We start from the raw sequence: 71,985 nt of genomic DNA, 5'->3' as shown, positions 1-71,985 counted from the left end.
CCTCTGAAATAAACTGTGTGTTAAATAAAGTTTTGTAAATTTGTATATTCCTCTGCATTCGTCCCTTTTGTTTTATCCAGCCCTGACCTGTTTTAATTGCTGTTAGAAAGGGGTCCTAAACCTCCCTGAAGTTACATATGATACAGCTCCTTATAATTGGTGGAATCATTTGACAAATATGTTTATAAAATAACTGCCACACATCTGTAATAATGATTTACCCAAAATACGATGCGTCAAACTCCTAGAAATATCAAAATTTTGAGATTCGCAAAGTAAGAATATAATAAGTTTAATAAGTGGGGAATGTTCAGGTTTTTTTGGTTAGTTCCTGAGCTGTACGTTTACCTTTTTTCGAATGAAGTAATCGATGTGGCAATTAGATTACTTTTAAAAGGAGTAAACAGTGGTCAGTACGCCGTCCGACACTGATTGCTGCGACTGCAGATGGAGCTTGGAGTGGACCGAAAGGACCTAAAAGAACGTGGCTTTATGCTCTGGTGAAGATGAAAGTTTGTGATGAGGACTGACTGAGCTTCAAACCCTTCCCAGCTCCGCACACCAAAGCAAAGCAACATTTACTAAAAGCTCGACATGATCTGGTTTGACTGGTTGATATTTTTCTTGCCCGTGAAGCTGCACTGTTGAGCTGAAGAATTTTCAATCATTTCTCATTGAAGAAGTTTTGGTAATGACTCATGTGCTTGAAGAATAAAAGTTCTTCCTCTCTCCCCTGAGTCCGATACCTCTACTTCGTCTGTTCTTTGCACTGTTCTTGAACGGAGTTGTCATGGAAACCGGCCACCACGCATCTCTTCCTCAGGATCCATCTCAGCTGCTTCCTCTCTCTTTCACACTCTCGCTGCACAAAGGCTGAATGAGCTGTGCATTTTGCTATAAGGGAACTTCACAGAGTGTTTTGAGATGATGCAGACGCTCTAAGTGCTTGTGATAATGAGCATGATAATGGCAGAGAGTGACACTTATTCAGGTCTCTGCAGCTTCAAGATGCAGTAAACAACTCGTGTGTGTCCTCAGATAGTCCTGCTCCAAACAGGCGTGTTGAAAACAGGTTTTATTTATAACGTGCACAGCTGATATTTTGCCCAAGTACATTTGACATCAATTAAGTTATTAAAGGGGGCATGTGGTCCAAAATCAACTTTAACTTCTCATGATTTGACTCCCAAGTTTTGATTGATTCATGCATGTTTGAGAAATCTTGTCCTGAAACTGAGGCTCAAAAATTGATGTTTTCACCTACCACCTGTACCCTCCTACCCTCCCCATAGTTGCAATTATTTAGATTTTTTTTTTATTTTTATTTTTTAATGACTCCGAATGACTTGTTGGGTTCTAAAATGTCACATGGCCACTCTTCGAAAAATAAAAAACACGTGCCGGAAATTGACAATCTGCTGCATGTTATGGTGAAAAGGCGGGGCTTATCAGATCTGCAGTTTACAGGAAGTCAATGGACTAATTTCTATTACTAAGCCATTTTAGATCAATATTGCTGTTTACAATGAACAAAATGTACAATTACAATCTACTTATGTTGTACTTTATTACTAGAAAAAATCATAATATGTCTCTTTAATTTGAGCTCTGTTGTTGCATTAAAAAATGTCTATGTCTTTGCAGAGTTTTTTTGTCTCAAAGCACTTTTGCATTTCACAGAACACTAAGAAAAAAATATTCACTTATAAAAGCACTAAATCGGCAACTCCCATTAACAAATATTAACCATCTAAACCGCACATCATGACCTTTCTCCTCCACAGGAAGCAGCAGCACGAACTCACCTTGACTTCAGTTCCTTGCCGTTCACCAGGTTCAGAAACATTACTGCATTAAAGAGCACATGGATCTGGCTTGTGCTTCACAGCGAGAGGTTTCTGTGACGGCCGAGGCAATAATGGTCAGACTCTTGGTTACTGCATGGCCTTTAGAAAAGCTGTGTTCACAAGATGGATCTGTGCTTACTAAAGTAGAGCTGTAGTGAGAGCAAGAGGTTCAGACTAGTGTTGCTAAAAGGGAGCGATAGATGAGCTGCAGACTTCAAGTATTATGTTAAACTACTTGAAATTACATGCCAAAATATTGTTTGTTGCTCGTCAAAAACATAGCTATCATCTCCTTTTTATTCATCGTTGTATGTTGCACCTTAATACCAAAGCAAGCTCCTAGTCTTGGAATATTTTTCATTAACAATGGCAATAAATCTCTTTCTGATTCCACCACATGACAATACCAGAATTAATGGTTAATACACACTGGATGTTTTATTGTTCTTGAGTCTAAACAAGAATATTTTACATGAGCATTTTGTCAGTGTCAAGTATGTGAACAGCTTTATAAAATGAAAGATTCTGAACGTTATTGTTACGTTTATGTGACATTAACTCCATAAATAAGCACTTTAAATTTAGGTTTACACATTCGAGAATATTTTTGGTTTTGTCTTTTTTAGATCTAAAAAAAAAATAAAGCTTGGGAAATACTGTTGTAAATGTAAAGGCTAAAAGAAGATAAAGGGAGAAAAAAGCCTTTAATGGTGTGAATACAGCACAGATGCATTAGTCCCAGACAGGCACTCTTCTCCTGGCTCATACTGACATTTCATATAACAAGGCATGATGTAGGTCAGGTCCGCCGGCAGCATTAGGGTTATTCTAAATGTCCCAGTCCATGTTTCTTTTTTTTTTTAACTAATATGTCTCTTGTCAAACTAGGGACTATAGAACTCCTGCACCACGTTTTTCGAGGACGCCATTAGGACAAGGAGGATATAGCGGTGTTATAGAGTGCAGCCTTATATTGCCAAATATGTACATTTGATTTATTTTTACAATTAAGTTGACTGATATTGACAATTAAAATGATGTGATCTTGAGGGGATGAATTGTACTCTAACTAATAGGCTAATTCATTCATGTCAATGCCATTAACACCTGGAAATCATTTGTTTTACTTTAGTTTGTGATTTTATTAAACAGTTTATTGTGTAAATCGTGTTTTTGAAAGGCATCTGTGATCATTTTCTCTCGCTTAGTTATTAATACAATCTCCAAGACACAATCTTGATGAAGTTTTTGAATTGTTATGAGATGATGGTTAAATCGTTCACCTAATGAAGACCCAAATGAATGCAGAAATACACTTGTAGTTTAGTGAATGTGAGGCTTGACTCACTATAGTCAGTTTAGTTCCAGAAATCCACTTGTGAATCTGGAGCTTTGTGCGAGCGCACAAACGAGGGCGAAAATACTTTTAAAAGTGCGCTGTGTAACTTTTCTGCTCGAGGGTCTACACTCTGCTCCATTATTGCTTTACCTGGAATGTCTATTTTGCATTTATTTTATTACAGGTGTAAGAATGTATCCGTCATGTGACTTGGCCTGGTTGTGTCTCTATGGAGATTGAGTTTGGTTTAATGGCATACTGTGGAACATTCTGGGCATGACATAGCCAATGATAAAGCAGAAACTCCACCCAAAAAGTTACACTGTGCACATTAAAAATATTAAGTAATTTCTAAAACATGTTTCTCTTTTTTCTACCTTTGTGGACCTGAACAAAGTTCTAGTCATGAGTGTAAAGACAGGCTCATTAAAAAGTCACTGCCCTTGTGCAAACCAACAGTCAGACCTAATGGGAGTCTCAGTCCTAATCACTCATACCACTTTTAAAGCGTAACCGTCTTATTGAACGTACCACGAGGCTATTAGAGACTCATTTGATAAAAGAGCTCTGAAAGTGCTGTCAGTCCGTGTCAGACCTTCAGACCTGGCAAAGTGCTTTAACGGGGGGGGCAGGCTGCAAGTTGGGCTGTTAATATTAAATCACAGTTTCAAATATCAAGAAAACTGTTTTTAGATTAAAAAATGGATGAGATAGAAATCTCAATTAAATTACTCCGGAAACAGTGGGCAGCCACTATTGAGCTCATTTAATCATAATTAATCTAGACCCCAAATTCAAGTTTTTTTAACCACATTTTATCTCTCATCCACACGCTGCATTCACACAAAGTCAGAGGTGGATGAAGTGTTTTAGTTGGAACTGCAATTGAACCAAACACTCTTCTTCTCTCCTCCACTGCCACGTTGTTTGAACCATAAAATGTGTTCAAGATTATAGTGCAAAAGGACTCAGCTGTGTTTAGACAATTTGTATATTTCTGGCACACATTAACAGCTCTGAGAATCTGCAGAATTATTCTTGAGGAGAATGATTCTTTCTCTAATGCTCGGCTGCCATCAGGTTTCTGCTATAAATATATCTGCAATAGGACAGAAAAATAAGGGCATGGTTTTTTATCCAACACATATTGGAACACAGAAAGCTTCTTTGTGTCATTTTAGGATAGATCCGAATTAGACTGTGGAAGTGTGAAGTGTGTATTTGGGAGTGTAAACAAGTCTGAGTCATTTATTATGTACTGTTTATTATGCTGAAATTAGATTAGGATGTTTTCAAGACATTTCTATTACACTGGACTTTCTAGTATTTGTATTTCAAATTACATCAATAATCTTATGTATAGGAGTCTTGTCACTATCAGAGTTTGATTTGTGTTTGAGTAATAGCGTGTGTAATCAGGGTCAAAAGATAAGTAGGTTGTCTAGTAAGAGCAGATGCAATCAAGAGATCTATAAGTGATCTAAGACAGCACAGCATCCAATCATAGTCAATACACAGGCAATAACAATAATATTGGTAAAAAACAGAAACAGTGCCAGCCCAAGGCCCAAAGATGTGGTATAACCAGGGAGACCACAAGGGGCAAGGGTGGTGGTAGATGATTCTGGCTTGACATGGGTTGGCTCATATTCATCATTTGAGGTCTTTGAAATTGGCCAGGCTGGTTTGGGGCCATTTGGCGTTGACCTCTTTGTGTTTACCCTATGGGGCAGTCTCGAGCCCAATGTCCAGTTCCAAAGCAGTTTAAGCACTGATCAGGAGCCACGCTGAGCCTGTTTTGTCCTCTTCCAGCTCCTGCCCCACGTCCTCTTCCATGAGAGAATGTGTTACGTTCACGTTCTTGATTGTAGAGGATTTCTGAAGCAGGTGTGTTGTTTCTTGGTCCTGTGGCGGATGGGACGGCCTGTGGTTGTGCCATACTGGGTTGTACCTGTCCCATGACCATTTTAATTGCCATAGCAAGCTGTTGGGCACTGTCTGATACTGTTGCCGCAGTCATTACCTTGGCAGACTTATTTTCCTTCTTTTTATCATTCACCTGTTCTTGGAGCTTTTTGAGTTGTAATTTGATCTTTGCCATTTTCATTTTTTCCATATCCTCATTCCGTCCTTTTTTCCCTTCAGGTACTTAGCAACGTGATGTTGGCAGTTGGCATCAAACTCTTTTTCTGTCTTTGACAACAACAGCCAAATGATCCTGGACACATTTAGGTAGTCATTTTACCAGAGTAGAAAAGAACATGAGAGTGTTGCCAGTACCAGGTTGTATGGGAGAGCATCATGGAACTGTGCTTTAGCTCTTTGCTTATATGTAAAATAGTCTTCATCATTTTTCATTTCCAGAGCCAACAGTGCGTCAGGAAGGCAGGTGGGATACATTCCTTTAAGTACCTGAGTTAACTGAGGCTTTATGGTGGCAAATGATGTGCATGCTCTAACTGGAGCATGAATCTGTTTGGATACTTCAGAACGGATCCTGGCCGCCGTATTCTCATCTGTTGCTCTTATAAGAATTGCAGACACATCTCCCCAACAAAGTGTTTCTCCTGCAGTATTCGTGGTCAATCCTCTGAGGAAGGCCGGTGCAGTTCGGGCAGTTTTACATCAGCCCTTCTAGATCTTTCAGTGCGAATGGTTGGTACACTCCTTGGTTACTTGCAGTCATTCGGAGAGGTGCAATGAGAGGAGGAGCCTCTTCATTGCTAGAAACCTCATCCTCTTCCTCCTTGGGACCCTTGTGGACGGGGAGCGGGTCATGTTCTCCACTCAGAAAAGCGTCATCGTATCCATGCTCAGCCACCATTCCTGTGAATGCTCCCGCCACATATTGATGTGGTGTTGACACAAATGGGTCTGAACCCGTTTTCTTCTGTTGTTCCACTCCTCTTTGAATGTGCAGTTTCTGCTGTGCTTGCTTCTTACTTTTAGCTTCTATTAGCCCAGTTCCCACGACTGTTTCCCCCTTTTGTCCAAGTTTTTTTTCTTCTTGTTTCCCGCGTGGATCAGCCGCCACTTCTCGTTCTTTTTCTTCCAGTAGTTGCCGTAATCTTCTTTCTTCATCTGAGTCCGAAGCCACTTCAGGTGGTGACTATGTATTGGTGGCAAGTTGTTCTTTTTGAGCCACTGTTTGCTCGAGCATGAATTTGGAGATGTGATTTTGGCTGGAAACCAATGTTGTCAAAGCTAACACCTGTTCCTTCAAATCCTGCAACTGTCTTTGTTCTGGAGTGGGTTCTGACGGGACCATAGTCAGAGTACCCGAGACTACAGCATGTTTCGATGGCAGCTGTGGTATGGTTCTGGTTGTACCTTTTATCAGAGATGAATCCATGGATGAGTACTGCAGGGGAGGAACCGCTAGAGTAGAAGTGTGGGGAGCTGTTTTTTCTTGTTCCGTTTCTGTTATAATTTTCTTCAGTTCTTTTGCTAGTTCTGCATATGTGCTATGATGTTCGTTTTCAGAGGAGGGGCACTGCAGTTCTCCTTTGGCCAGAGGTGGGGGGGCGCTATAGCTGTGACGTCGACCTTGTACCCCAGTCTGCTCGCTCTCCTCATCTGTTCTAGAGTCTTCATCTTTGTTATTCGCTCCAAAAGAGATGCGCTTATCGGCTCTGTTTTTCTGTTTAATTTTGTTTTTTCTGATTCTTTGATGCTCTTCTGGTTTCACCTGAATATTGGCCAAAAATAGTCTCTCTTTTCTGATTAAAATAATAATAAAATATTTTTTCTTCATGTTCTTTCAGTTTCTTTTTGTCAACAGTTTTTCCTTTCACTGTCCAAATCTGATGTGTTTTGTAATGCAGGACCTTAGATTCATGAATACAATTCCATTGTTGTTCTGTGGGAGGAGCCACAGCTTCATCACCGTGATTAATCAATCTTTTCTCTGCATATTTTTGGAAGAGGTTCTTCATTTGTGTTGTTTGCTTTTTTGCTTCCTTTGGGTTTTGTTCATTTGCACGGATTGTGTTTTCAAGATCCTTCAAAAATGTATTAATTTTGAATGGAATAAGGTCCATTTTATCTATTTGTTGTTGTTTTTTTAATGTGTTTTTATATATATATATATATATATATATATATATATATATATATATATATATATATATATATATATATATATATATATATATTCATTCATATATATATATATATATATATATATATATATATATATATATATATATATATATATATATATATATATATATATATAAATAAAATTTAATAATTTGATAATAAAAAAGTGTGGCAGTCAGTGGTATTTCAAAAACAAACAAAACAATAAAACTAAATAATAATAATAATGATGATAATATAATAACTAGTATTATTATAATTATAACAATAATTATAACAATAATAATGAAATAAAATAAGTTTAGGGAGAAAAATGATATTAAAATTAAAATGTAGATTTAAAATAAAAAAATAAAATTAAATAAAATTAAAAATGTAAATAGAATACAAACTTGAAAAAATAAAATTAACTAAATAAATAAATAATTCACCTAGCCACAGAGGGTAGTTAATCTTGTCAGTAGAGTGCTTTAAGCCAAGTAATAGCTTTCTTATTCCCTTTAGTTACCTACACGTCCCACGTTTTATTTTATTTTTATTTATTTTTTCCGGAGTCCAACTCCCTTTTAAATCAGTCCAACTGATTGTATGTACTTTTACACGTCCAACGTGTTTTGGAGTCCAACTCCTCTTTAAATCAGTCCAACTAATTGTCTAAACTAATGAGCTAATATTCACTAAATTCATACTTGTGCAATGTGGAAAATTTAGGTCAAGTTTTGGCAAACTTAGCATTTTCAATGTGCAGACTTTCGTAATAAATACAAGAGGTTTCTGCCTTACTTTTGTTGAATGTCCCAGTCACAATTGTAAGTCAAAAATAAACTGGCAATTGACTCCTCTTGTCTCTCTCTCGGCTCAGTGTCCTTGTTCTCCCATCATTCCCAGCTGAATCGTTACTGGACGCTATGCGTCGTCAGCCGACATCCAGAAGGGAATTGTTTAGAGCAAAATTCAGATGTTTCCTTTCCAAGCATGATGAGAGACCCGCATCCTCCACCAATTCTGTCGAAGTTTAGTCTATACAGACTCAAGTTCTTTATTTGATGAAAACATGGAAAAACAGGCAAAACAGTAGCATGTTGTTCGTCTTGCAGCTGAGATTCGACCCGTCACAAGATTTAGCTGTGTTTTATATCGCTGTTGCTTGGGTCTGATAAAATGGCCTGACCTTCGCTATGACGTCCGCTTTAAGATTGTTTAGACTAGTCCACAGATGATCAGAAAATAGACAGAATAGTTAAAATACACAGAATAGTTCATTGTGACCCATATGCAGCAAGATCGTCTTGACTCATAATAAATAGGACACAGACATGACAATAATTTGATCAACACAATTGAATCCACATATTTATTTTTATTTTGTTTAATTTATTTAATTTATTTAATTTATTTAATTTATTTAATTTATTTAATTTATTTAATTTATTTTATTTTATTTATTTTATTTATTTTATTTATTTTATTTATTTTATTTATTTTATTTATTTTATTTATTTTATTTATTTTATTTATTTTATTTGATGTATTTGATGTATTTATTGTATTCATTTGATTTATTTTGTATATTTTGTATATTTTGTTTATTTCATTTATTTAGTCTATTTCATTTATTTTATTTTATTGCCATGTTGATCAAAGATTCTGTAAGGCAAGGCAAGGCAAGTTTATTTGTAGAGCACATTTCATACACAAGGCAATTCAAAGTGCTTCGAACAACAGGAAAAAATGCATTAAAATCACAAAGAAATTTCAGAAATCACAAAACAGTTTAAGAAATAAAAGAGAAGAGTGCAAAGAAAAATCCTTTCAGTCATATGCACAGCAAAACAAAACTGTTTTTAGCTTAGATTTGAACATTGTCAGAGTAGAAGCCTGTCTCACATCTTCAGGAAGACTGTTCCAGATTTTAGCTGCATAAAACTGAAACACAGATTCCCCATGTTTAGTCCTGACTCTGGCACCAGCAGGAGGCTGGTCCATGTTTAGTCCTGACTCTGGCACCAGCAGGAGGCCAGTCCATGTTTAGTCCTGACTCTGGCACCAGCAGGAGGCCGGTCCATGTTTAGTCCTGACTCTGGCACCAGCAGGAGGCCGGTCCATGTTTAGTCCTGACTCTGGCACCAGCAGGAGGCCGGTCCATGTTTAGTCCTGACTCTGGCACCAGCAGGAGGCCGGTCCATGTTTAGTCCTGACTCTGGCACCAGCAGGAGGCCGGTCCATGTTTAGTCCTGACTCTGGCACCAGCAGGAGGCCGGTCCATGTTTAGTCCTGACTCTGGCACCAGCAGGAGGCCGGTCCATGTTTAGTCCTGACTCTGGCACCAGCTGGAGGCCGGTCCATGTTTAGTCCTGACTCTGGCACCAGCAGGAGGCCGGTCCATGTTTAGTCCTGACTCTGGCACCAGCAGGAGGCCGGTCCATGTTTAGTCCTGACTCTGGCACCAGCAGGAGGCCGGCCCATGTTTAGTCCTGACTCTGGCACCAGCAGGAGGCCGGTCCATGTTTAGTCCTGACTCTGGGCACCAGCATGAGGCCGGTCCATGTTTAGTCCTGACTCTGGCACCAGCAGGAGGCCGGTCCATGTTTAGTCCTGACTCTGGCACCAGCAGGAGGCCGGTCCCTGAGGTCCTCACAGTCCGAGATGGTTCATATGGCACTAACATGTCAGAGATGTACTTTGGTGCTAGGCCATGGAGAGACTTGTACACAAGCAGAGCTGCTTTAAAGTCTCTTCTCTGAGCCACAGGGGGCAGTGCAGAGACCTGAGAACAGGACTAATGTGATGGTACTTCCTGGTTCTAGTCAGGACCCGAGCAGCAGCGTTCTGGATGAACTGCAGCTGTTTTACAGCTCGTTTGGAGAGACCAGTGAGCAGGCCGTTACAGTAGTCTAATCTACTGGAGACAAACACATGGATAAGTCTCTCTAAATCTGGTTTAGACACTTGATTTTGGCAATGTTTTTTAGATGGTAAAAAGCTGCTGATGTTATTGATTTGACGTGGCTATTAAAGTTCAAGTCTGAGTCCATTATTACCCCCAGATTTCTAATTTGGTTTGTAGGTTTTAGAGCGAGACTCTGGAGGTGACCGCTAACACTTTCTCTTTGTTTCTGTGGGCCAAAAACGATGATTTCAGTCTTGTCTGAGTTCAGCTGGAGAAAGTTGTTTTGCATCCACAAACTGATCTGTTGGATGCAGTGACAGAGTGAATCTACTGGTCCATAGTCACCTGCCGACAGTGAAACATAGATCTGAGTGTCGTCTGCATAATTGTGATAGGACACATTTTCACTGCGTATCAACTGACCTAACGGCATCATGTAGAGGTTGAACAGAAGGGGACCCAGGACTGACCCTTGGGGCACTCCACAGGTCAGGGTCATGTGGTCTGAGACACAGCTACCAATTTCAACAAAGTACTTCCTGTCTTCCAGATAGGACCTTAACCAGTTTAGGGCAGTGCCAGTGATGCCCACCCAGTCCTCTAGTCTCTGTAAGAGGATCCCATGATCGACAGTGTCAAAAGCAGCACTCAGATCTAACAGAATTAAGACTGAGGCTTTGCCCGTGTCAGTGTTCAGGCGGATGTCATTTGTTACCTTGACAAGAGCAGTCTCAGTGCTGTGATGAGGTCTAAAACCTGACTGAAAAACATCAAATGAGTTGTTTATTAAGAGGAAATCTGTGAGCTGTTGGTAAACAACCTTTTCAAGGACTTTGCCCCAAAATGGCAGATTAGAGATGGGCCGGTAATTACTCAGTACTGTGGCATAGACTATAATTATATATATGTAAGTATAACATTGTGTGATACAGAATTGTTGTGATTCAGTTTACAAACCATTTACTCCTTTACTACCTTTTTACTGGGCAAGCCTCATGTGTTATGTAATAATCGGCCTATCCATGTTAGCATCAATTGAATGACAATATGGCTGCATTGTTTTATGTTTTATTTCATTTGCAGTTATATATTACATAACATTATACGTTGCCATCAAAATAATTCTGGAGTATTGTGATGTCACGTAGTTCTCCTTCACTGCAGTGCTGACATAACCACCTACAAGCATCAAACATGCATCTGTTTGTCTTAGACTGGATTGATTCAATGTAAGCGCTATAGTGAGTGGCAGTCCTGACTAATCTTCCAGCATTATCCACACTGCAAACAAGCAGACAGCATCATTATTTGCATTGGACATCTGCTCTCTTTTTGTGTTACTCATCTTCTCCACCCAAAATTCCTCTTATTTGAGTTTCCTGGAAGGCTGTGTTGATGCTGCAGCTGTCCGCTCTTTATACATTTGAGGGCCTGCATGTACACAACTGCAGAGTCTGCTTCTAAACCCTGCACCCACGTGTTTAGCACAACAAACAGAGAGAGAGAGAGTGTGTGCAGAATCTGCTGCTGTGACAGAGGGACTGGTGACTCCATTTCAGCTGAGTCACAACACAACACCGCTGTCTCGCACTGACCCCTGCTGCCCGATTGTGACACAACCACTGAGAAGAGTGTTTTGACAATTGATAACTCAGAATAAATATATAGGTAGACAGCTTTAGTGTCATTGTCTGTGACTAAACTAGAAACTTGCTTCGTCGATAGGTGGAACATAAAACAATGAATAAAAATTTCGGTGTAATCCCTCATTCGTCCAGAGGTGTTCCAGTGTACAGTGTGGGTAGAAAAACAGGGCAAAACTAGCAGTGCAATTAGTTCTTGGTGAAATCATTTATCGAATAATGCAAAAGATTTTGTGTGGTACACGGTTTGTTTCACTTAATGTGCCTTATAGTCCGGTGCGCCTTATAGTGCGGAATATACGGTAGTGTGTTGATTGTGTCCCCTCTGACCTCAACCATTATCTCTCTTGATATTCTGATTTACAATGGGACTTCCTGGTTAAATAAAGGTGCAAATATGTGTTTTTGATGATAAATCAATTTCAAAACATTAGATGAATCTCTTAATAAAGATTACTGCAAAAAAAGTGTTGCATTATTTGAACTTTTTAAGAATGCATTAAAGGATTTGCCGTTATAAAGATGCACTGTGTAACCTTTCTAGTGGAGGGTGTGTTAACTTGTTTGTGTTTGTTTAGTTTGGAAAGGAATGATCCACAATAATACTTAAAATACTAATAGATAATAATACAGGTATCGCACCAGGCCAAGTTACAGGTCAGATCTGGGTAGAAGAGAGCTCACTCACTCAAGTTAACAATGTTATCCACCTTTTTACCCTTTTTTTTTTTTAAGCTAAATACAAATTATTTTCATGTCATACAATGGAACATGCAGCAAAGCCATAAAATCTGATGGAGAATTAAAGACCACTGGGTTCGTACTTGAAACAGTTTGCACCCATTGACCCTCTTATTACTCTTTGGACATTAAACACAATAATACAATGGACCATAATCATTTTCACCTTTGCTTGTTTTTTGCTGAAGTTATAACCACTCGAACAAGCACACTTTCCAACACAATATATCAGGCACAAAGCTTTGGGCTGACGAGTGAAGCTGTCGGGTCGGTCTGTTATCCACTGACGTCAAACTCACTGGACAGGGGCGTGAGGTCAGGGGGTCATGGGTCAGCGCACATTGTTCCACAGTGAAGCGGATGTGGTTGTTAGCGTTAGCCCACACCTACTCCGGGTTTGTTATGGATCTGCAGCCCACTCGTCCAGTGTGTCAGAGCAGCACCAAACTCCCACTGCTCCCTTTCACTTCCATAGTTTATCATGTATCCAGCTGGAGGATTCACGGTTTAGTCAATACGTGTGTCAGGACAAAACAAAAAGTGGAAAGCTTATGTTGAAAAGCGATGGTGCAAATGTAGAAGTTTGAAAGTACCATATGTAGAACAGGAAGTGACTCATTTTGCATTGATATTTACAAGAATTGGAGAGGAAAAGGTCATGTTGATCCACACTTTGTGTTCCTAAAAGCTGCTTTGTCCAAACTCAAAGGGAATACAAGGTTTACCAAGCATCTACGGCAAACCAAAAGGGCTTTTTTTGTAAGAGTTAAAGGGGCTCTACCTGATTTTTACTGTCTAGAAAAACAGAACAAGTTAATTTTTAAGTCTTTGCAGCAGTCCACATTGCTCACTTACCTAATGCCTTCTGAGCACCCTAAGTAGTCACTGCGATAAGTTCATACGTTTTTCAAGCTGTCAAGCTAAAGCGAGCTACAAGCATGCTAGCTGGTGCACACCTATGTTCCCCTGTACCTATGTTCCCCCGGGGCCTATGTTTCCCCTTTTCTATGAACGGGGGAACATAGGTACCTCCTCAAATTATAGAATAGGCTACTGGTTCAGGTTCCACATCCCCAATATGTGTGCATAAATGTACGGTTTTACAGCATAAAATATAGCAGCATATAACCAAAACCCTAACTCAGGTCTTGGGGAACATAGGTACCGGGGAACATAGGGTTGACCCCCATAATAGCAGCACACTTCCTGCTTTGCGGAGAATAAGGTACTTGATAGTTAGAGGCAAAAAGAGCTCTCGCTTGTACAATATAGCTGTGCTTTGAAAAAATAGATTTTACTTTATCACACACACAAAAATCACCCTCTTTAAGCAAATCAATGAATCTATTAAAAGACTATGGTCACTTCTGTTGCTGAAAGTGTCATGCTTGCACTTAGATCTCATTATATAGAACACTACTTTTGTTGACTCTTGTGTTAAGTTTTTGGATTTCTTATAGTCAGACCTGTATTTTTGTAGCATGTTTTGAAGGAGCATCAAATCAAATGTGAAAAAGAGACCAGCAAAACATGAACACGGGCCATAAAGCAACAAGCAGAACAACAGCTCAAGCGTGACATTTCCGACCCCTGCAAGAGAGAGAACCACTTAGACTGGGACAATGTAAAGGTCATTGGCACAGAGAGCAACAAATATCACTGCTGGATCAGGGAGTCCATGAAGCTCTGGAAACACGCCCACCAGACTGTAAACTGGGACGAGGGGGCACACCACCTCTCTCATATCTGGGATGCAGTTCTGAAGAAGTCGGACTACAGATGGAGCTGTTGTCCTACTACTCCAAGAAGGAAGACGGTGCCAAAATCTGTTTAAATCATCTGAACAGACACATCGCATTAAAATACAGATATGACTGTAAGAAATCCAAAATGTATTAAAACATGAAGATCTACTACTAGTGAAATGTATTGGACTATTTTTCTCACTTTGTTTTAATAATGAAAGTCTTTGCACAATTATTAGTTGGCTTTATCTGGAACTGACAGACAAGGTATATGTGAGTGCATATGTTATTACGCGTACTGCCGAGGTACAGTGAGTTCAGTGCGCTCTCGAAGTGGGTTCAAACCTCTCACAAGTACATTTTCTCCCCGGGCAATTACCGGTACTTCACACCAGTATATTATGCCCGTGTGGCGCTGCTCCTGGTTGCAACAGGCTGTTCACCTGCATATGATGAGTTAGACTACACATTTCACTAAGACGTACTGAGCATGATTACATTTAAGATTTTTGAATAAATGTTATCTGTTTTTCCCCCAGAGTGACAATTTTGGTGACATTTATAATTGTACTACCTGGTTGGACAGCTATGACATGTGAAGAGGTAACTCCACAACTGTTACCTAGCAACATATTGTAAACTAAGCCAAAACCCATATAAATTGGAAAATAGATGACACAATATAATACCCGATATCACCTTTATTTTTTTGAATGACACTGTGTCCGTTGCATGTAAATTGTCCCTGCATTTTAGGTGAAATGTCCTTTATTGATGACATAGACAGAGGGATTCTGTTTTGAAACTCAGCACTTTTAGTTATCATTTTTTCTTCACAAACGGCAGATGATGACTGATATAAATATTTACCACAGGGACTATTCCACCAAACCAAAAAACTGTCATATGCACTTTAGCTGTCAAAATTCATAAACACACTGAGGAATTAGAAATGTAGTGATATAAAAAATAAAAAATTGAACTTTTTGGCAAGTGTAGTATGTGTGAGGCAGATGTTAAATGAGTATTCTACCAGAAACTGTGAGGTAAACTAAACCACTGGTGTTACGTGAGCTCCTTCTAGTGGTATGCAAGGTCCTCTGCAGGTATAGTTTTATGTTTATTTTAGATCCAATTATTTGTTCATGTTTTCATCCTCCTTTGTGTTAGTCTGTCTTTAGAACTGGAATGATAAAGTTCTATTTTATACCTGTTTAACCCCTAATGGAGCTCCACAGTCCCGTGCAATAAGCCCACCGAGATTCTGTAAGTTAAATCCCCATTGATTGTCCTTTTAAAAAATGTAAATATTAAGAATCTAATAATGCAGTTCTTTTTTTTCTGTCCAAAAAAACTAATTTAAAGCTTAATATTCAAGCTTAAAACGTAATATATTTGCTTTTTACACAATTCAAGTCTTTTTTTCTTTTTCAGAACGTCTAGGAAAAAAAAAATTGGAAATTTATTTCAGTCACTGTTGGGCACCAGTAAGACTTAGAATAGTCTTTGTTTTTTTCTTTTTTACAACTGGTTACTAAAGAGGGACTTGGCTGGTCAGGTAACTGGTTATAATCTGGTGTTACTTGTAAGGCCAAATCTCAAATACCACCAGATTTTAAGTGACACTTGGGGTGAAATGTTTGAGAGCCACCGCGATTTACATGATGTGTTACAGGAAGAGAATGTACAACACAAACCTCAGTATGGTGCAAGATATGTATTTTATCCAAGGAATCAGACATATAAGGGATATACAATATGTACACAAACAATGTGAAGTCTTGCAAGGTTTCGTCTTAGTCTTTGGGAAGTAAAATGATAAAAAGTAAGAGAAGTTGAAGGAAGAGCTGGTTATTACCGTACTCTGAGTAATTTGAGTTGATTGTTTCTGATGACGTTTATTACCATCCTTATGCTTTCAAGAAATCTTCCATGAGATTAGGGCTGCAACTAAAAAATATTTCAGTAGTTGACTAGTCAGAGATTGTGTTCTGGATTAGTCGACGACTCAATTTAAATACATTATCAACCAAATAAAGTGATATATGGTGATCTTTTATCTGGACAATATATACAAATAAAAGGTATTGTTGATCAAAATCTTTTCTGATATTTTTTATTCAAGATTTCCACCGTCTGTGGAAAATGTCTTTATGTATGTGTTTAAGAGTTTGTATAGTCCAGATACATTATTATTATCATTTTTAATAGTTTTTTTTAATAGTTACAATAATCACACAATGTTGGAGGTGTTTCTACCCCCTTCCCAGCATCTTTTAAACATCTCCATCGTTTATCTGAACTCTTTCATAAAATAACATTGTTGACAAGTGAAGTGGATGTGTTGTAAACAATAGCCTTTTTGCGACAGTGTGAAAAATAAGTGATCGAGCAGTGACTCATCAGAGTGTGTAAAATCCAGGCCACAAGATGAAGTAGTGTTTAGATTGGCCTCAGAATACACTAACGCATAATTTCAAGAGTCATCAATACCTTGCAAATGGGATCAAGATATTTTACGCAAATGGAAATGTCAAATGTACACAAATATAAAAGCACCTTATTTTGTCGAATTCACAGTTGGATGTTACTTAGTGCGTTTACTCATGCACTTGGAAGACAAAGTACAAAACATCTTGAAATAACTTTCAAAATGTCGCTTTCATATTTGTCTTAGCCACATCAATTTGCACATTTGTGCATAATTAATAACACCGGAACAGATGGGAACAATCAGAACAAAATCCGCTTATTCACATCAGATGCAACTATTTACGTGACATTTCAGTTCTACTTTGTATTAATAGCTTTAATAAAGCATGAACAAAGATTGAATTCATAACTAGAAGCCGTGCAATGACAAGAAGCCGATTGCGAGTGACCGTGTAATGCATGGCCATATCCTGTACAGTTACCAAGATCACGGAATGACAAAAACGCATATGATGACATCACGCCCATGATACCCGGTCATCTTTCTCTCTTTTTCTTTATTTTTTTTCTTTCTAACGGGATAGAGTAAAACAAATACTTTGAAGACGTACAACTACAGAAGATGTTCAACTACAGTAGGTAACTGCACCTTTTCAGTTGGCTGCCAACCACCATCAAAAGCAACACAACAACAAAGCTCTGTACAAAAGAATTCTCTCTCTTTCTCTTCTTTTTTAATGTATAGCATAATACTTTGAAGATGTACAACTACAGTAGGTGGCAGTAAATGCACCTTCTTGCCATTAAAAGTAACGAATAAACAACAACAATAATTTACTTACTTACTTACTTACTTACTTACTTACTTTACAAAATGAATACTGTCATCACTGATTGACGAAAACACTGCATTCGCTACAATACCTTGAACTATAAAGTTGTTGTTGTTGTTGTTGTTGTTGTTGTTGTTGTTGTTGTTATGGCGGTTGGCATCCGAGTGTTGCATTACCGCCAGACTTTGTTCCTTAGACTGTTGTTGTTGTTGCTGTTGTTATTGTTTTATGGCAGTCGACATCCGAGTGTCGCATTACCGCCAGACTTTATTCCCTAGACTTTGTCATAGTCCTAAAAGTTCCTCTTCCAGTGCCCTGACTTCCAGTGCTTTGACAAAGCCCAAGAGGTCATGAGATGCCTTTGTTATTGTATCCTATAGAAGTTCTTCCTCCCCTCAGACTTTGTTGTTGTTGTTGTTTTATGGCGGTTGGCATCCGAGTGTTGCATTACCGCCAGACTTTATTCCTCAGACGTTTCGTAGTCCTCAGACTCTGTCGTAGTCCGTAAAAGTACTCCTCCCATTGCTTTGGCGTTACAAAGCCAATGAGGTCATGATGTGTTTTTGTGACTAGAATAGTTGTTGTGTTGTTGTTGTTGTTGTTGTTGTTGTTGTTTTATGGCGGTTGGCATCCAAGTGTTGCATTACCGCCAGACTTTATTCCTCAGACTTTGTCGTAGTCCTCAGACTCTGTCGTAGTCCGTAAAAGTGCTCCTTCCATTGCTTTGGTGTTACAAAGCCCATGAGGTCATGATATGTCTTTGTGACTAGAATAGTTGTTGTTGTTTCAGAGACCAACCGGCTTTATTCCAGGGAGACTCTTCTTCATCTTCCTCTCCTTCTTTGACGTTCGGTGCTTCCACCGTACAGCTTTATTCTTTAGGCTTCATTCTATAGGCTTTAATATGTCCACTGACGTCGCTGCTTGGTAGCCGTGCGTCTACGAGACTGGGCGAGGACAGGAGACCACCCCCACCCCCATCTCGTCACCCCGATCACTCTGACTCCCCACAAGCAGACCCCCATCACTCCGACTCCCACTCAGCGCCTCTAGCCTGTTTTCTATATCTGCCCAATCAAGCTCCCCCGCTCCAAGGAATCTCCCCGCAGCTCCAGCAATGATCCCGATCCTTTCAGTTCTGCCCTGAGTCCGAGCAGCACAGCCTACAACATCCACCATAAAGAGCCTCCGGAGCCGTAACGGCAATTCCCCCAACTCAACCTGCAGCGCCGAGACAGGGGAGGTCCTAAAAGCCCTACAGCAGATGCGCAAGGCCTGGGCTTGCTCCACATCAAGCTTCTTTAAGTTAGTCTCAGCCGCAGACATGTAGGCTATACAGCCATAATCAATAGCCGCCCTCATGACGGCCCGATAAATACCCAGGAGCGACCTTCTGCTGGCCCCCCAGTCCTGGCCGGATAGACAACGAAGCAAGTTATTCACCCTTTTGCATTTACCACTGACCTCATCAATGTGCCGACGCCAACTAAGCCTCTCGTCAAAGGTGACCCCCAAGAACCTCACCTCCCTGACCTGTTCGAGCACCTGCCCATGCAGTCGAAGGGAGACGTCCCTATGCCCATTGAAGAAACAGATCACTTGAGACTTTCGTACGGACAGTTTAAACCCCCACTTCAGGGTCCACTGCTCCACCTGCTGTATTGCCCTTTGCAGTTTCGCCTCGTAAAACCGGAGATTCCTCCCTCTCACCCATAGAGCGCCATCGTCAGCATAAAGGCTCCTCCCAACAGACCCATCCACGTCGTCAAAGATGTCCTTAATCATAACATTGAACAAGATAGGGCTACACACACTCCCCTGCGGGATCCCATTCTCCACCCCATAGACCCCAGAGTAAGCAGCGCCCACTCTGGTTTGGATACGCCGGCCAGACAGAAAGCTCCGGACCCAGTTAAACAGTTTACCCTTCACACCACACTTCCGCAGCTTAATGAGGAGCCCATCCTTCCAAACCATATCGTACGCCTTCTCCACATCAAAGAGCACCGCAATAACCTTTTCTTTCTGAGCCCTGGCCAGCTGGATATCAGATTCCAAACACAACACGGAATCCATGGTGTTCCTGCCCCTACGGAAACCACTCTGGTGCGCGGGAAGCAAACCCTGACTCTCCAAGAAGTAATCCAACCGCTCGGTAACCATGCGCTCCATCGTTTTCCCGAGCTGCGACGTCAAGGCAATCGACCTATAACTTGAAGGGTCAGACGCTGGCCTACCCGGCTTCAGAACCGGCACCACCGTAGACTGTTTCCACGCAGATGGAACACAACCTGAATCCCAAACACGGTTGAAAGGACCCAGGACTAGCCCAAGCGTGTCATCAGTCAAATGAGAGAGCATGTCATAGCACACCTCATCTTTACCCGGGGCTGTCTGTTTCGCCTTAGAAAGTGCTCTCCTTAGCTCAAACAAACTAAACGGAAGGTCAAGGTCATCTTGAGTCGAAGGCTGGTGCCCAATCAGCTCAGAACTCTGGGCCAAAGTACTCTCCCTGTAGTGCCTTTCCGCAGGTGAGAGATTGTCAGAGCTGTGCACCGACACAAAGGTGCTGGCCAACAGTTCAGCTTTGTCAACGTCGCTGACTGCTTCAACACCATTCAGTATTAGGACCGGGGTCCCATGACGGCGCTCAACCCCATGCATCCGCTTAATCATCCCCCAAACATCCCCGAGACGCGTTTCTCTCCCAATTTTGGAACAATACCGCCTCCAATAGGCACTCTTGGCCGTTCTCACAGTTTTCCGCACAACAGCGCGAGCCCTCTTGTAGTCAATGAGGGCACCCTCAGTGTGGGCAACCCTTAGCCGGCGAAACGCCGCATTTCTCGCCCTAACAGCATGACCACATGCTTCAGTCCACCACGGCACCCGCTTCCTATGTCCACTACCACCACTCTTAGGAATCGTGCCTACCGCTGACTGCGTGATGAGCGAGACAATTGCACTATTGAGATCATCCACCTGAGTCAATCCTCCTTCCTGCAGAACCCTAGAACCATCATCAGCTTTCCTCAGGAAAGCCCCCCAGTTCGCCCTTGCCAACTGCCACCTCTGGATCCTCGTCCCCCTGACCACACAGCTCCCAAAGCCAATCACGGTGCGGACTAGATAGTGATCGCTACCAAAAAAAAGATTACCAAGAACCTCCCAACTACAAACACCAGCTAACTCCTTGGACACAAGCGTAAGATCTATTGCACTTTCCGCACCGGTCCCCATATCATAGCGGGTCCCACCCCCATCATTCAGACAAACCAACTCCCTTTGATTGATAAAACCCTCTACCACCTGCCCATACCTATCGGTACCACTACCGCCCCACAAAGCGCTATGCGCATTAAAATCCCCACACCACACGGCCTTTCCCTGAACATCCTTACCGATACTATGTAAGGACTCTAACGTTAACTCACCACACGGATTATAAAGGTTAACCACAGTAACAGCTTCACCACCCAGCCAGACCCTCACCGCCAGGGCCTCCGGCGCTTTACTCACACTGACAACAACGTAATTTAGGTCATCTCGGACAAACACAGCCACACCTCCGCCTCTACCCTGCTCCCTATCATTCCTAACACACACATACCCTTGTATCCCAAAACCCCACCTAGGTCGTAACCAAGTCTCCTGCACGCACATAACGTGAGGCTTGTTCAACAAGGTAGAGACAAAATGCTTAAATTCCTGGCCATTAGCACGAAGACTACGCGCATTCCATTGCAAGACAACCACCGCCATTATGAGCCCCCGGAACCTGACGGCGCATCGGGAGCCCCCCCACTCCCACTGCCAGAATGGGGCAGGGCGCCCTCCCGCAGCGCATCCTCTATCTCCGTCCACTCGGGGCCCCCAGCTCCAAAGTACTTCCCTGCAGCCTTAGCGATGATCTTAGTCTTTTCGGATCTCTTCTTGGTTTGCCCAGTACAGTTAATCACTTCCACTATAAAGAGGAAGAAATCTTTCCTCTTCACAACCAGTGCATCCTCCGCACCCACAGGGCCTCTGCCCGTGGAAGCCACACTCACAGGCATCCCAGTGGGGACCTCCCCCTGGCCGCGGGCAACGCTGCCCCCTCCCCTGTCGCCTAGGACACCAGCAGCACTGGCAGCCCCCACTGCATCCACCGTCACCTGACTACCAGACACCTTCTTGACCGCATCCGCGTAGGATATGCCTTGAGAGGCTCTAACTCTTTGCACCTCAGCAGCCCTCTTGCTGAACACGCATCCCCCGTAGGCAGAGCTATGCTCTCCCCCACAGTTACAGCACTTGAGTTTTGCTCCTTCGTCACACTTCCCATACTCGTGGTCTCCTGCACATTTACCACACTTCTGCTTCCCTCTACAGACCGCTGCAATATGCCCAAAGCGCTGGCACTTGAAGCAACGCAGGGGCGGCAGAACATATGGGCGTACGCCATAGCGCATGTACCCAATGCACACCACACGAGGCAGGATCCCACCTTCAAATCTAATCATTATCGACAGGCTGTCACACCTTACCCCATCCCGGGTCATCTTCAACCGCCTAGCATCCACCACCTTAGCTCCAGTCAAATTCTCCTTTATGTCATCCACAGATGTCGTCGTAGGGACGCCTACTATAACTCCCCTGACCGTGCCTCTTACAGCATCAGACACAAGAATGTCCTTCCCCCCCAGACACTTAGCCTCAATCGCCTTCCTTTGCTGAGCCACGTCCTTGCACACGACCAGCAGCGAGCCATCCCTAAGGACACTCGCATGCTTGAACACTCCCACAGCTACAGTCAGGCTCCTTGTCAACGCCATCGGATCCCACCCCTTAAAGGACGCATTATCCTGCGCGAGCTTTATGAACACCTTACACTCTGAACTCACATCCCCGACATCTGCAACCCCCCCGCCCTGCTCCTCACTGAGAGAGCCCTCCATAGACGAGCAAGAAGACGCCCCACGCTGCACAGGATCAGTGGCTCCAGGGGAATCCTCCCCGCTGTTCATATCGTCACCGACCAGGTCACGCTTCCTCTTCTTCTTCCCCGTCATACGGACCGAGGCGTTCCTCTATGTTGCCGTAATATCCAAACTGTTGTCGTTGTTGTTGTTTTTTATGGCTTCTTCTCGACGTTCTGTTTTATGGCGGTTGGCATCCTCTTCCATTGCCATTGCACGGCTTTGAGTGACTATGGAAGCGTCCTTAGTGACTCAATAAGGATCTTCTAGAACTAACGACGCAGTCGCTCAATAAACACAAGGGGTAGAAGTTAGGATGGCCTATTCATTAAGTAGTTAGCTTGAATCATTCTTAATAAACTTTTTTGTTTATTATGAATTAAGTCTTTGTTCATGTTTTATAAAGGCTAATGAAAGTGTAGTTCCAATAAAATGTCAATGACATTTCAATAATCTGTTAACTCTAGAACTCTGATAAGATTTGTGTAGTGCATGTAAATATACCCAATATTTGATAATCATCTCTTTGTTTTTTGTTTTGTTTTTTAATGAGTAGAAAAAACATGACAAATTTCACATATGAACCCACAACATACATTCTATAACTTTGATGCTGTCTATTTCCCTGCAAAGAGCCCTCTCCGTGCGTCAGTAGCGGGTTTAAACGGAGTCACGCACGGTCACGACTCGGACGCTGTGCTGCTCTGTGATTGGCTGAGAGCGCTCATCCGGGCACTGAGCCACGACGAGCCCGCCCATCCGCTAAAGGTACCAATATGGCGGAGGTAAGAGGGAAAACAGGGGAGAAGCTACTGCCTTTAACTCGATATTTTTAACATTTCGGCTCTGCATTCCTGCCTTGTATGCTATCGATTGGGCGCGTAAGGCTTTTTGCCACACATACACCGTGATCCGCGTCTCGATGTTGCGTTTTAGACCGTAAAAGTACGTTTAAAGGCCGGGTGGGAGCCGTCACTACCAGGCCGCTGCGCCGTCGCTCTCAGCTGTAGCGTAGCGGCGGTGTAAATTGATACGTAAATTTAATGCTAGCTTGCCGACGTGAGGGGGGAAAAACACCCTAACACGCGCGTTTGATGAATAGAAATAGTTTTTTACTTCATGGGGTTTTCGTGTGATAAGTTTGCCGTAAGGTTTTCTGACGTATGTCGAGTGTAAAGCCGCGGAAACGTAAAAATGAATGTTTACGTTTTGCGATGCATAGGTTTTCTGAGGCTAAGCTAGCACTTTCTGAAGCCGACACAGCATAGATCGCAAACGTTCCGTGAAACCCCTATCAAATGACGCTTATTTATCGAATTTTTCAAAGATACGCTGAAATATGCTGCGTTCGTGGCATTCCTGTGGCTTTTTGTAGCGTTTTCAGCTTGTTTTTAGAGGCTAGTGGTGATAATTGTCCATTTCCAGTCACTGGTGTCGTGAGCGCTCCGTCTGTTTTGGTGGGAAAACGAAGCCATTTAAATTTGCGGACAGAAACCTCATGAATTTAACTGTAAATGTGCTTTTTTAGTTGCAAATGCGTTGCCTTATGTTGCCAAATTTCTCAATGACTAATTTGTGTGTCATTATTTTGCAGGCTTCCCTGGGGAGTTCAAGTCCAGGTGAGATTTGTTCCAGATGTTTATGCTTTGCTTGACAGTATAAAAAAGACTGATTCAGAATAAGTAGCAGCATTTGTTATGAAGAAGTCTGCATAATATTGTTAAATGTGATGTGTGAATTTTGGAGGGTTTCCCCAGATATCGTTATCTGTACAATACTGAATTGAATTTAGCAGAGATTGGGCACCAGTATGTTTTCTGCTCCGGCCCAGTCTGTGTGACATTCCCAGTTTGTCCTCAGCATCTTTTTGAACAAACTAAAAAGTGAAATAAAAGTGCAATTAAGCGAAAACCTTGCTTTATGTTTACAGGTGTGCAACAAATTACTATGTATCTCTCATAAATTCATTTTGTTATTATTTTAACTAACATTACCGGGTAATCTGGGAGTTTAGATTAATTTCATTAAAATGTTATGTCTGAAGTGCTGCGATATCAATAGCATTGTAATATATTTACTTTTTTACACAATAATTCCAGTTATCTCAAAAGAAATATGTTGCCTAATGTATTTGTCCAACTCAAAATAAAACACTTGAGACAAAACCTAGATTTAATAAGGCCCATTTCCAAGTGTTTTTATTTTAAAATGGCCAGTATATCAATATTTGTATTGTGTGTCATATTGTGCAGCCTGATTAATATGAAAGCAAATTTTCTAAATCGGTATCTTTTATATCCCCTTGTTTTCCGCAGTTGGCTCTTTATCGTCAGAGGATCATGACTTTGACCCAACGGCAGAGATGCTAGTGCATGAATACGATGACGAGAGGACTTTAGAGGAGGAAGAGTCTCAAGAAGGAGGCAGCAACATCAGCTCGGAGCTCGCAGATCTAGAAAAGGTAACAATTTATCATCCGTGCAAAGCTAAACATATTGCAAATAAATCAATTTTTATTGATAAAAGGTTATGCACTTTATTTCTCTTCACATCTGTCGATTCTACATTATACAGCCCATTCCCATTTTGTGCAACATTTGAACCTCAATTGCATCTTTATTATTATAGAAATGCGTTTTTGGACCGTTTCACAACCTGTATTGTCTGATTTTCGTCATTCAAGGTTCTTTCTGTAGATATTTTTTGTCGATCATGATCATGGCAACTGTCAAACTACTAGAACTAATTAGCATAGGATGTAGCATTTGCAGTGTTTTAGGCATTCAATAATTGCAGAATTTGCAAACTGGGGTTTGCCACCACCTACTGTAGTTGTACATCTTCAAAATATGTGTTTCTACTGTATCATGGGGGGAATAGGAAAGTGTTGTGTACTATTAATGGCGGTTGGCAGCCAACAAAAAAGGTGCATTTACCCCCACTGAGTTTCATGAGTTCCTTTTTAAGGAGGAACTCATGAAACTGCGGAAAACCATCGTCTTACCCGGAGATCGTCACGTTATCCCGGCGGACATCCTAATTTTTCCCCTCCATCCCTTGTTGGGAAATGGGAGGTTTTGTCTACAGGAGTTTTTGTTTATAAGAGTTCTTCTATTGAGAGTGTTTTTTAAACTTCCTATATTCTGTGATCTGTCCTTTTCCTCTGTATCTACTGCGTTGTATCAATGAAATTTCCCCATGTGTGGACAATAAAGGAATATCTTATCTTATCTTTACTGTTTTATGACGGCTGGTATCCAAGTGTTACGTTACTGCCAGCCTTTATTCTTTAGACTTTATTCTTTAGACTTTATTCTTTAGACTTTATTCTCTAGGTTTTATTCTCTAGGCTTTATTCTTAAGGCTTTATTCTTCAGTTCCAAGCACATGAGATTCTCTTCTTCATCCTCCCGTCTTCTTCTTCTTTGGTGTTTTATGGCTGTTGGTATCCAAGTGTTACATTACCGCCAGACTTTATTCTTTAGACTCTGCTTCTTCGGCGTTTTATGGTGGCTGGTAGGGCTGCAGCGATCGATTATTTTAGTAATCGAGTAATCTTATCGATTTTTCTTTTTTTTTTCTTTTTTTCTCTCGATTAATCAGTTAATTTTTTTGGTACATTCCGTAACCATTTAAAGCATATAAAATATTTTTTTTAATAAACGTTATAGGTCATTGTAATAAACAAATTGAGTTTCTGCTTTTAAAAAAAACACATTTTATTCTTAATTTCACATGAGTTTGTCCCCAAAACAGCAACATTTCACTTCACCAGTCCAAAGTGTTCTGTTTGTATATGAAGAATATATAAATTCACTTGTCACCAGACTGTTTAATTTGCGTTTCTGTCGCATAACTTAAAATAAGACATTTGCTTGTAAAACATTTTGGGTGGGACCAGTGATGCTGGTGTTTTGACCACTTTACGGCGTCGGCTCCGTGTCATCGTGGACTTTCTGTTTCACATCAGATTATTCTAATGGTCTCAGTCCTCCTGTTTCCAACGATGTATTGGCCGTTTCAAGGTGTCGCATGTTTTAAACATACGAGTGTGACAGGGAAGCAGAGTTGGGAGCACGGGGGACCGCGAGTGTGGAGCGGGGGTCCTCGGTGGCGGGGCGAGGACGTGAGAGGTGGTGCCGCGCGGAGCTAGTTGTGGTTAGAGCGGCAGCTCGTGGCACCGTGCTCTTTCACGCAACAAAACTCTTCCCGGTCGCACCTATAATAGATCCATGGGTCGCACTCGTGAGTTTCCCTCTGTTATGTTCAGCTGCTGCAGGAACTAGAACTAGAACTAGAATTATTTGATCTACTCGCGTAATCGTTGCAGCCCTAGCGGCTGGTATCCAAGTGTTAATACCGTTACACACCGCGGTGTCTAAAGCGTTTTCCACGCTCTCGACGCTTTGGATGCGCGTGCAACGCGTCCGACGCCGAAATGTTCAGCTTTGTCCAACTTTCTGCGGCTGATGCGCCGTAGCAGCCAATCAGAGATGCTCCAGTGACATGCTACGCACAACCCGGAAGAAGATCCAAAACAAACCCGCAAGTTAAAAAAAAAGACGCAGCTCTTGGAGCAAATAATGATATTGACTGAACTCTGCTCAGCTCTGAAGTATATGCGGGTCCCAGGCGGGCCCCAGAGCCCATCGCCATTGGACTTTTTAAAGTTAATGAACTAAAGCCATGGTCCGCCATTGAACTCGATTTACACCACGAGAAAAGCAACACAGCACAACTCCTCCACTGCGCATGTGCGCTGACGCCTCGGACGCACGTCTGCTGTTAAGTGTATTTTACAGGCGCGCGCCGAGGCGTCTCTTCAAATGTACAGCCGTCCAACTTCTGCGTCGAGCGCAAATTTGACGCCGCGGTGTGTACCTAGCTTTACATTACCGCCAGACTTTATCCTTTAGACTCCATTCTTCAGTTCTCCTGATTTTATTCTTTAGAATTTATTGCCTCCAACCCCCCATCCTCTTCTTCATTTAGACTCTTCTCCACTCAAAGTATGTTGTTGTTTTATGGCGGTTGGCATCCAAATGTTGCATTACCGCCAGACTTTATTCTTTCGACTTCATTTTTCAGAGTTTTACACTATACCTCCACCCTAAAAGATGGAGCAGAATTTTGGGTGGTTTCCTCTTAGATCACAAAGTGGAAATTTGCATCACGGGCGTGACGTTTTTATACGTGTTTGCAAATGGACAACAACACACACATCTTGGTCACGGTCGGGCAACAGCACACCTGGACACCAGCCGCCATACAACAACACTGGAAGAAGAACTGCTAGGACTACGAATAAAGTCTGGCGTCTCGGCGGTCTGGAGAGACAGGAGATGGCGGAGGAGAGTGGATCGGTGGTCGAAAGCGTTCTAAAAGGCGCGGAGAAGCAGCCTTTTCTGGCTGCTCGTGCCCGGAAACGTAAAAAGTCCCTTAGCTCGTCCAAGGGTTCTGGGAATGAGCAGCAGGATGAGGCTGAAGCTATTGATATCCGGGGTGAGAGCAGAGACTGTAAGGTGATCATAAAGCTTGCACAGGATAGTGCATCCTTTAAGGAGTGGAATTCAGTGGCATTGTCAAAGAGCCTAACTGTAGCTGTGGGAGTGATCAAGAGTGCGAGTGTCCTTTAGAGATGGCTCGCTGCTGGTCGTGTGCAAGGACGCGGCTCAGCAACGGAAGGCGATTGGAACTAAACGTCTGGGTGGAAAGGACATTCTTGTGTCTGATGCTGAAAGAAACACGGTCAGAGGAGTTATCGTAGGTGTCCCTACGGCGACGTCTGTGGATGAAGTTAAGGAGAATTTGACTGGAGCTACGGTGGTGGACGCTAGGCGGTTGAAGGTGACCCGGTCTGGGGTAAGATGTGACAGCTTGTCGGTAATGGTAACACTTGAAGGGAGGTGCCTGCCTAGTAAGGTGTTCATTGGGTTCATGTGCCATAACGTTAGGCCATATGTTCCACCGCCCCTGCGTTGCTTTAAGTGCCAGCGCTTTGGGCATATTGCAGCGGTCTGTAGAGGGAGGCAAAGATGTGGTAAATGTGCAGGAGATCACGAGTATGGGAAGTGTGACGTGGGAGCAAAACTGAAGTGCTGTAACTGTGGGGAAGAACATAGCTCTGCCTACGGGGGATGCAGGTTTAGCAAAAGAGCTGCTGAGGTGCATAAAATAAAGGTCTCTCAAGGTATATCCTATGCAGATGCAGTCAAGAAAGTTTCAAGTAACGAGTTTAGAGTAAATACAGAGAGAGGAGCCAGCGCTGCTCCCAGCCAGGGCGAAATGAGAAAGGCCAGCGTGGCTCCCAAGAAGTGTGAAGGTTTCAAGAGTGGAGGTCCCAAGTGTGCAGGTTCCAGAATTAATGAGAATACCCTGGTTGTGGATAGAGAGGATTTTGTACTCTTTATGGTGGATGTTGTAAACTGTGCTGCTCAGACTCAAAGCAGAACTGAAAGGATCAGGATCATTGCTAAAGCTGCAGGGAGATTCCTTGGAACAAAGGAGCTTGATTGGGCAGATATAGAAAACAGGCTAAAGGCGCTAAATGGGAGTCGGACTGATGGGGGTCTGCTTTTGGGGAGTCAGAGTGATCAAAGTGACGAGATGGGGGTGGGGGTGGTCTCCTGTCCTCGTCCAGTCTCGTAGACGCACGGCTACCAAGCAGCGACATCAGTGGAAATATTAAAGCCTATAGAATGAAGCCTAAAGAATAAAGCTGTACGGTGGAAGCACCGAACGTCAAAGAAGGAGAGGAAGATGAAGAAGAGTCTCCCTGGAATAAAGCCGGTTGGTCTCTGAAACAACAACTATTCTACGACAAGTCACAAAGACATATCATGATATGTGGGCTTTATAACACCAAAGCAATGGAAGGAGTACTTTTACAGACTACGACAGAGTCTGAGGACTACGACAGAGTCTGAGGACTACGAAAAGTCTGAGGAATAAAGTCTGGCGGTAATGCAACAATTGGATGCCAACCGCCATAAAACAACAACAACTACGACAGAGTCTGAGGACTACGACAGAGTCTGAGGTGAGGACTACGACAGAGTCTGAGGTGAGGACTACGACAGAGTCTGAGGTGAGGACTACGACAGAGTCTGAGGTGAGGACTACGACAGAGTCTGAGGTGAGGACTACGACAGAGTCTGAGGTGAGGACTACGACAGAGTCTGAGGTGAGGACTACGACAGAGTCTGAGGTGAGGACTACGACAGAGTCTGAGGAATAAAGTCTGGCGGTAATGCAACACTTGGGTGCCAACCGCCATAAAACAACAACAACTCCTGTGCTTTGAACTTGTGGGCTTTGAAACGCCAAAGTAGTAGAAGAACTGAAGAATGGAGTCTATAGGATAAAGTGTAAAGAATACTATCTGGCGTGGGAGAAGGCCAGCTGGAATAAAGTCTAAGGAATAAAGTCTGGCGGTAATGTAACACTTGGATACCAACCGCCATAAAACAACATTTTTGCTTTTGTTTTAATTGTCAAGTTAATCAACTGTTAATATTCTGTGTTAGTTAGTATGTGGAATCCCCCATTTCAGTAATGGATGACCCGTTACTAACTTTTATGGTAATAAGACACCTGAAATACTGCAATGCACTGTAATTGTTTGAAATTAATCACATTTTCTGTTTTTCAGGAGGGGAACATGCCGCTGGAGGAGTTGTTGGCGATGTATCGATGTGAGGCTTCCGCAGGCTCCAGTATAGACAGCTCTTCGGGCGACTTGACCGATGAGCTGCCGGACATGACATTAGACAAGGTAAACCTGCATTTTAATCATACACATATACTTTTATGTGGTAATATTTTGTAAATAATTTGGATAAAATTATATTTTTCTGACTAGTATTACTATTAGGGTTGTGTTCCAAAAATTGATACGACAATATATCGTCGCGGCCCCGGTATCAATACCAATATCGATATTTAGTCATTGAATCGATTTATTTTCTTTTTTTTAATTAAGATTTTGTGGCCCAAAGGCTTTATTAGACAGGGCAGATGAGTGAGAAATGGGAGAAGAGAGAAATGAGGACATGCCTTAAATTGTCAGAGTCGGGATTCAAACTCACGGCACTGCGGCTGGCTGCACTTGGATGGCACAGTATCGACAATTTTAAACATTTATTTTTATTATAAAAATATTTATTTATTTATTATAAATTGTCCAAGCGGCTGTGTAGAAGGGGTGCGCTTCTCTTGGCCGAGGTGAGAAGGAGCTGTGGACCTGATCAGAAGATGCAGCTGCAGCATGTTCAGACCAGGCTGATTGTTTGACAAGAAATATGCAATACTTCACTAGAATGTGTTCCTTATATTTCTATTTGGATCTGCTGGTTGGATGTATGAATGCCTATTACATCTGGTGTTTCTATTTAACAACGCTCGTTCGGCAGAACTGCGCGGCACCCAAAACGTGCCTGCATTGCACCGAGGTTTGGGTGCTTTGATAATAGGTCTTGCAGACCCAAGTCTGTGTACAGCCGGCCTCAGAGTTACTGATTTACAAATAAAACCAACATCATTAGAAGAACAGGACAGAAAACAGGAAGTCTAACATGACAAAACATTAATACAATGTAAATACCCAAAATGGGCAATAAACAAGTGTAGGTATAACAAGTCAAAGAAAAACAAAAGACAAAAAAACGATCTAAAGACTGACGGCCATGGTATAACTCCCGTACATTAGGTTATCACTGAGAAAATGTAAAGCTCTATGAAAAATCAACACACCAGTAAAACTACAAAAACAGCTTCTTACAACATCCCAACGATGAAATAAATACAGACAAACAAAATGTCATGTAAGAAATAGAATGATAAAATAGAATGTGAGAAAGAAACCAGAACAAGACAAACTAAAGTCTGCAATCTCAAACCACTGCCAAAGGGAAAACCACATGAAGGATTGGAACACCACCTCTGGATGAAAGACAATGGAAATCTGCAAACATCCTCAAAGTAATCTAAACAGAGACAAGGGGGCATTTTTACTTCCTCGTGCTTGGGATATTGTTCTGAAGAAGTCGGGCTGTCGTCCTTCCTCTCTCCTTGCACCAAAGTCAGTCAGCCTGCAAGATCACCTCACTACAATATCACGTGACTCTGAGGATAACTGCAGACAGGCAATCGAAACATAAAATAAAACACTGGATCTAGAAGCATTGAGCTGGTCTTGACCTAAGAATGCACCAACCAGAACTGCACCAACCAGAACTGCACCAACCAGAACTGCACCAACCAGAACTGCACCAACCAGAACTGCACCAACCAGAACTGCACCAACCAGAACTGCACCAACCAAGAACTGCACCAACCAAGAACTGCACCAACCAGAACTGCACCAACCAGAACTGCACCAACCAGAACTGCACCAACCAGAACTGCACCAACCAGAACTGCACCAACCAGAACTGCACCAACCAAGAACTGCACCAACCAAGAACTGCACCAACCAAGAACTGCACCAACCAAGAACTGCACCAACCAAGAACTGCACCAACCAGAACTGATACAAGACTTAATTAGGGCTGAACCGAGGACTCAACCGAGGACTCAACCGAGGACTCAACCGAGGACTCAACCGAGGACTCAACCGAGGACTCAACCGAGGACTCAACCGAGGACTCAACCGAGGACTCTGCCAAACTTTGAGGCCTAAAGTGAGCAACTTTAACCTGTACTCGACTTTTACAAATTACAAATCTTTTCCATCCACTGCTAGATTATTTTTTCTCTACTATAATTGCTTTCAAATTCTCCACTTTGTCATAATTTCAGATGGAAGTCTATATACAATAACTATGGGAGATTCACTTTTTGAAAAATTTCCAAACTTATCATAAATGAAAACCTGCCATATAAATCGTCTGACTTTAAAGTCCTTTCAACTGTTGACAACTTTCGTTTCACTCAAATGTCCGGTGCCTGTTGTCATATCACAGGATGTGCTCGGATGAACATTGTGTTGTTAAGACTGGAAAAAGAACAACTAATCTGTTATGAAGCTAATCTATCAAGGCCATGTCCCTTTTTCCTGGTGCTATCTGGTTTATTTAATCCTGGTTTGATATAAAAATGTGTGTTTCCTGTTTTGACTTCACTGAGGGACAGATGGGACTCTGGTAGAGATGGATGTTTTTACTCTTGCGCTTGTGAACTTCATATATCCTCATGATCTCTGGTTATAAACTTGACTTGTGATCCATAAACAAGGGCAGGCAGCAGCAGAGCCACGGGAGCACATGGTCCAAAAGCGTACACCCCCACACTGCTGTGATGACCCGCATTAGTCCCGGTGCCAGGCCTCTGAGCGCCCTCGAGATGGGCTTGTCCCAATTTAACCAGCAAAGAGCTTTTTTTTTAAAGAGCGGAGTGTTTAACGGCGCTGCGCTGTTTACGCTTTGAGTGGGAGAAAAATACCCACGTATAATTGGACGGTATTGTTTATTCTATAACATTTCATTTGTGTTATTTATGCCCATGAAAGTTGTTTTATAATGAGTATCTCGTCCATACGGGGATAGTAACATGACTCCAGTGGACTAGTTTTGAAGTTTATTAGTTATGATTCTAGTCAGTCAGAATACACCAGACCACGCCCTCAGTTTGCTTGACTCCGCCTCATATTTTGGCGTAATCACATTTCTTGTTTAGAATTCCACCCCCTGCGCTGTCATCAGTTGCGCCAACGCAATATGTTCAGAAATGAGCTCTGCAGCACCCAAGTTAATGCTAAGACCAGGGGGAAAATACGACCCTTTAAGTCTTTCAATTCCCGGTAAAAATCGGCCTCAGTCCTGTTCCTTTGCCGTACCCCAGTGCCACAGACTCTCTCGCTCTCTGCTGCACACTTCTATCATCTCGCTGTCCGTGCTCACTGCTCCTCGTGTCCCGTCTCTGATCTACACGCTCCTCGGCTGTGCGTCAGTCTCGTGGTGTAAATCATTGTCGTTATGCTTGGGTTTCATACTTTGCGCACAGGGATTAAAACCTCATTACGGGGTCAGGCCTCCGCACCACTGTGACTCCATTCGGATCGTTCAGTTAGGAGTCGTGCAAAAGAATCGGATCGTTCGTGGACTTCACATCAGTAATCCAGACCATTCTAAAAATGTTCAGGAAGAAGGTCCAATATTGTACAAATTTTGTTATTTGTTTTTTTTTTATGCTGTATTTTGTCCCGTCAGATTTGATACTTTCTCAAATGAATGAGTTTACTTTTGCATCTGTGTTGATTTTGTTGTATTTTGTCACCTTTTCGCTTCTTTGTCCAAATAATTTCCCCCCCGACTCAAGTTCGTCAAAGTCTGTAGTATTTCCATGTGGTATGAGATAATGTTGTATTCTAATGAGTGTGGTTGTGTTGCAGGAGGAGATAGCCAAAGATCTGCTGTCGGGGGATTATGAAGAGGAGACTCAGTCCTCAGCCGATGATCTGACTCCATCAGTCACTTCTCATGAGACCACAGACTTCTTCCCCAGGACGCTGCGATGTGAGTCCTCATCATGAAATGCCTTTCAGTATTAAGATTAATATTTTTATTATAGTCTTAATTTCATTAACATAAACAAGATAGACTTTGGGCTATTGCGTGTGTTAAATTGCATAGATTTATTTTATTATTATTCTTTGGCTTTGCTGACGATGAGTAGAAATGGCTTATTCACAAGTTAACTATGTACCACAAAGTACATCATCAGAAATATGTGGACAATGGTCAATGTATATATATTTAAAAAAATGCAGATATGTCTTGTAATACAATTAATTTAGTATTTGGACTTGCTTGAATGCGCGGGAGGTTGAATGTCGAGAGCGTGCGCGGTAACTGATGTGTACAGTCATGAATTCTAATTGAATTCACTAATTAGATTGTTTTTTCCAGCAAATGCCATTTCTGATGGAGATAAAGAGTCTGATTGTGACGATGACGGCCCGAGCCCCGAAGACTCCAGAAAAGTACACAACTCATTTATTACAAGTGCAGTCATGTCTAGAACGATGCGAGCTGAAATATGAAATATCTTTTGCCGTTGTAGGAGATCCAGGTGGGGTCTGAGTACCAAGCGGAGGTCCCATCCTGTTTGTGTCACTACAAGGAGGGGGAAAATGGTAATTATCCTTATATATTTGTTTGCCCCATGTCAATTATTTGATAGCCTTTTTTACTAATAAAATATGAATGTCTTTAGTCTATGAAGAGGAGGACGAGTTGATGTGGAGCCCGGCCACTTTGTCAGAAAACAAAGTTCGAAGTTTCCTCATCGATGTGGCGTCGCGGATGTCGGAGGAGAAGCCGGGCAGTGACAAAGTACATGTGCGGGACAATGAACAGGTCAGACTTATTCCTCTTCCAAGTCAGAAAAATGCATTATGTTGTTAGTTGTTTTCCTGTTGCCGTGCTTCAACCTCAGACTCCGAGATGGGACTAAGTGGCTTCACTCTTAACACGCTCTTCACTCATGGTTCAATATCAGCTGAAAGCCTTTCATCCAAAATTTACTTTTTTGAGTTTTTAAGCATCTAAATTGTTATAACGTCGTTCCCTGATGACCCTGATTCCCTGAAAAACCTGTTGTATTCATTAATCCTGTTTAGGAGGGCGTCTTCTCTAAGCCTCAGATAACTATTTCCCCTTGATTGTTCCTGTTTAATCTTGTGCTGACATCACCAGACCCGCTCTGACCATTTTTGACATCAAATTACAATTGCATCATTAAAATATATTGAGTTGCTAAAATTGCTTCTTTTTTTCCCATGGTAATTCCCACTTTTGCCAGTAGATGGCGTGCTAAACAAGTACATTCATGTCAGACAATGGCTCTAAAGGGAGGGAAAGTAAACAGCATTTTAGTTATGCAAAGTTGAAATGGAAACTCCACGCACATAAATATACAGGCATCAAAGGCGTGATGTTTTAGCTGCATTATGTCCGTTTGAACTGATCAAGTACCGTAATTATAGAAAAATACAACTACTTGTTCACCGTCTTTCTATACGTTTTGTGGTAGGCTTTGCACGAGCTGGTCCTCTGCCACTACAACACGCGGGAAGCACTGGAGAGATACTGCAGTCGCCTCAAGTCTTCGAAAGGTAAGCGCGGACGGACACTTTAGAGACCGCCCATAACCACTGACATTATATATTGAACTGTGCATTTTTGTTTCAGAAAAATCGCCGCCTTGGTCCGAAGAGGAGTGTAAGAACTTCGAACACGCACTACAGATGTACGACAAGAACTTTCACCTCATCCAAAAACACAAAGTAAGACCAGAGTCAAAAAAAGACCGAACTATTGGCAGTATTGCAGATCCAGAACGTTAAAGCGCTAATGTGTTCTGGAAAAGGAGATTTGTTTATGTCATGGAGTTAATGTACGCAAAGTAATACTGTTCCAAGCCTCTTCATCGCTTCAAACATTGTCGTGATTGTGGAGTAGATCCTTGTGATTCTTCATCCGAGAGCCATTTAACCAAACCGTTTCTAATCAGAGTTGCGTCCCTCTTCTCCCAGGTCCCGACCAGAACTGTAGCAGAGTGTGTGGCGTTTTACTACATGTGGAAGAAGTCCGAGCGCTTCGACTTCTTTGTGCAGCAGAATCGGTTCGGCAAAAAGAAATACAGCAGCTACCCCGGTGTAACGTGAGTGCTTTTGTGTCTGCCCCAAGACTAAATGAACGTACAAATACACAGTGTCGTTTCTAAGATGATTTAGTCCACAAAGGTACGAATTGAAGAAGGCAACGTCAAATTGTAACTAGATTCCTAAAAAGTAGTCTTGGATCATAAAGATTTTTCATTTCTTGACTCGATAATTGTTGGAGCGATTACTGAACAGGACGCGTGGGCTTGACTGATGTGCTTGATTTCCCTGCAGAGACCTGATGGATCGGCTGGTGGACGAGGCAGAGGGTCTGGCTGTGGACAGCTCGTCGTCGGTGTGTTCTGGGGCCGGAGGCGGAGGGCGCCTGGAGGCCACTACAGACCAACAGCTCAGTTTGCTCAACTCCATCACGGCCAGCGACCTCACAGGTGACTACAGCCGATACTCGACTGACCCTTCTCTTAGGTTACAATGCACTCTGACAGGCTGATCGTTTGGTTCTGAAATCACAATGGTGACCTGTAGGGGGCAGGATTTGACCCTTGTTTGGAAGATCCGTCAGTGAATGGGTTTGATTTAGATTCAGACTTCCTCACGTTTGTGTCTTTTCGTTGCAGCGTTGAGTAACACTGTCGCCACCGTGTGCAGCCCGGCGGAGGTCAGCTGTCTGGACTCGTACCCCTTTCCTCCTCTTGAGAGCCTTCACCGGGGGCCCCTAAACCACGAGGAGCCGCTGGGCTTCCCGTCCAACGGAGGAGATCCCGATTGTCTGAACATGTTGGACGCGGGCTTCTACCACTCGGACCTGGGCTGTGAGCGGCCGTCCAAAAGACTCAAGATGGCACTGCCTGACTCCTTCATGAGCGACGTGTCTGTGGGAGGCCTGGACTTTGAGTCGCGGCGGAGCTCCACGCACCACCATAGAATCACTGGGGCCAAAATGGCCGTGTCCGTCACAGACTTCAGCAGCTTGTCCGGGAGCACGGAGCCCAACGGCTTTTTGAGCGCGCACGCCCGGCACCACACGGCGCACACGGCAGCACTTCAGTCCGAGTGAAACTGTCTCCTGTTGTACATAAGACTGACCTCATTGGAGAAGCTCATTTGTTTAAATTCTATTATATATATCTATATATGTATATGAATATACTTTTTCATTTGTGTAATATGACATCAGTGATGTCTACCATATAGAACTAAATCTTGATTTCTCTCAAGAGTTTATATAGCCATTTAATTTTATTTAGTTGCGTTCTTGATGTGTAATGTCCATGTTCAGTGGGGCCCGAGGCTGCAGTAGAAGAGTTGTGTATCTTCCTCATATTTAATCACAACATCTTCTTATCCTGCCATTCTGTTCAGCTGCCAAATTAGCTTAATGTCGCTGTTTTGTGGTTTGAAGTGGTACTTCTCCTTAGTGTTTGGTTTACAGGTACTTTTGGGTCGCCTCGTTCTTTTTTGTTTGGAGCCCAACACTAGCGTGGAGTGGAGCTGGAGCTAAAGCTGGCGTCTGAACTCGAGCTGCTCTGGCGTTCTCTCTCCTGTGGAAGCGTGTGTAGCTGCTGCGTTTACTTTACACTTTAAACTATTTCAAATGGCCAAACTGGTACATGTCTGTCTTTATCAGTTCAATCCAAATCTGTAATTTTTTAACCATTTTCCTTTATGAAAACCACGTGTTCCCTGTGTTTGCAAACGAACCGCAGAAACTTCAGCTGTTAAGTTTTGATAAACGGCCATTGACATCGACGGTATCTTTTTGCATTACAGTCATCAGTTATTCCACGCCTTTAAGGCGAAATCCCATAATGTATCCCAAATGAAAAGCTCTTTTCACTTCAAAGACGGCGTACCTTTGCGCAGTATTTATTTATGGTTACTTTCTCTGCCAGAACTTTCTAATTCGATTGACCGCCATTTCCTAAGTAGCATCATATTTGTTTGTTTCCTCTCGACTGAAGTCCTTCATTGTGAATTGTACGACGTTTAGCGGGTCATTGTGGTTTGGAGGCCGTAGTTGTGTTTACTTAATTTATCTATGCATTTTTGTGTGCAACGTTTGTTTCAGGGGTACATCCTATCCGCCGTGTAAATCACCATCGTGTCTTTTTGTCATCCTCGCATCCCACAATAAGTTAAAAACCAGTAAGAGAACATATTCACTTTTTTTGTTTGTTTCTTTGCTTCTCGTGTAAATACTTAGCAAGATAGCCTTTAAAAAGTCTATAACTGACCTCTTACACTTGTGAATCTGTGTTGATACAAAAGTTTTAATTTCTCTGTAAAAGGCAATAATTTGTAGATATGTACAGATCTTTTGGATTTTTCCATGTTCCTTTCGGGCGTTTTCCATTTTGAAAAAGGAAAATAAATGGCCCGGTCACCACGACAACACAGCTAAATCGCGCATGCTAGTCCCCCATCACTGAGGGGGAAAAAGATCATTATTATCGATCGTGTTGGAATTTTTGTGTTTTCGATTCGCAGTGTAAAAGACGTTTTTTCTTTTTCTCCCCGAGCTTGAATTGTTGAGAATGTCGTCTCTTTTTTTGTCTCGATAGTTAAAGGGACGGCTGCTGCTGCTCTCGGTGTCCAGAGCCTTTTTGTTTTGTCCTCCGAGCTCTCTCAGCTTTAGCGGTGCAGTGCTTATTTATTTCACCTGTGGTTTGTATAAAGATTTTGAACGTAAAGGCCATTCAAAGTAGAAGTAGTTTTATTTCTTTCTTTTTTTTCCACCACCCTGTGAACTCTCTCGAAAATGTGATTTTATTGGTATGAGACTTGCGTGCAAACGAGTACTAAGCGACTTTTATTTTATATTTTGTATTCTGTTCTGAAGTTTTAAAAAGGAAAATGGCAGTTGTGGTTTTTTGGGGGGGAAAAGTCCTTTTGAAAACACATTTGTGAATAAGAAAGAAAAAAAAAAAAGACCTACAAAACTCTAAAAATGTATATCCAGAAATATAGACAATCAAAGACCTCACTATAAGAAATGTTCCAGAAGCTATCTTTATTGTTTATAATGATTGTACATAAACATTGCATTGTTCTTTTTTTCTTTTGTTAAACTTTATTTTGTATTTTCTGTTGTTCTTTAATACCTTGTGTACAGCTCCAGAAATAAAACTCTGGTAAAGGTTTGAAAACACTGTCATGGCCTTTATTTACTGATTAAATATAAATTTGACTAATAAAAGGGAAACGTTTTTTAAAGGGTATAGTAGTTTAAGATTGGCTCGTAAATTGAATGTTTTGTCCATTGGTTTAATGATTTCTAACTTAGGACCATGTTTAGGTTTCTAGGTGGAAATCAAAAAGTAAAATATCTCAGGAAAAATGTTTCACTCAAATTGTAGTTCTCAAAACATGAACCTCCTATTTAGAATTTTGGGGCATTTTTAGTGAATGACGACACAAAATAATATTAAGCAAAGACTTATCTTCCTGCGTTGCACCAATGAAATTTCCCCATGTGGGACAAAGGCTTATCTTATTTTATTTTCAGCTAAAGGATAATGTACAATTTTCCAGATATTTTTATATTGATTTCAGGCAGAAACTACAGGAGTGCGATTTGCTTCCATAATTAGAGCTGTGCAATTAAATGGCAGTTCAAGGAAAATTCAAATGGAATCTAAAATTACTGATTTTTGTGATCATAAAGGGGGGAAAATGTTATTTGTTTTGTTGGATCATGCTCCTAATGCTCTGTGTTTTTACAAACAAAGACAAACTAAAATATATAGATCTTAGGCACCTATCAATAATAAAACAATTTAAGGCAGCAAAAAGAGCAGGAAAAATAATTGCAGTATAATCTATTAAACAAGGGTGTAAAGAGATGGTTCTTATACTTCGCACATTTCTGATGGATTACGGTCTAACTTTGATAATATATGATATTCAAGATTTGGAAACACATGCCAAAAGACTTAACGTAACAACAAAGAATATCAAAAAAAGTATCAACAAAGAATAACTATTTCTGGATTTCAATCAACCGTACACTTTATTCAGAAATATTCTCTTTCCGTCACCACATTATTGGTTAAAATACTTTTTTAATAATTGCAATCTACAATATAAATAAAATGGTATGACTAGTCGACTGATCAAACTAGAATAATTGTCAGTTGCAGCCCTAATGTCTGATGTATACAGTAAATGGACATGCATGTTGCTACCTGGTCCTTTTCAGTGGAATAGAAAGCGTGAGAAAGTCCTCTGCTAACACAACTTCGATGCCGGTGCCCTGTAGCGCTTCTTCAGCTTGTCCCTTCAGCTCTCGCACGTCGTCCCCGTCCCCGTCCTTCTGCAGTGTGACGGGCTTGTACCTCTGGCTGAAATGATACAGCACCAGTTTGCGCACGTGACACTCCCAGGCCACCGCCGCTGCCGTCTTTGGGGTGCTGTGTCCGTGCTCCGCCGCCTTCTCCTGCTGCTCGTCTCCCAGCGTGGCCTCGTGAACCAGAATGTCCGCCCCGGCGCACAGTCGCACATGGGCCCGGCCCAGGACGGAGCTGCAGTCGCCCAGCACGCACACCTTCCTGCCCGGGATGTCCTCCTCCAGGACCTCCCCCGGGGTCAGCACGCGCCCGGAGTCGAGGGTCAGGGTCTCTCCGGACTTCAGGCGGCCGTACAGAGGGCCTGGCTTCACACCTGGTGGATGAATGCAGGTGATGTAACACACGCACTTTATATATTAACTCTACGTCTAAAGGTCACTGTCAATTTTCTGTTGTATTTATCTATTATTATTCATTTATTTACATTTGCATACCTCGTCTCCTTCCAGTAACATTGCACTGTCCCGACCAAATTAATACTCATAATTCATCAAACTGGCCAGATGTTTTGTTATTTTCACTAATATTCTTTAAAGGTACACTGCGGTTGAGGGTTTGCCCCAGGCTCGTCTCCACGGAGATAAGCGGATGAAACCAGCAGACCAAGTAAGGTCAGATCTGTGGAGAGGTGATCCCACTCACGTAATAATGCATGTTTCTCAACATATTTTTTCAGCAATAAAAAGCAACATCTTCTTGGACATAAGCACGAAGTGGACGACCAAGTGAAAAACCTGACAAGTGCAAATGCATTTACTGAGCATAGTATGTATTAGAGCTGGGTTGAAAAAATCAATTTTCTGATTTTTAATTGATTCGCATATTAATGACTGATTATTATTTATTTTTTTTATTTAACATTTTTTCTTATCTTAAAAAGTAATATATATATATATATATATATATATATATATATATTTCTTTTTTTTTTTTTTTCTTTCAAAAATGCTCAACGTTTACATTTTATACTTCCAGTTTCAGTACTGGCAGTGTGTGAGCAGTTTTAAAATAAAAATGCTTTTGGTAGCAACCGCTTTTGGGTGAATTCTTAATTATTTTCAAGCATAATAATAATGCACTGGTTAGTGTCCCAGTAGAATCCACTGTTGCAGACGTAGTCACCTCAATGATGTCCTCCATTTATTGTCCTGGATTATCTTTCTTGAAGGTAGATTGACCCTTAACCTTTTCATCAGTCTTCCAGCCATCAGTAACTACCAATACTTGTAAGATTTGCTGTTTAATATTGATATAATACTAGTTTTAATATGTTGCTTCTCTACACAGTCATGAAGTGAAGGAAACAGTTCAAATACATTTTTCATTTTGAATAACATTAACCCCCGGATCGAATCGGATCGAATCGGAAATCAGATCGAAATCGGATCGAATAGGATGGAATCTGAGAAAATCGGAAAAAAACGATTTTGAAACGTAAAAATCGGAATCGAATCGATTGTTGAAATTTGAATCGAAACCCAGCTCTAGTATGTATCCATGGGTTTCAGTCACGTGACTTATTTGTTGTCATGCCATGTTGAACCATATGTGTGGCATCTCTGCTGTTAGTCATGAAAAACAGAGCATAACATTGAAATTAAAAAGTTGATACTTCCAGAAGGGCTTTGCTTTGATCCTTATCTACAGACAAAGCTTTCAAGAGCACGGACTTTGTGTCTGGTCCTATAATATAACACCAGGACAGTTGGAAATTAGGTTAATTCAAACTGTCTGTAAGTAGCCTCACGTTTATTAGCATAACCGTGCAATAATATGTAAACTAGCATTAGCCAGCTGCTAACGATCTGAAACAAACAGCTCAGCCTCAGTCTGGAGTGATTTCTGCAAGTCCACTGGTCCCTCCTGACCACAGTTATTACATTCAGTTTTGAGACTTTTGGTTGGCTCAGCTCGCAGTGCAAAATGCAGATTTCGGCCTCAAGGTGGCAGTAGCAACAAGTGTGTGACGTCACTTGGGACCCATGAATAGTAAAAGGCATAAATATAAAAACAAATTGCGTCACATAAAACATAACATATTTTAGACCAAAATTAATATATTAGTGTAATATTAATAGTGCATCTTCTGCCCCACGTCTGTAAGTTTTGACAACATTAGATTGTTTTATAATATTCTGCTATTTTGGTTTTGAAGATAAGGGTAAACATGACAAGATACAGGGACGGTGTATATTAATGAACATACAATGTAAAAATATGCCAGAATTCGCCTACTGGCTACTCTCAGTCTGTAGTCTGAGGCAGGTCAGGACAAGAAGAACACACAACACTGTGCACAATACAATACACGTGACAACAATATACATACACTTGAGAATCAGTGATTACAGACCTGGTTCATCCTGAGTCAATGTTTGAGGTTTGTCTTAAATGTCACACTGCCTCTGTTTTGATTGGTTTGATTAGTTTGGACGTATAGTTTAGTCGTATGTGTCCAGTTCACCAAAATATTTAATTATTTGTGCATATCAAACTGATAAACAGCATGTGTCTTTAAACCCTTATTATATGAATATTTGATAGAAATATAAGCAGGATCTTTTGTTGCTTAGTGAATAAATATGTACCTAGTTCCTTGAGCAGCTCCGTCTTGAGTCTCCCAGGTCGATCCTTCTCCTGAACGCAGAAGCCAAAGGACGGAACTCGGTGGAACAGCCTGAAGGCCCTGACCTCAAAGCGATCGTCCTCAAACAGCAGGTAACTGTCAGAGCCGGGGTCCAGGGCAATGCTGCGGCCCTCCTGCTCCTGAGGGTGAAGAGCCCCGTGCGCCGCCGTCACCTCAAAACAACACAATGAAGTGTAAGTGAAGTTTTACTGGACGTTTTGTTCATTTGTGCATGAAAAGCATCGCAAAAGGAAATGCATTATTATCATTTTTGTGAAAAGTGTGGCATACATACCTCCCTGCTGAGCTGACCTTCCTCGGGACACTGGTCAGACGTGGGCTCCAGTTCATGGACTAGAAGAAGGTGGAGTCAGTGGGGAATTACCGTATTTTCCGGATCATAAATCGCACCTTTTTTCTTAGTTTTGGCCTTATACTCCAGAGCGACTTATGATATTATTAACACATTATAATATAATGTTTTTTGTTATTTTCACACTGGCAACCGCATTTCACATGTTGACAACAACAAGAGGGCGCTCTAGGCTCTAAGCGACGCAGAAGAAGAATCTGTACTTTGTGTTGAGTTTGTGGAGTTGTTTAGAAGTGACACAGAGGAAGAAGAATTCAATGGATTTAGTGATTTGGGGTAAAACTGATGCTTTGGTAAACTTGTTAGCATGTTCTTTATGCTATAGTTATCTGAATAACTGTTCATATGTTACGTTAACATACCAGACACTTACCACAGTTCTGTCTGTGCCTCATGTAGCTGAAGGTGTTAGCGTTAGCATACGTACACCTATTCACCATGTTCTCTCATCTGTTATTATTTTAAATGACATTTCAAGATGAAATGTCTGTTCTTGGTCTTGGATTTGATCAAATACATTTCCCCAAAAATGCGACTTATACTCCAGTGCGACTTATATATGTTTTTTTCTTCTTTATTATGCATTTTTTGGCTGGTGCCACTTATACCCCGGAGCGACTTATAGTCCAGAAAATACGGTAAATAAATATAGATGGAATCCTTAGTTTCAGTAATTGCAATATTAAGTTTACTGAAAAAACAAATATTTTTTTGCTTTTTGTTTCAGATTAATGAACGTATAAGACACAACACGTTTGCCTGAATCACCACACTTTTATTTCGGCCCTGTCCCTGTCCAAATTTGACATCATGTTTATCACAATATCTCAGCAGTGATATGATGGCCCCAACCGCCCCATTGAGATAACCTTTATTTAAGAACACGGTGGTACTGCACAGTATTGTCACCTGCGTAAGGGAAGAGCAGCTGTGATGCGGTCAGACCCAGCGTCACCCTGAGGAAGTGCCTGAGGCCCCGGGGCCCGTAGATGTCCACACAGCGGGGCCTCTGTGGGGAGTCAGGGGGCGTGTTCAGGCTCACGGTGCACAGCAGACCAGGCAGCCCAAACACGTGGTCTCCATGGAGATGAGAGATGAACACCTTCGAGATCTTGCCTGGGAAGACAACACAAGTGGATTTAAAACGTTACAAAAAATACACTTCACCTCCTCGAGTACAAATGTGTCAACAACTGCAATGATCAAGTTTGTTTATTGTTCACAAAATATGAACAATTAAAGGGTGATTTGGCAAATGAAAACCACTTTTAAGTCATATCAGAACCTAAAAAGACATTTACAAGTGTATTTTACATTATTTGCGTATTTAATGTGATTAAACAGACAAAATTCAGAGTTTAAAGAGTTATTACATACTTACATACCACAGCTTATACTTTTAGTGAAGCTCAAATACAATTTAGAGAGGCTACATTTTATTTGTATTAAACCCTGGAAATTACTCATTTGATTGGAATTTTGTAGCTGTTTAACCTGTATGTGCAATAATTGAGTATAATTCTAGCATGTTATTGTAATTAGTTACATTTAAAAATCCTGTGGGTTCAGTTCAAGACTTCTTCTTTCCTAAACCTAAAATAAATAATAATTAGTTATTATAATAAATATAAATCCTACACAATATCCTATATCGGTCTGGCATCGGAGTGGAGGACGCCGTCATCTCCCTGCTGCACCGCTCTCTCTCTCTCACCTGGAAAAGCCTGGCAGCTCTGTGAGGATTCTGTTCTTCGATCTTTCCAGCGCCTTCAACACCATCCAGCCGCTGCTCCTGAGGGACAAGCTGGAGACGGCTGATGTGGAGTATGACCTGGCAGAGTGGATCCTGGACTACCTCACAGACCGACCCCAGTTTGTGAGAGCCCGGAACTGTGTGTCTGACACTTGGACCTGCAGTGTGGGGGCGCCCCAGGGCACTGTCCTCGCGCCCTTTCTCTTCACCCTTTACACTGCAGACTTCAGACATGACACGGACAGCTGTGTCCTGCAGAAGTTCTCTGACGACTCTGCCATCATCAGACTCATCACGGACGACGATGATGCGGAGTACAGGGGACTCGCGCAGGACTTTGTGGACTGGTGTCAGTGGAACCACCTCCTCATCAACGCGGGGAAGACCAAGGAGATGGTGGTGGATTTCCGCAGACGCCACCCCACTGCCCCCTCACCAGTGAACATCCAGGGACGGGACATTGAGAGAGTGACTCATACAAGTACCTGGGTGTTCATCTGAACCACAAACTGGACTGGACTCATAACACGGACGCACTGTACAGGAAGAGCCAGAGTCGGCTCTACCTCCTGAGGAGACTCAGGTCTTTTGGAGTGACAGGGCCACTCCTGAAGACATTCTATGACTCTGTGGTGGCATCAGCCCTCCTGTACGGTGTGGCCTGCTGGAGCAGCAGCATCACAGAGAGGGAGAGGAAGAGGCTGGACAGAGTCATCAAGAAGTCCAGCTCCATCCTGGGCTGTGCTCTGGACTCGGTGCAGGAGGTGGGGGACAGGAGGGTCCTGGCTAGATTCAGCTTCAGTGAGAGACTGATCCACCCTCGATGTGTGAAGGAAAGGTTTCGCAGGTCTTTCCTTCCTGCTGCTGTCAGACTTTATAACAAACACTGATAGTACTGAACACTCGCAATACTGACCTAACCTAATACTGATGTGCAATTCTGTCATATGTGCAATTGCTGTTGAAATTCATGTGCAATTCATGTGCAATTACTATGAAATTCATGTGCAATCTATGTGCTGTCGTGACACATATTCATGTGCAATTACTGTCGTGATCACATGCAATGGTATTTATGTATTTATTTATTTATTTGTCTATGGGAGTTTTTATTTATTTATAGGAGATCTTCTACTGAAAGTGTTTTTCAGACTTCCTATAAGTGATCTGTTCTTCTGGATCTACCTCTGGATCTACCTGCGTTGCACCAATGAAATTTCCCCATGTGGGACAATAAAGGAATATCTTATCTTATCTTATCTTATCTTACAACAATCAATGTTCTAATCCAGACACACATAACAGATCAAAATGTTAAAGTTTTGTACAAAATATTGGTGCTTAAAATTGCATTGTGCACTTTTGATCTTTACTTTAGTACAATGTTCTTGTACCTGTACTTGTACTACGTGAGTAAACTTGTACTACGTGAGTGTACTTGCTCTACGTGAGTGTACTTGTTCTACGTGAGTGAACTTGTACTACGTGAGTGAACTTGTACTACGTGAGTGAACTTGTTCTACGTGAGTGAACTTGTACTACGTGAGTGTACTTGTACTACGTGAGTGAACTTGTACTACGTGAGTGTACTTGCTCTACGTGAGTGAACTTGTTCTACGTGAGTGTACTTGTACTACGTGAGTGAACTTGTTCTACGTGAGTGTACTTGCACTACGTGAGTGTACTTGCTCTACGTGAGTGTACTTGTACTACGTGAGTGTACTTGTACTACGTGAGTGAACTTGTACTACGTGAGTGTACTTGTACTACGTGAGTGAACTTGTACTACGTGAGTGAACTTGTACTACGTGAGTGAACTTGTACTACGTGAGTGTACTTGCACTACGTGAGTGTACTTGCACTACGTGAGTGAACTTGTACTACTTGAGTGTACTTGTACTACGTGAGTGTACTTGTACTACGTGAGTGTACTTGCTCTACGTGAGTGAACTTGTTCTACGTGAGTGTACTTGTACTACGTGAGTGTACTTGTACTACGTGAGTGAACTTGTACTACGTGAGTGAACTTGTACTACGTGAGTGTACTTGCTCTACGTGAGTGAACTTGCACTACGTGAGTGTACTTGTACTACGTGAGTGAACTTGTACTACGTGAGTGAACTTGTTCTACGTGAGTAAACTTGTACTACGTGAGTGTACTTGTACTACGTGAGTGAACTTGTACTACGTGAGTGTACTTGTACTACGTGAGTGAACTTGTACTACGTGAGTGAACTTGTACTACGTGAGTGAACTTGTACTACGTGAGTGTACTTGTACTACGTGAGTGAACTTGTACTACGTGAGTGTACTTGTTCTACGTGAGTGTACTTGTACTACGTGAGTGAACTTGTACTACGTGAGTGTACTTGTACTACGTGAGTGAACTTGTACTACGTGAGTGAACTTGTACTACGTGAGTGAACTTGTACTACGTGAGTGTACTTGTTCTACGTGAGTGTACTTGTACTACGTGAGTGTACTTGTACTACGTGAGTGAACTTGTACTACGTGAGTGAACTTGTACTACGTGAGTGAACTTGTTCTACGTGAGTGTACTTGTACTACGTGAGTGTACTTGTTCTACGCGAGTGAACTTGTACTACGCGAGTGAACTTGTACTACGTGAGTGAACTTGTACTACGTGAGTGAACTTGTACTACGTGAGTGTACTTGCTCTACGTGAGTGTACTTGTACTACGTGAGTGTACTTGTACTACGTGAGTGTACTTGTACTACGTGAGTGAACTTGTACTACGTGAGTGTTCTTGTACTACGTGAGTGTACTTGTACTACGTGAGTGTACTTGCTCTACGTGAGTGAACTTGTTCTACGTGAGTGTACTTGTACTACGTGAGTGTACTTGTACTACGTGAGTGACTTGTACTACGTGAGTGTACTTGTACTACGTGAGTGAACTTGTACTACGTGAGTGAACTTGTACTACGTGAGTGTACTTGTACTACGTGAGTGAACTTGTACTACGTGAGTGAACTTGTACTACGTGAGTGAACTTGTTCTACGTGAGTGAACTTGTACTACGTGAGTGAACTTGTACTACGTGAGTGAACTTGTACTACGTGAGTGTACTTGTACTACGTGAGTGAACTTGTTCTACGTGAGTGTACTTGTACTACGTGAGTGAACTTGTACTACGTGAGTGTACTTGTACTACGTGAGTGAACTTGTTCTACGTGAGTGTACTTGTACTACGTGAGTGTACTTGTACTACGTGAGTGAACTTGTACTACGTGAGTGTACTTGTACTACGTGAGTGAACTTGTACTACGTGAGTGTACTTGTACTACGTGAGTGAACTTGTACTACGTGAGTGAACTTGTACTACGTGAGTGTTCTTGTACTACGTGAGTGTACTTGTACTACGTGAGTGTACTTGCTCTACGTGAGTGAACTTGTTCTACGTGAGTGTACTTGTACTACGTGAGTGTACTTGTACTACGTGAGTGACTTGTACTACGTGAGTGTACTTGTACTACGTGAGTGAACTTGTACTACGTGAGTGAACTTGTACTACGTGAGTGAACTTGTACTACGTGAGTGTACTTGTACTACGTGAGTAAACTTGTACTACGTGAGTGAACTTGTACTACGTGAGTGAACTTGTTCTACGTGAGTGAACTTGTACTACGTGAGTGAACTTGTACTACGTGAGTGTACTTGTACTACGTGAGTGTACTTGTACTACGTGAGTGTACTTGTACTACGTGAGTGAACTTGTACTACGTGAGTGTACTTGTACTACGTGAGTGAACTTGTTCTACGTGAGTGTACTTGTACTACGTGAGTGTACTTGTACTACGTGAGTGAACTTGAGCACACATTTACAGTGGTCCGTCCTCACACACCGGCTCGGATGTGGCTCCTCATGCTCTGGGTCTGAGTTCCCTCTCCGCAGTCAAACATCCAGCACTCTCCGTCCATCCGCAGCACCAGCGCCGAGGCCCCGCGGTGAGGAGACGGGTAAGCGGAGCCGGTGCCCAGGAACGTCACATCCAGGCTCATGGTTCACGCGAGGGGGATCTTCAGATGATGCAAACCTCCAGCTTCAGCAGCACAACGCAGCATGTTTACACCGCGGAAGTAGAATACGGTCTAATACAGCCATGGTATAAACCTCTAATGTTTACGCCTCTAATGTTTACGCCTCTAATGTTTACGCCTCTAATGTTTACGCCTCTAATGTTTACCCCTCTAATGTTTACGCCTCTAATGTTTACACCTCTAATGTTTACACGTGCCTGTAGCAGCCACGGAATCCGCACCAGGAAACAGGATCGGAGTGAACCGGAAGTTTAAAAAATAAAATAAAAATGAAAAAATAAGGCCGCCCAAAACAATAAAATAAGGAATAGATACATTGTTCAAGGTAAAGTCACGAGCCCCAAAATGACAATATTTGGCATTTATAAACCCCCAAAACTAAAAATAGGCTAAACCGTTGATGTTATATTCATGACATTGGCGCTAGAGACATTAATCTGGAGCCTGACCAGCCAGTCCCTCCTACATTCTGCTCAAACAGAAACCAACAAAGCGCAGAAACCAACATTGTTTGTATTCTTGCGTGATTACGTACAACGCGCTGGCGAGGTGCGTGAAACGAGCGCACCCACAGCTCAAACCGCCTTCCGGAACCGCTCACGTGACTTCCGTATTGCAGTGACGGCGGCGCGTAAATCATGAATGTCCATCTGAACTCTGAACCCCCAAAACAGAAGCTTTTAATCGCACAGTGAAAATGTCTGAAGTGAAGTTGAAGGATGAACCGGAAGAGTGTGAGGACGGGGACGGGGACAAAAGGTCGGTTTAGAGCCGCTACGTAACGTTACACTAGAATGAAGCGATGCCCCAGCGGACTACCTTTAAATAAGACGCCATTTTACCATTACCAGGGATTTTATCTGACAAAAACATCATAAATAAGGCGTAAACAATGTCCATTTGACCTCCCATCGTTTGGTTTGAAATTCGGTGTGTGTGTTTTGACAAATGGAGAAGTGTCAGTGCAACAATTAACCGACCATCAGGGACTAGTCGATTATAGAGATAATCGCTGTAGTATTCTAATCATCTTAATCGTAACTGAGTCATACACTAGTTTCTAAAATATGTATTTTATAGCAAAAACGGTGACATTATGAGGGAGGTCAAGATTATTTGGTTAATCGATAATCGTGATTATTCAGGTCATAAGAACCAAAACACGGTAATAACAATCGCATAACTTAAGTATTTTGACTTCTATATATAATCTAAAAAATAGACTTTAATGTAAATACATATATGTATTTTTATCTGGCTGTTTTTGTCAAATTTAACTTTATTTGTATTTCAGAAAGTTAAATTGTGTAAATCCTGTCACAAACTGGGGGAATAAGACCACAGGAATGAAAGAACATTAAAGATTTCACTGTTGTTTGGTCAGTCTCAATAATTATGAATAATTGTTAAATTGTGCTGTTTATTGTTTATTATGTAATATTGTGCCATCCTTGATTATGACATAAATGTCAAAAAAGACCACAAAAAAATGTCCTCTTAAACACACTTAATTCATACATATTATGTCTCTAGGAATGTTCAAGGACCATATTTCAACCTTTATAATTCTTTTATAATTTTTTGACTAGCTGTTTAAATAAAAATTAAAAAAGCTGAATAATCAAAGTTTTTTTTTAATCATGAATACGTCAAAGTAACTTTATACAATCTTAAAATTATTTTTCTTTTATCTTGACTAATTTACTCCCAAATACACATACTATTTGGTCTTAAGAGCTTTCTTTGTTGAATTTGTACTTGTACAAATACCCTTTTTGTTGTTCCTACAGTGTCTCCAGTGAGTTGGAAGACTGCAAAGGTAAGACGCACCTGATGTTTGCTGGATTGTACAACAGTTTATCTGTCATTCTGTTTGAAATTATATTAAATTTAACTACAGCACTGCCCTACAAATGAAAACTGCTAAATGCCTCCCAGTACGTGTGTGTCAGAAGTACAATATTGGTAATGTATTTATGTTATGATGAGTAATAAATATCAATCACCTCCAAGTGCAGAGTTAAAAATCCTGTCAAATGAAATGGTATGAGTCATGAGACGTTTCTGTCTTGAGGTCATTTTTAAATATACAAGTACATTTTCTCTATATTCAAATATGTATATCTCTAAAATAATTGTAATTTTGAGTGTATAGCTCCCAAAAAAACACACAAAAACAGTCATTGCGCTGTGTGAGAAGTCTATGTCCACTCTTTTGATATAAATGTTTGTTTTATGTCGTTTGTGCCACGTTCTTTATATATGTCGTCTTTGCAAAAATCCTGTTTGTGAGAGAGTTTTCTGTCTCCTGCAGGTGTCCAGAGTTCAGAAGACTCCAGTTCGGACCGTCTCCACATTAAAGAAGAACCAGAGGAGGTCAAAATCAAACCGGAACTGCTCCACGTTTGCGTAAAGAGTGAAGGTGAGGATGAGGATGAAGAAGAGGAAGAGGAAGAGGAGGAAGAGCCGTCGTCTTTCCTTCACCAAACCCTGAAAGACGAGACCGAAGATGACACCGATGGAGGCTTAGAGGAACACCCGGAGCCCGAGACACTCAAATGTCCCGTGTGTGATAAAAGCTTTGAAAAAAAGAGGAATCTCAGGAACCACATGAAAGTCCACACCGGGGAAAGACCATACAGCTGTTCGGTGTGTGGAAAGGATTTTGCGTATTTACTCACGTTCAAGGCGCACATGAGGACTCACACGGGCGAGAAACCTTTCAAATGTTCTTTTTGTACCATGGAGTTTGCGACAGACTATTTACTGAAAGTACATACGAGGACTCACACGGGGGAGGAACCATTCAAATGCTCTCTTTGCGCAAAGGAATACACAACCGACAATCTGCTCAAAATCCACATGAGGACGCACACGGGGGAGCGGCCTTTCAGCTGTTTGTTCTGTCCCAAGAGTTTCATGTTAAACAGCAGTCTGAGGAACCATATGAGAATTCACACGGGCGAGCGACCTTTCAAATGCTCCGTCTGCGAGAAGGACTTCACCGAAAAGGGCCACCTCATAGCGCACATGAGGACGCACACGGGAGAGAGGCCGTTCAAGTGCCCCACGTGCGACAAAGGCTTCACGGTCGTCGGCGCTCTAAGACAGCACGCTCGCATCCACACCGGGGACAAGCCGTACAAGTGCTCAGTCTGCGCAAAGCAGTTCAACGTCCAGTGCTCTCTGAAGCGACACATGAGGACTCACGAAGAGGCGCGGGCCCGCACGGAGGACCGCTCGTACGCCTGTCCTTTCTGTTCCAAGAGCTACACGGAGAGCAGCAATCTGAAGATCCACACGAGGATCCACACGGGGGAGAGACCTTTCAAGTGTTCGGTTTGCGGCAGCGATTTCCCGCAGAAGAGTTCTCTGAAGCGGCACATGACGATCCACACGGGGGAAAGGCCTTTCGCGTGTCCGGCGTGCGCCAAAGAGTTCAGAGTGAAGGGCGATTTACAGGTCCACGTGAAGAGAATACACAAACCACAGAAACAAAGTAAAAAGAAAAAGTGCTGAGGGGAAATGACACTGGGTAAATTATTCTTATGCAAATATTGACTCATTTTGTTTCGTCACATCAAAAGCAAAGCAAGAACGTGTTACTTGGATGAGTTTGTGAGGCGTTTGGATGCAAAAGGAATAAATGCAACTCGATTGTTTATGCATTTTTATCAGCTCGATTTCATTATTTTTTTTATCAATAAAAATATGGCAGATCAGGACACACAATGCAGAGAAAGATAAGATAAGATAATCCTTTATTGTCCACACATGGGGGAATGTCATTGTTGCAACGCAGTAGATACAGAGGAAAAGAACAGATAAACTTATAAGAAGTTTAAAAAAACACTCTCTTAATAGAAGAACTCTTATAAACAAAACTCTTTTAAACAAAAACTCCTATAGACAGAACCTCTCATTTCTTAATATGGAATGGAGGGGGAAAATAAAATAAAATAAAAACAGCCAGTGTAAGACAAGATAATACTAAATGGTAAAACAAACACTCTATTTACATCAGTTATAGAAGCATCTTGTAGCTCTAAGACAGCTGTAAATTACAAATGCATTACTGTAATTAAGTAAATTTCTTTGGTAAATGTAGTATAATTCTTGCCATATATTGAAGTAGCTCCATAGAAGTAGGAGTTACTAATATATAATAAGTGTCCTGATGCACAGCTGCTGTTTTACACCTTCAAACACAACAGCACCGACTCTTACCGGCCAGATTGTTTAAAACGATGTCCGGATCACGACCTTTGAAACCTTTTCTAATAAAAGACTGATCTAAAATTGCATTAAAATAGCTAGTGCAATAAGCATTTTTTATAAATACTTTGCCTTTCTTTTTATAATTTTGACAGCAGTTGTTTTACTTATTATAGAGTATTGGAAATGTGTACTGAAGTAAAATTGTTACATGGCTAAAAATGTATTCATGCAGTGTTGTTGTGGTCAGTTTGTGGGTTTAGAAAGAAGCAGAGACAGTAGTGGGGCAAATTATACAAGTACATGTTAAAAAATGTACTTAAAAAAAGCATTGTTGCCTCCCAAAAAGTCTACTCACAGGTTCAGCTACTCAAAAAATCTATTCAATTACAGCACCAAGTATTTGTAATTTGTCCGTATCCACCTCTGCTTTGACCTTTTCAGGCGTGTAACTGTACTTTTACTCTAGTACAACATGTCCTTACTTCAGATATAACCATCAGTGAGAGGAAGGTGCTCCGAGTGAATGGAAACATGCTATTAATTACCATTAAGTAGTTGCTCTTGTGAAATTCAAACAGAAATGACATGGAAAAGCATTGGTTGAAGTTGTAAATGTATGAAGCAGCGTTCAGGGTGAGGCTTTATTTTGAATTGTTCTGAACAGGCAACAAGGAGCAAACATGACATGACATAATTTACCAAACAATAGGAGCGTTACCTGTAGTTGTACATAAAACAAAACATACAAGAACATACAAACTAGAAAAGAATGAAAACATGTCAACATAAATATAAACTGCTGCAGTGAACGCTGGTTGTGTGAAGCAGCCTTTTCCTTCATATATTTAGACAAATTAAACAAACAATTCCAGTGCTTTTAATAAAAATACAACTTTTCTTAATTCTTCTTCTTCTTCTTCTTCTTCTTCTTCTTCTTCTTCGTTAAACTTTAGTAGATTTAGAGTACTTGTGGGCTCTGACCGCTAGATGGCAGCAGAGATGTGAGTGCTCTTTGCAGTCTTGGCTCAATACAAAGTACTTATGGAGCTATTAAAATTAGGACTTCGCCCTTTATTGACTTCGACGACACACTATAACTCCTTTTATTGACATATTTATTTATTTAAAAAATGAACTCGTTTATCTTGTGGAAATTACACGCCTCGTTGTAGAAATTTGAACAACAGCAACAACATTCATGTATTTATTTTTTAACAATAAACACTAACCAAACTATCTTGTAGCTGGCCAAAGATTCACCCTCTTGGGAATCGTACCCGCAACCTCCTGCTCACCGACTTTCAAAGGCAAAGTGCGGGAGGGGGTCCATGTCCCCCTCTCAGCCAGCAGGTGGAGCCCGTTCACTTTAAAGATATGGTCGAAATTCGGCTTTGCGTCCACCTGTGCTTCGCATCCACCTGTGCTTCGCATCCACCTGTGCCTCGCATCCACCTGTGCTTAGCATCCACCTGTGCTTAGCATCCACTTGTGCTTCGCATCCACCTGTGCCTCGCATCCACCTGTGCTTAGCATCCACCTGTGCTTAGCATCCACCTGTGCTTAGCATCCACCTGTGCTTCGCATCCACCTGTGCTTCGCATCCACCTGTGCTTAGCATCCACCTGTGCTTCGCATCCACCTGTGCTAAGCATCCACTTGTGCTTCGCATCCACCTGTGCTTCGCATCCACCTGTGCTTCGCATCCACCTGTGCTTAGCATCCACCTGTGCTTAGCATCCACCTGTGCTTAGCATCCACTTGTGTTTCGCATCCACCTGTGCCTCGCATCCACCTGTGCTTCGCATCCACCTGTGCTTAGCATCCACCTGTGCTTCGCATCCACCTGTGCTTCGCATCCACCTGTGCTTAGCATCCACCTGTGCTTCGCATCCACCTGTGCTTAGCATCCACCTGTGCTTAGCATCCACCTGTGCTTCGCATCCACCTGTGCTTCGCATCCACCTGTGCTTAGCATCCACCTGTGCTTCGCATCCACCTGTGCTTAGCATCCACCTGTGCTTCGCATCCACCTGTGCTTAGCATCCACCTGTGCTTCGCATCCACCTGTGCTTCGCATCCACCTGTGCTTCGCATCCACCTGTGCTTCGCATCCACCTGTGCTTAGCATCCACCTGTGCTTAGCATCCACCTGTGCTTCGCATCCACCTGTGCTTAGCATCCACCTGTGCTTAGCATCCACCTGTGCTTAGCATCCACTTGTGCTTGGCGTCCACCCATCCACCTGTGCTTAGCATCCACCTGTGCTTCGCATCCACCTGTGCTTAGCATCCACCTGTGATTCGCATCCACCTGTGCTTAGCATCCACTTGTTCTTCGCGTCCACCCATCCACCTGTGCTTAGCATCCACCTGTGCTTCGCATCCACCTGTGATTCGCATCCACCTGTGCTTCGCATCCACCTGTGCTTAGCATCCACCTGTGCTTAGCATCCACCTGTGCTTAGCAACGCTTCCCATGCGCTGTCCCATCAGAAAGGTTGTATTTAACTCTAATAATGCACCCGACATCAGAACGTGACAGACGTAAAGCACACATACTGCTTAATAAACTAAATTAGCTCAGATGGTTATGGCAGTTGTTGCTTTCCAGAGACTCCAAAAGGTTATGCTCCACAACAACAATAGCACTAGAAATAGAACTGAAGCTACATTAAAAATCAAACCAACCCGGGGCCCTATGTAAAAAGAGCCCCCCCTAGTGCTATTTCTGTAGTCACATCATCACACAGATGGAAAAACAAAATGCGAGTCAGGCCCAATCTGAGAAATGTGATTCATATTCCCTGTGAAAAGATAAAGCCCAGTCCCACTGAAACTAGTCTGAAACTTGCTGTGCTAAATGTCAGATCCTTATGTAACAAATCTCTCTTAATTAATAATTTTATTTCTTCTTATAATCTTGATTTTATGTTTTTAACTGAAACATGGCTTGACAAAAACACAGGAAATGTAGTTCTGAGAGAATCTGCTCCACCCAACTTTAAGTTTGAATCTGAAACACGAGAAAACAAAAAAGGGGGTGGAGTCTGTGCCGTCTTTAGAGATGAAATAATTACCCGCAGGTTGTCTTTTGGGGTGTTTTCATCATTTGAGTATGTATCCTTTAAAATGGAGCTAAAACGGTCTCCATCCATTCTCTTCATTGTTTTATACAAGCCTCCCCAGCACTGCCAAAGTTTTATTGATGATTTTACTGAGATGCTTTCAGTCATATGCACAGACTTTGATGGTTTGGTCATTACAGGTGTTTCAATGTGCATGTTGTTAATATTTGTGACAGAAACGCTAAAGAGCTTGATGCTGTCCTTGAAACCTTAAGTCTTACTCAGCATGTGAGAGGCCCCACCCACAGCAAAGGACACACTCTAGATCTCATAATTACAAAGGGGGTAAATATTTCAAATGTTAATGTGATCGATGTTGCTCTGTCTGATCATTTCTGTGTCTTCTTTGACCTGTCTGTTTCTCCCCAACCTCCGGTTGGTCCTGCAGTTGTTCAGAGGAGACACATAAGTGATGGCACAGGTGCACTGTTTATGGAAATGATAAACTTTGAAAATGTCTCATGTTCTAATGTAAATGATTTGTTGAACTCTATTACATCTAGTGTTTTGAACGTTCTGGACACCATCGCCCCTATAAAGGCTAAAATGGTTAAAAATAAGCAGAAGGCGCCGTGGAGAAATGATGATTCGGTCAGGGCACAGAAAAGGGAGTGCCGCAGGGCCGAACGGAAATGGCGCAAGTCAAAGCTCCAGGTTCAAAAAGAGATTTACAAAGAGAAGCTGAACATGTACAACCTAATCTTATGTAGAACTAGGGAAAGATATTTTTTTTAAAATAATTGGAAGCTGCAGTAACAACTCGCGTGTCCTGTTTGCCACAGTAAACAGATTAACAAACCCTCCAGCTCAGCTGCCGTTAGAACTCATTTCCACATCCAAGTGTAATGAGTTTGCATTATTCTTTAATGACAAAGTTCAGGGCATTAAAAATGCTATAAATCCCACAATGCAAAAAATTACCCTAAAACCACCAAGACACTTAGAGCTAACTCACTTTTCACCAGTAACTGACAAAACTGTCCATGAGATCATCACCAGTCTGAGTTCATCTACATGCTGCCTCGATGTGTTACCCACCAGATTTCTAAAGTCTGTGCTGAACAGTTTGTTAGCACCATTCACTCACATAGTTTTGTGTCTTTGAAAACTGCGGTCATAAAGCCTCTCCTAAAGAAGAGCAGTCTTGATGCCGCAGTACTGAGTCATTACCGGCCCATCTCTAATCTGCCATTTTTGGGCAAAGTCCTTGAAAAGGTTGTTTACCAACAGCTCACAGATTTCCTCTTAATAAACAACTCATTTGATGTTTTTCAGTCAGGTTTTAGACCTCATCACAGCACTGAGACTGCTCTTGTCAAGGTGACAAATGACATCCGCCTGAACACTGACACGGGCAAAGCCTCAGTCTTAATTCTGTTGGATCTGAGTGCTGCTTTTGACACTGTCGATCATGGGATCCTCTTACAGAGACTAGAGGACTGGGTGGGCATCACTGGCACTGCCCTAAACTGGTTAAGGTCCTATCTGGAAGACAGGAAGTACTTTGTTGAAATTGGTAGCTGTGTCTCAGACCACATGACCCTGACCTGTGGAGTGCCCCAAGGGTCAGTCCTGGGTCCCCTTCTGTTCAACCTCTACATGATGCCGTTAGGTCAGTTGATACGCAGTGAAAATGTGTCCTATCACAATTATGCAGACGACACTCAGATCTATGTTTCACTGTCGGCAGGTGACTATGGACCAGTAGATTCACTCTGTCACTGCATCCAACAGATCAGTTTGTGGATGCAAAACAACTTTCTCCAGCTGAACTCAGACAAGACTGAAATAATCGTTTTTGGCCCACAGAAACAAAGAGAAAGTGTTAGCGGTCACCTCCAGAGTCTCGCTCTAAAACCTACAAACCAAATTAGAAATCTGTGGGTAATAATGGACTCAGACTTGAACTTTAATAGCCACGTCAAATCAATAACATCAGCAGCTTTTTACCATCTAAAAAACATTGCCAAAATCAAGTGTCTAAACCAGATTTAGAGAGACTTATCCATGTGTTTGTCTCCAGTAGATTAGACTACTGTAACGGCCTGCTCACTGGTCTCTCCAAACGAGCTGTAAAACAGCTGCAGTACATCCAGAACGCTGCTGCTCGGGTCCTGACTAGAACCAGGAAGTACCATCACATTAGTCCTGTTCTCAGGTCTCTGCACTGCCCCCTGTGGCTCAGAGAAGAGACTTTAAAGCAGCTCTGCTTGTGTACAAGTCTCTCCATGGCCTAGCACCAAAGTACATCTCTGACATGTTAGTGCCATATGAACCATCTCGGACTCTGAGGACCTCAGGGACCGGCCTCCTGCTGGTGCCAGAGTCAGGACTAAACATGGACCGGCCTCCTGCTGGTGCCAGAGTCAGGACTAAACATGGACCGGCCTCCTGCTGGTGCCCAGAGTCAGGACTAAACATGGACCGGCCTCCTGCTGGTGCCAGAGTCAGGACTAAACATGGACCGGCCTCCTGCTGGTGCCAGAGTCAGGACTAAACATGGACCGGCCTCTTGCTGGTGCCAGAGTCAGGACTAAACATGGACCGGCCTCTTGCTGGTGCCAGAGTCAGGACTAAACATGGACCGGCCTCCTGCTGGTGCCCAGAGTCAGGACTAAACATGGACCAGCCTCCTGCTGGTGCCCAGAGTCAGGACTAAACATGGACCGGCCTCCTGCTGGTGCCAGAGTCAGGACTAAACATGGGGAATCTGCGTTTCAGTTTTATGCAGCTAAAATCTGGAACAGTCTTCCTGAAGATGTGAGACAGGTTCTACTCTGACAATGTTCAAATCTAAGCTAAAAACAGTTTTGTTTAGCTGGGCATATGACTGAAAGGATTTTTTCTTTGCACTCTTCTCTTTTGTTTGTGATTTTATTAGTTTAGACAATCAGTTGGATTGATCATTTTTAATTTAGTTAATTTTATTGTATTTCTGTTTCTGTAATTTCTTTGTGATTTGAATGCATTTTTCCTGCTGTGTGAAGCACTTTGAATTGCCTTGTGTATGAAATGTGCTCTACAAATAAACTTGCCTTGCCTTGCCTAATTGAGTATGGATTTACATCTTGATTAAGCTAATTGATGTTTGAGATTGGTGTCAAAGTCCCAGTTACAATAGAAAATTATTATATGCTTCCCTGTTCATCAACTGTGTTCATGCTGAATTCAAAACCTTTAAACCTCTTTGAACTGCTATTATGTTAATTATGTCATAGTTTTAGATCAATTTGCATAAAGCGTGATACTTTTTCCCGTTATGTTCATAGTTCTCATAGTTCTCTAACCTCATTTGTATCATTGTTGTCTGCCTTGTGTGTTGGTCTGGAAATAACAGTATGTATTCAGTTTAAAGCAGACATATCAGGCTTTTTTGGGGGCAATTGGTATCAAACTATATTCTACATGATCATTATTGTATATTTTGTTCATCATAAACTACAATATTCATCTAAATTGGCTTAACAATAGCAGCAGGTCGTCTGACTTTCTGTTCACACTTGCTTGAACTGATAAGCTCCGCCTGTTCATATTGGCATGTCACTGTAATAAGAGGCAGACTTTTAATAATGCATATTTATTAGTGAGAAATAGCTCTGTTCTTCAACCCTACACGGAGTCGCCAATATTTGCTTTTGAAATACAATGACATAAAATGATCACAAATATCGACACGTTATTTATCTTGGCCAAATGCAGCCCGGTTCTGTTCTTCAGCAAGGCCCAAGGTCACGGAGCAGCTGGTCGCACACGCATTTGTTTTCTGCCCCACAGATTTGAAAAGGATGTTGTTGTTATCCACGCCGCTCCCCTGACCCCGGCCTTCATCGCACCGCCGGCCACTTTGCCCTCTGACAAAGCAGTGGAGACTAAGCACGGCGGGCCGGCTATCTCATCACACTAATCTTCTATTATCTGATGCCGCTGCCGATGCCGTTTAATGCATTTTTCTCTCTCGGCTAGAATGGCTTTTGGCAACTCTGATTAAATGCGACGCTCTCCCGGGCAGAGGACTCTATGTGTCTGTTTGTGTGGAGACTACGCACACCACGGCAGAACTGAGATTAAACCCACAGATGAACCTGGATTAGACCAAGGGCCAGAGCGGGACCGGACCGAGTCGACATCAAGACCTAACTGGGCTCCAACCAAGAGGCTTCTTCTTCTTTTTCTGGTATCCAAGGGTTACATTACCGCCACCTTCTTTAGTTTTACATCTTCTGTAGTTGTACGTCTTCTGTAGTAGTACGTCTTCTGTAGTTGTACGTCTTCTGTACGTCTTCTATAGTAGCACGTCTTCTGTAGTTGCACGTCTTCTGTAGTTGCACGTCTTCTGTAGTTGCACGTCTTCTGTAGTTGCATGTCTTCTGTAGTTGCATGTCTTCTGTAGTTTTACGTCTTCTGTACGTCTTCTATAGTAGCACGTCTTCTGTAGTTGCACGTCTTCTGTAGTTGCACGTCTTCTGTAGTAGCACGTCTTCTGTAGTTGCATGTCTTCTGTAGTTGCATGTCTTCTGTAGTTGCATGTCTTCTGTAGTTTTACGTCTTCTGTAGTAGCACGTTTTCTGTAGTTGCACGTCTTCTGTAGTAGCACGTTTTCTGTAGTTGCATGTCTTCTGTAGTTGCATGTCTTCTGTAGTTTTACGTCTTCTGTAGTTGTACGTCTTCTGTAGTAGTACGTCTTCTGTAGTAGTACGTCTTCTGTAGTAGTACGTCTTCTGTAGTTGTACGTCTTCTATAGTTGTACGTCTTCTGTAGTTGCACGTCTTCTTTAGTTGTACGTCTTCTGTAGTAGTACGTCTTCTGTAGTTGTACGTCTTCTATGGTAGCACGTCTTCTGTAGTAGTACGTCTTCTGTAGTAGTACGTCTTCTGTAGTTGTACGTCTTCTATAGTTGCACGTCTTCTGTAGTTGCACGTCTTCTGTAGTTGTACATCTTCTGTAGTAGTACGTCTTCTGTAGTTGTACGTCTTCTATGGTAGCACGTCTTCTGTAGTTGCACGTCTTCTGTAGTTGCACGTCTTCTGTAGTTGCACGTCTTCTGTAGTTCAAATCAAATCAAATCAATTTATTTTTGTAAGGCCCAAAATCACAACAACAGTTGCCTCTGAGGGCCACAGGGAGAAATGAATCAACAATGTCTGTGGTGGCGATGAAGTCAGACAATGTCTGTGGTGGCGATGGAGTCAGACAATGTCTGTGGTGGCGATGAAGTCAGACAATGTCTGTGGTGGCGAGGGACAATGTCCCAGGGTCCTCTGTCCTTAGACTCTCCTTAGACTCTCCTTCTCGGCCAGGAAAAACTACAAAAAAAAAAACCTCTTTGGGAAAAAAGCGTAGAAACCTGGAGGAGTTCCAGTGAAGGAGAGATCCGACTCTCACAGACGGACAGACGGACACGAGGAGACTGGAGCTGGACCCACTCTTCAGGCAGATGAGGGACCGACTGAGGCGAACTGGACCCACTCTTCAGGCAGATGAGGGACCGTCGGAGTCGAGCAGGACCCACTCTTCAGGCAGATGAGGGACCGTCGGAGGCGAACTGGACCCACTCCTCAGGCAGATGAGGGACCGTGGGAGGCGAGCTGGACCCACTCTTCAGGTAGATGAGGCACCGTCGGAGGCGAGCTGGACCCACTCTTCAGGCAGATGAGGGACCGACTGAGGCGAACTGGAGCCACTCTTCAGGCAGATGAGGGACCGTCCACATGGGGCAGGGACCACTTCACCAGGAGAGGGACATCTGGGTCCACAGGTCCTCAGGAGTGAGAGAAAGAAAAAGAAGGCGGTGAACAGTTTGCAAGTGGAATTAAAAAATAAATATTGTTTGATAGCATAAGTAGTCAGAAGAAGAGGATAGTGCTCAAGCTGTCATACTTCCCCCAGCACAGTTACTCCTAGGGCAGCGTAGCTGAAGCTGTGGGTTTATCTTTCTGTTCCTAACTACTCTGACCATAAGCGATTTCGAAGAGGAACGTTTTAAGCCTGGACTTAAATGAAGAGACTGTGTCAGCATATTTAACATGGGTCGGGAGCTGATTCCATAACACAGGGGCTTGGTAGCTAAACGCTCTACCTCCTACAGTACTTTTAGAGACTCTTGGCACCACCAGAAGGCCGGCATTCTGAGAGCGAAGAGCTCTGTTTGGATGATATGGTTCTATAGCATCTTTGAGGTAGGATGGGGCCATGTCATTTATGGCTTTGTAGGTCAAGAGTAGAATTTTGAATTTGATTCTGGACTCGACGGGGAGCCAGTGAAGAGACTTCAGCACTGGCGTAATGTGCTCTCTTCTTTTTGTTCCTGTTAGTAATCTTGCTGCTGCATTTTGAACCAGTTGAAAGCTTTTTATGGAGCTTTTAGGACACGCTGCGAGCAGGGAGTTACAGTAGTCTAATCTAGTCGTTACAAATGCATGGATAAGTTTTTCGGCATCACTTTTAGGCAGGATTCTTCTGATTTTGGCGATGTTGCGCAAATGGAAATAGGCTGTTTTACAAGCTTGATTTATATGAGCTTTAAATGAGAGCTCCTGGTCAAATAAGACTCCAAGGTTTCTTACAGTAGAACTGGAGGCTACACTGACATTGTCCAGTGTGACTATCTGCTCAGATAGAGCGTCTCGTAGATGCTTAGGGCCAAGCACAATGACCTCGGTTTTTTCAGGGTTAAGAAGCAGGTAGTTTAGTGTCATCCAGGTTTTTATCTCCTTCACACAAGTACTAAGTCTGTCTACTTGATCGCTCTGATCAGGTTTCATTGATAAATACAGCTGAGTGTCGTCTGCATAGCAGTGGAAGTTAATGTCATGCTTTCTGATAATGTTGCCTAATGGTAGCATATAAAGAGTAAACAGAATTGGACCGAGTACCGAACCCTGTGGCACACCGTAAATTACTTTAGAGCTTGGTGAGGAGCTCTGGTTTACATTAACAAATTGGAACCTATCAGATAGATAGGATTTAAACCAGCTGAGGGCTGTTCCTCCAACACCTACATCACATTCTAACCTCTGCAGTAGAATGTTGTGGTCAATGGTGTCAAACGCTGCGCTGAGGTCCAACAGAACCAGGATTGAGACCAGTCCATCGTCAGCGGCTAATAACAAATCATTTGTGACTTTAACTAGTGCAGTTTCAGTGCTGTGGTGGGCTCTGAACCCTGACTGGAAAACTTCACATAAGTTATTGTCCTGCAGGTGGCGACAAAGCTGTTTTACTACAACTTTTTCAAGGATTTTAGAGACGAAGGGAAGATTTGAAATAGGTCTGTAGTTTACCAATAGGTCGGGATCTAGATTAGGCTTTTTCAGAAGAGGTTTAATGACTGCATGTTTGAAGGACTGTGGAACATAGCCACTTTCGAGTGAAGTATTTATTATATTAAGAATAGGGTCTATAATTAGGGGAAGAATGTCTTTGAGGAGTCTGCTTGGAATGGGGTCTAGGACACAAGTTGAGCTTTTAGAGGACATAATGGCTGAAGTTATCTCTGCTTGATCAACAGCTGTGAACCTTTCTAGGTTTACAGGTGGATTTATATGGGACGTTAGATTTACAGCTTGGGCTAGTTCAGGGCTAATAGCGGGGGTAATTTCATCTAATTTATCTCTGATTGTTTTTATTTTATTATTAAAAAATAGGAGGAAATCATCAGAGCTAAGTGTAGCTGGGATTGAGGGCTCTACTGCACTGTGACAGTTTGTTAGCCTAGCTACAGTGCTGAAAAGGAATTTAGTGTTACTTTTGTTGACTTCTATTAGATTTGAATAATATCTGGTTTGGGCCTTACGCAGAGCCTGCTTATAGGACAGCAGGCAACTTTTCCATGCTTTTAGGGATTCTTCGGTGTGAGAGCGACGAAATAATCCCTCTAACTTTCTAACTCTTTGTTTATGTGAACGCAGTTCTTGGTTGTACCATGGGGAGGCGCGCTTTGGCCTAATGACCTTCTGTTTTAACGGCGCGACAACGTCAAGAGCAGACTTCAGAGAATTCATGGTCAAGTCGACACATTGATCACTTAAACTGGGACTAAAACTGTTCTCAGCAGGATCACATGACATGTCACTGAATATTGGCTCTATTATTTCTTTGAATTTTGAGATAGATTTTTCAGATATTGTCCTTTTCATTATAACTTTATTTTGTGGGACTGGATGATCTTTAAGAATAAACTGAAAGGTAATTAGGAAATGATCTGACAATATAGGGTTTTGAGGGAGGACAATGAGGTCACTAATCTCTGTTCCATACGTTAGGACAAGATCCAGAGTGTTCTTGTGAGTGTGAGTCGGTTTATTTACATTCTGAGTGAAACCAATGCTGTCTAACAAGGCGCTGAAGGCATTACTGAGAGCGTCATCACTCATGTTCACGTGGATATTAAAGTCTCCAACTATAACTATTTTATCCCAGGCTAACACTAAGTTTGATATAAAGTCAGAAAACTCTGTTAAAAACTCTGAGTAGGGACCAGGAGGTCGGTAGATAACTATGAACAAAACTCCTTTTTGGTTTTTCATATTTGGACATGTGATTGACAGCATAAGGCTTTCAAATGAGTGAAATGCATTGTTAGTTTTAGGGCTCATGAGTAGGCTTGAGTGGGAGATCACTGCCACACCACCACCTCGGCCTGTGCTCCTGGCAGTCTGAAAGTTAACATGGGTGGGTGGGGTGGACTCATTTAGTCTGACGTAGTCGTCTTGTTGAAGCCACGTTTCAGTTAGAGCTAGAAGATCTATGTTATAGTCACTAATTAATTCATTAACTAAGAGCGATTTGGAGGAAATTGCTCTAATGTTTAGCAGTCCACATTTTACGTGTTTATTCATTTGTGTATTTGTGATTGTTATTTTCCTTAAGTTATTTGGTCTGACGCCTGAAATATTTTTTCTGAGATGTGACTTTTTGGCATTATTTGTACGAGGGACACGAGGGACACGAGGGACACACACAGTCTCTATCTGTCTTGAATCTGAACACTTCACAGGTAACAGAACGGGCGAGAGTTCAGCGACAGAGGAGCGTCTTGAACTGCTGCTCTGCACCTGGGGCTCATCCCTAGATGGTCACTTAACACGACTAAGACTATCGGTCAAATTCCGAACTAATAGGGATGTACCCTCCGAAGTCGGATGGATGCCATCCCTGCGTATGAGCCCGGGCTTTCCCCAAAACGCACTCCAGTTATCAATAAAGACAACGTTGTTTTGAGGGCACCATCTGGATAACCAGTTGTTGAATGCTGAGAGACGGCTGTACAATTCAGCATTGATCCGATTGGGCAGGGGACCAGAAAATATTACAGTGTCCGACATCGACTTCGCTAGGTCACACACCGCGGCTACTTGAACTTTGAGCACCTCTGATTGTCTCCGCCGGGCGTCGTTACCGCCTGCGTGAACCACGACTCGCCGGAAACGGGTCCTACTCCGCTTTAAGATCCTAAGGTTTCCTTCGATGTCACCCATTCTGGCCCCCGGGTAACACCTAACGCTAGCAGCTGGCAGCTTCACGTCTCTAACAATAGAACTCCCGATTACAAGAGTTTCTCTCGTGTGTTCAGCGGGCGTGTGATCGCTGAGGGGAGAAAACCTATTATAGACGTGAAGCTCACGGCGCTCTGAGGTTCGGCGTTTAGCGCCTTGTCCCCTCCGAACTGTCACAAAATGGTCCCTATTCTGTTCCTGGTCTAGTCCCGGCTGCACGGGAGACGCTGAGGGGCTGAGCTCGGCCTTACTGCTACTGCTAATGCTAATGCTACGCCCTGCAGCGCGGTCCGGTAGCCCTCGCGCTAAAACCGAACTATAACTGGACTTAAGCTCCTCTAAACAGCGGATCCGCGCTTCTAACTCCGTAACCCTGGCCTCCAAAACTACCACTACACTGCACTTCACGCACCTATCATCAGAGAAGGAGCCAGGGTTCTGACTCGACATATGACAGCTCAAACAGGTAAAGGTAGATCCAGCCATGACGCTAGCGGCTAGGCTACGCTAGGCTAGTTCAGGCTGGAGCTAGAGAGTGAGGAGGGCTTTTAATCCACAAAATACTGAAAAGCGAGCGGCTTGAGGCTCCGGATTGTTTGCGGAGAAATCAAACGTTCACTTTCGTGTATATGATGCGTAAATAGTGTGTATAATTCGTGGATTAATCGGTAAAAGGCTCTAAGAACGAACAGCTCTGAAAACGCGACACACTCACCGGAAATGACGTCGCCGGACAACTCCGTCTTCTGTAGTTGCACGTCTTCTATAGTAGCACGTCTTCTGTAGTTGCACGTCTTCTGTAGTTGCACGTCTTCTGTAGTTGCACGTCTTCTGTAGTTGCACGTCTTCTGTAGTTTTATGTCTTAGATGCACGTCTTCTGTAGTTGCATGTCTTCTGTAGTTTTACGTCTTCTGTAGTTGTACGTCTTCTGTAGTTGCACGTCTTCTGTAGTAGTACGTCTTCTGTAGTTGTATGTCTTCTGTAGTTGTACGTCTTCTGTAGTTGCACGTCTTCTGTAGTTTTATGTCTTAGATGCACGTCTTCTGTAGTTGCATGTCTTCTGTAGTTTTACGTCTTCTGTAGTTGCACGTCTTCTGTAGTTGTACGTCTTCTGTAGTTGCACGTCTTCTGTAGTAGTACGTCTTCTGTAGTTGTACGTCTTCTGTAGTTGCACGTCTTCTGTAGTAGTACGTCTTCTGTAGTTGCACGTCTTCTGTAGTTGCACGTCTTCTGTAGTTGCACGTCTTCTGTAGTTGCACGTCTTCTGTAGTTGCACGTCTTCTGTAGTTGCATGTCTTCTGTAGTTTTACGTCTTCTGTAGTTGTACGTCTTCTGTAGTTGCACGTCTTCTGTAGTAGTACGTCTTCTGTAGTTGTATGTCTTCTGTAGTTGTACGTCTTCTGTAGTTGCACGTCTTCTGTAGTAGCACGTCTTCTGTAGTTGCACGTCTTCTGTAGTTGCACGTCTTCTGTAGTTGCACGTCTTCTGTAGTTGCACGTCTTCTGTAGTTGCACGTCTTCTGTAGTTGCACGTCTTCTGTAGTTTTATGTCTTAGATGCACGTCTTCTGTAGTTGCATGTCTTCTGTAGTTTTACGTCTTCTGTAGTTGTACGTCTTCTGTAGTTGCACGTCTTCTGTAGTAGTACGTCTTCTGTAGTTGCACGTCTTCTGTAGTTTTATGTCTTAGATGCACGTCTTCTGTAGTTGCATGTCTTCTGTAGTTTTACGTCTTCTGTAGTTGTACGTCTTCTGTAGTTGCACGTCTTCTGTAGTAGTACGTCTTCTGTAGTTGTATGTCTTCTGTAGTTTGACGTCTTCTGTAGTTGCACGTCTTCTGTAGTTTTACGTCTTCTGTAGTTTTACGTCTTCTGTAGTCGTACGTCTTTTGTAGTTTTACGTCTTCTGTAGTTTTACGTCTTCTGTAGTTGCACGTCTTCTGTAGTAGCACGTCTTCTGTAGTTGCATGTCTTCTGTAGTTGCACGTCTTCTGTAGTTGCACGTCTTCTGTAGTTGCACGTCTTCTGTAGTTGCACGTCTTCTGTAGTTGCACGTCTTCTGTAGTTTTATGTCTTAGATGCACGTCTTCTGTAGTTGCATGTCTTCTGTAGTTTTACGTCTTCTGTAGTTGTACGTCTTCTGTAGTTGCACGTCTTCTGTAGTAGTAAGTCTTCTGTAGTTGTATGTCTTCTGTAGTTTGACGTCTTCTGTAGTTGCACGTCTTCTGTAGTAGCACGTCTTCTGTAGTTTTACGTCTTCTGTAGTCGTACGTCTTTTGTAGTTTTACGTCTTCTGTAGTTTTACGTCTTCTGTAGTTTTACGTCTTCTGTAGTTTTACGTCTTCTGTAGTTGCATGTCTTCTGTAGTTGCACGTCTTCTGTAGTTGCACGTCTTCTGTAGTTTTATGTCTTAGATGCACGTCTTCTGTAGTTGCATGTCTTCTGTAGTTTTACGTCTTCTGTAGTTGTACGTCTTCTGTAGTTGCACGTCTTCTGTAGTAGTAAGTCTTCTGTAGTTGTATGTCTTCTGTAGTTTGACGTCTTCTGTAGTTGCACGTCTTCTGTAGTAGCACGTCTTCTGTAGTTTTACGTCTTCTGTAGTCTTACGTCTTTTGTAGTTTTACGTCTTCTGTAGTTTTACGTCTTCTGTAGTTTTACGTCTTCTGTAGTTTTACGTCTTCTGTAGTCGTACGTCTTTTGTAGTTTTACGTCTTCTGTAGTTGTCTTTTTTAGTCTTCAAAGCACATGTGCCATGCCACACCGTCAAAAATGAATAGATTAAATAGATAAAGAGAGAGATAGAGCAGGAGAGCCAGAGACAGAGAGAGAGAGAGAGAGAGGGAGAGAGAGAGAGAGAGAGAGAGAGAGAGAGAGAGGTCTGATGTTTAGAGCTGTGACGGTTTTAAAGGAACATTCTGGTGACAGTTTGTAGACGAAATACCGTAAATTGCGTTAACGCTGTTCAACGATCGCGGTCATGACCTCAGATGTCGGGCACGAGCCACTTTTCCCTGGTGATTGCGTCGACTTTGCCGTGGGATACTGTGTCTCGAAGGTAAACTCACAAGTGTTGAACCTTCCTCGGTGACTAGACCTAAGAAGTCTCCTGTAGTTGTATGTCTTTTGTAGTTTTACATCTGCTGTAGTTTTACGTCTTCTGTAGTTTTACGTCGAACAAAAATCTGCATTTTAACAATTAACTTTAGCTGCCGTCCATTTGTATGAAATATTGTTGACCGATGGAAAGAACAGACATTTTGAACACATAAACCGTGTAAAAGTTAAAACGGTAGATAAGTACATGGGCCATAAAGCATAATTATACCACGTGTACCTTTAAATAGGAAAAACAACACCACTTTCATGTGCAAAGTGTTTACTCGTCACATTTGGATCCAAGCAGTTTGCAGACACAACAAATACTACAGACACTTTCCACACCTGCTCACACTGTTGTTTAAACAATAAAGTTTAGTCGTGAATTAAGTTTTTGTGCAAGGCAAAGATCAAAACTCCATTTAATGCAAACAACGAATGCAAATATACGTTTTTCTTGCGACTCTCGGTCTGGGACGAGCGCAGCGCTGGCCACTCAGTTAGACACAACAGTCTCTTTAAACTGCGTAGGACAAGTTTTTACCATCAAATCTTGACTTTGTTCAACTTTATTTTACCCGTTGTACATATAAATTGTAGTTTTGCACCAATCCAGCAGGTATTTGTGAAGAAAACGTTGAAAAATCTGTAGAAAATGACAGGAAGTGACATCACACTAAGGACACTCATTGCAGTCAGTTTATGCATATTTGACACAAAAACATAAACTTTTTGGACATTCAAAACATAAATTTAACAAGTCTCTCTCATACATTTTTATTTGTCGATTTTTTTTTTTTTTTAAGTGAGTTTTTACTTGGTGTTTTCTGGGTAATTTCCTACTGTGATGTCATCAATTACAAACAGGAAGTGAAATTATAAACCTAAAAAATATGCTATTCTGAGATGACATTTTTATAAATATTTGCAGAATTTAAAACATATTTATCTTAACTGCATTTTAATTGAATGAGTTGTCCGACCTGTCAGAGGCACTTTAACCAATTCACAACCAATGCCACAGTCACGTTTTAAAGGAAAACGAATAAACAATTTAGGCCCGGGAGATGATTCAAAGATTGTTTATTGGAATTTTGGTATTTTAAATTCATGTCAAATTGCAATTTTGTATGAAAATAAACTTGAGCAGGGCCATTTGATCATAAAAGTAAGCAAGGGGAAAGACTTAAAAGACTTAAAAACACCTTCCCCCTTTCTCTCTCAGATTAAAGGGCCTGTATCCAAAATAGAAATACTTGTGTTACTTTCTTACGGTTCTGTACAGGCAATATAATTCAGTCGTATTCTCTCACAAATATCTGCTTTATACTGTTTTTTGTTTTGTTTATTACAATTCTTCTCCCAAACTAAAAGCAAGTCAGGAACAGGCCCTTTAAACACTCCATGTGCTAATACGTATCCCAATGTTTTCGATTTGGTTATGGCCGGAAAAACATTCAAATCAATACTTTTCATTTTCCGGTGGCCTCAAGTGTCTTTGGTACTTTCTTAAACCATATTTCTTACCACTTTACTGCCCATTACGCCTCTACGCGCTGAGCAGCATCGAGCGCTCTCCGTCCTCTTGCATTTCGAGATCTAACAAAGTGGCCGGCGCACGCATTAGTCGGCTGCATACAATGAGACGCCGTGGACAGGAATGCATAGAAAAACACCGTGATGACAGGGCGAAAGCGTCAAGTCTGTGTCCCGTATTATCCTCTCTCCGATAAAGCACTCCCTGGGTTTTTTGGTTTACGCCGCTTGTCTTCGGCTCTCAAAAAAGCAGCACAATTCTGAGATTATTTTACTAATCTTCCTCTACAGACAAACAGCGCTCTGAGAAAGAAAGATTGAAATAGGTCATATTTGTGTGTTTGTCGATGGAAGGCAGCGGCGATTGGGGCGATATGGGCGATTAAACGGTTTTGGAAGAAAAAATACATCAGTGTTGAATCATTTTTGTCAGGCATTTGTTGCACACGTTTGACATATTGAGCCACGTTAAGCTCCTTTGACCTGACGACGATCACAAACTCTGGAGACGTTCAGAATAAATGACGACAGTTGTGTTTGAATAATGCCACAGTGTTTTATAATATAAGTGAAAAAAACACATCTCAATTATTTAGTTAGAATGTCTTTTTTTGTGTGGATAGGATCAGTAATTACAGAAAAAAACAAACTGCATTTTGACAGTTAAAAAGCACTTTTGTCTCTTTAAAATGAACCTACTGGTATTTCATGCCTGTAAAGCTTTCAAGACATTATCAAAAATATCTTCTTTTTAAAATCTTTGTGTAGAAAACATCAAATATAGATTGGTAACATGTACTGTCTATATATATATATGTATTTTTACAAAGAAATTTGATGCAAATTATTATTTCAGGAAACTCTCAAAGCCGCTAACAACAACAGAACACGCACACACTTTTCTGATGTCATTCTTTGTCCATATTTGACGTGGCTTTTCTGTGCAGTGCCTTTTCAAAAGTGAGCCAATTGTCATAATACTTTGAATACTTCTAGAAAATATTTTTAACAACTTATTTATACCAATATTTTTCATTTATAGTCAATTTATTCTACTCTCTCCACCATCCAAATTGCTAATACATAAAAGAAGCATTTTCTTCTGTTTGATCAGTGAAATGATTACCGTATTTTCCTCACTATAAGGCGCATTTAGAAGTGAAAAAACCACAGTGTGCCTTATAATCCGGTGCGCCTTATTTATGG

The 71,985-nt window shown here is 42.1% G+C and overlaps 3 protein-coding genes across 3 annotated transcripts; 2 read left to right on the top strand and 1 right to left on the bottom strand.

Annotated features, from left to right (window-relative positions):
• Window positions 1-23,236: 23,236 nt before the first annotated feature.
• On the top strand, window positions 23,237-39,300 carry LOC140373023 (mesoderm induction early response protein 3-like). The gene is made up of 13 exons (XM_072459848.1): window positions 23,237-23,315; window positions 24,125-24,149; window positions 24,846-24,991; window positions 30,182-30,304; window positions 33,920-34,043; window positions 34,437-34,510; window positions 34,591-34,663; window positions 34,744-34,886; window positions 35,563-35,644; window positions 35,721-35,815; window positions 36,065-36,192; window positions 36,428-36,582; window positions 36,772-39,300. The coding sequence occupies exons 1-13, from the start codon at window positions 23,307-23,309 to the stop codon at window positions 37,209-37,211; spliced, it is 1,617 nt and encodes a 538-aa protein (XP_072315949.1). The 5' UTR covers window positions 23,237-23,306; the 3' UTR covers window positions 37,212-39,300.
• Window positions 39,301-40,273: 973 nt separating this feature from the next.
• On the bottom strand, window positions 40,274-49,373 carry LOC140373025 (zinc phosphodiesterase ELAC protein 1-like). The gene is made up of 5 exons (XM_072459850.1): window positions 49,119-49,373; window positions 44,409-44,615; window positions 43,422-43,480; window positions 43,089-43,299; window positions 40,274-40,813 (listed from the first exon to the last, which is right to left on the bottom strand). The coding sequence occupies exons 1-5, from the start codon at window positions 49,273-49,275 to the stop codon at window positions 40,335-40,337; spliced, it is 1,113 nt and encodes a 370-aa protein (XP_072315951.1). The 5' UTR covers window positions 49,276-49,373; the 3' UTR covers window positions 40,274-40,334.
• A 638-nt stretch (window positions 49,374-50,011) lies between these two features.
• Window positions 50,012-52,884, top strand: LOC140373024 (uncharacterized). Its single transcript, XM_072459849.1, has 3 exons — window positions 50,012-50,073; window positions 51,105-51,133; window positions 51,629-52,884. The coding sequence occupies exons 1-3, from the start codon at window positions 50,012-50,014 to the stop codon at window positions 52,831-52,833; spliced, it is 1,296 nt and encodes a 431-aa protein (XP_072315950.1). The 3' UTR covers window positions 52,834-52,884.
• The last annotated feature ends 19,101 nt before the right edge of the window (window positions 52,885-71,985 follow it).

Source organism: Eucyclogobius newberryi, unplaced genomic scaffold (assembly GCF_026437365.1).
Source record: "Eucyclogobius newberryi isolate DKJ021-1_F unplaced genomic scaffold, fEucNew1.0.hap1 SCAF_282, whole genome shotgun sequence".
NCBI classification, from domain to species: Eukaryota; Metazoa; Chordata; class Actinopteri; order Gobiiformes; family Gobiidae; genus Eucyclogobius; species Eucyclogobius newberryi.
This window is presented reverse-complemented; position numbering and strand designations above follow the sequence as displayed.

Coding starts and splice junctions, on each gene's coding strand:
- LOC140373025 (XM_072459850.1), bottom strand. CDS start 49,275: ATGAGCCTGGATGTGACGTTCCTGGGCACCGGCTCCGCTTACCCGTCT. Junction 43,481..44,408: donor GCTGCTCTTCCCTTACGCAG/GTGACAATACTG, acceptor ACCTTCTTCTAG/TCCATGAACTGGAGCCCACG. Junction 40,814..43,088: donor GGAGCTGCTCAAGGAACTAG/GTACATATTTAT, acceptor TTCATCCACCAG/GTGTGAAGCCAGGCCCTCTG.
- LOC140373023 (XM_072459848.1), top strand. Junction 34,664..34,743: donor CTACAAGGAGGGGGAAAATG/GTAATTATCCTT, acceptor GAATGTCTTTAG/TCTATGAAGAGGAGGACGAG. Junction 36,583..36,771: donor CACGGCCAGCGACCTCACAG/GTGACTACAGCC, acceptor TTTTCGTTGCAG/CGTTGAGTAACACTGTCGCC.
- LOC140373024 (XM_072459849.1), top strand. CDS start 50,012: ATGTCTGAAGTGAAGTTGAAGGATGAACCGGAAGAGTGTGAGGACGGG. Junction 50,074..51,104: donor GACGGGGACGGGGACAAAAG/GTCGGTTTAGAG, acceptor TTGTTCCTACAG/TGTCTCCAGTGAGTTGGAAG. Junction 51,134..51,628: donor TGAGTTGGAAGACTGCAAAG/GTAAGACGCACC, acceptor TGTCTCCTGCAG/GTGTCCAGAGTTCAGAAGAC.